Genomic DNA, 63,837 nt, shown 5'->3' on the forward strand with positions numbered 1-63,837 from the left:
TGTCAAAAGCTCTTCAAGCATGCGGGTTACCATTGTCCGGACACCTCAAACAATTCCGACCTCCACGAGTTTCATTTCTCAGGATAAGTTTCCTGCTTGCTCTAGCTTGATTAGCTCTAGTGTGTGCGTGGTTCCAAATAATGTGTCTCTGATTTTGGACACATCCAAAGTTTATCTCTCATATATTAGTTTGTCTACTATATTTTTGTTGCCTTTCTGAAACATGTCTCAAGTGGCGTGTCTGTTCTGTCCTCAAATATATACCGTTGCTCTATGTCTGTGCTTCCAGACCCATCGCCCTTCCAGCTTCAATGCCTATGCCCACAGCGAGCCGCACACAATGAACGCCCATGGGCAGTCTTTTGTCAAACTTTAATGCCCCACTCTGCGGGGTGGAACAGAGGTCCGGCCCACGTTTGGTCGTCAAGGACAAGTCCAACAGCAGCAAATTCTTGCATTGGCTTCCAGTATTTGAGGAATTTTTCCTTCATTGGCTCAACAGTTTTGTGACTTGGGTACTGCTGAACTTAGAGGCTTTGGAGAATTGCTTCTCAATTCTCTTCATTATACGGTAAGTGTGGCTGGTGGTTGGCTACTGAGTCCCACTGACTTCTAAATTTGCTGTCAATGAACCAAAAAAAACATAAAATTGAGTAAAAATGAATGTGGGTTGAAAGCTGAAAGGCTCCAAAAATTATTTCATCACAGCCAGCTTGTCCCAGTCAAGAGAAGAAGGGCACACAAACTTTTTGTTGTCCATGGAAAGCTGCTGATAAGCTAGTTTTAGAGGGGCCAATGACTCAATCATGAGAAAAGTCACATCCCAGCGGGTTGGCACATATTTGGCTGGATGCTTAACCTTTGGATTGTGATTACATGACACCATCATACACTCAAACGTTTCCATTCTAGCTGACAAACCATGTATAAAATTGACACTCTCTCAGAGTTGCTCAACCGGACCACTGGCTTTCTTCAGGCCTTCCTTTACAACAAGGTTGATCACATGGGCTAAGCATTGTTAATCAACAAACTAAAGTTTTATTTCCAATAAGCTCTTCTGAAGAAATACACGCGATAAAATAAAGAAAAGAAGAAAAGAAAATATACCTGAAGGCAAGAATAACAATGATGATAGGCACGCAAGAGAATAGAAGGCACAAGACACAGGACAACAAGCTAAAAAGAAATTAATTTTAATATTAATGACCACAAGGAGAATGTGAATGAGAGTGATCAGTCTGAACCTATGAGTCAAATGAGATAGATTGATGATTGAGGTCAAAGTCAGTGAGTAGTCAAAAGAAGGGATATGACACAACGGTCAGGTTAAAGTTGACGGATTGTTGGAGGAAGGGATAAGACACAACAAAGGCAAAGATAAACTAGGAGTGATCAGAATCAAGATAAGATGGGATCAACTAATGATGATGTTGAGGTGGAGGAACAATCTTTGAAGATAAGTAAAGCTAGATGGAAGATGATGAAAGCTGCAGGTTCCCCAAGGGAAGGAAGTGTAGTCGAAGAAGGAAGGAGTTTGTATATCTAAGGTAGGGAGGTCTGAGCGGACTTCTTTCAGGGAGACTTTTGAGAGGACCAAGAGCCAAATGACTTCAGTTGAGACCGGGCTGCTAGAAGATCTACACCATGGAGCGCACCCAACTGCGGCTCAACGTGGGTTCCAATGTGGAGGCAACCCCCGCAACCCCGCCCTAAACTTTGGGCGCGCCTCTGAGCAGGAGGTCATGGGACCCATGGTTGGCACAACCCCTCACGTGGGCCCCACATGCAGAGCCCGCGGTCGGAGAACTGCCCACGGTGGCTCGCCGTGGGGCGCCACGGTCGGGGTCTGGTGAGCGGTTCAGGAATGGCTCAAAAAAAAATATGACTTGCTACCGGGATGGAACCCGGATCACAACTGCACCTTGAGGAGGAAGGCACTATCAGCCTTGCCAGCTTGGAAACCAGACATTTCTATGGTGGTCCCACAGATTATTGTGTCATAAAGACCGTTTTTCTAAGTTTTGTCAGACAAAGTCTGCAGATTTGGACAAGACTCATCCTTTTTTTTTTTGTAATTTCTCACTTATGTAGCCTTTTTCCAAACACGGAAAGAGGCTCAGAAAATATCTTTTTTTTTAAAAAAAAGAAGAACATTTTTGGGTTGGCCTAATGCGGGCTCAACCAGAGTGCAACATTGGTGTGCTACTCAGCGCCAGCCATTATTGGCTTGGCCCACCTGCTGAGTGAAGCTTTTTGGGCTCTTGTCATGCCCAACCAGCTTCCCCCGTGGGCACGCTGATCAGAGCCGGGATCGAACTTAACACAAGTCCCCTGCTGCGGGGTGCGCCAGCCATTTGGCTGGCTGGTTGGTTCGCGAAGCGAACCCCCCCCCCCCCCCCCCCCCCCGCAGGGGGGACTTGCGCCTTAGGTCGGCGAACCCGCGTGATGAGTTTCCCACCTTTTGGTGGGAGAAAACTTCAGCCTTGAATTACACAATGTCCTCAAAACTTTGAGAATGTCTGAGCAGGGTTTATGGAAGAGCTGCATCTTCCTGTCATCCAACCCAAACTCAGAAAAACTGCATAACCTTGTGATTTTATAATGATTTTTATAAAATCACACTTTGAACTTTTTTTTGCTTGAACGAGCAGTTTGAGCACCCCGCGCACACCAAAACAAGTCCTCAGGAGCTGAAAACAGACTGTTTTCAAAAATCATTATAAAATCAGTGAGGACCAGTACAACATGATACATAACACCAAAAGAAAGAAAAGAAGGAGGCCTTCATTTTCTGCCAAGGAAATTAGGTGGATAGGATCAAGGAAGCGGGTACAGGAGGAGGAAGTCAAAAAAGAGGGTTTTCCCGCGAAATCAAAAAACTCATCATGCGGGAATCCTGACTTACGGTATAGGCCTCCACTGGCGTGGACAGCTCCGCTGCTCGCTCCCGCTCCCGCCCAAAGGCCTAGTTAAGCTTGAGCCGGGATGGGTTGGCTGGGTTAGCCACGGCCGATCCATCCGACCCAGTGGTGGCTGAGTTGCCTTGCCCGCAGTGCTGGATGGGTTGAGTCAAGGGGGGCCCAACCAATCTTTGACACAATCCGATCCCGCGGTCAAAGTCTGGGTGGGCAGGTTGGCGCCCACCCGGGCCAACCTTTTGCCAACCGCGCTGTTGGGCCCACGTCAACCCAATCTCAAATTCAAGCGGTGGTGTAGAGGGATGTCACATGAATATCAACAAGCATTGGATATGGGAGTAGCTGGAGGTTGCAAGGCGATCTGGCACTCAAAATCAATCAGAAATGAATTGCTCGAGTCAAGAGATTGCCGCATCATTGTTTAAGGCTGTGACTCGAGCTGGCGCCCCGGGGTCTAACCCCGTGGTCTGACCCCGGGGCACCGGGTTCAGGACGACCCTCTGGAAAACCCCAAAGCCCCGGGGCATGGAAGGACTTCGGAGAGGGGGAAAGGGGACGGTGTCAGAGTCTTATTTTTGAGTTTTGTTTTGCATTCTATTGCCCATTTAACTATGTACAAGGTCCCGAGTTGTAATGAATCAGTAGAAAAAAGAATATTAAGAAACCTAGAATTGTCCTCCAAACATTTTGTACCACCCCTTGAGGCACAAAAGTTGTTCAATACTGCTAGCGCTGAGGGAAGATTGCTGCCAGGATACAACTTGTCGGCCTCCCAAAAAAACCCGTTCGGAAGTGGCACTTGTTGCTGGAATCAAAAGGTACTTGCGAGCCATCTGAGAGAGGACAGGATAGGTGCTTTGACAATTAGTATGCTAGGGGTTTGATTCCTTCTGCTTTGGTTTCCTCCTTCAAGTATTGCGTGATTTCAGCTTTGACACCCTTGACAGGCACGCTTGGTTGATACAACACCGCAGAAAAAAAACTTGTTTTGGGCTTCTTGGAGGAACTAGGGGGCTGGCTCTTCTTGTTTGCATCCTTTGCGCAAGATTTCAGATTTTCCTCAAACGCTTCGGCAACCGTGTGGAACGTTCTGAGGATGTCATCAACAGACAACTGGTAATGTTTGTATATGAAGCAAGAATGAGATTTCCAGAAGGTTGTCTTAAATTTTGGGTCTAGTATCATTGAAAATATATACAAGGGTTTGATGAGTGCATCGGTCAGATAATCGTTGATCTTTGCAATCATCTGCGCCGCTGGGTTGATGAGCTGTGCTTGATTGTAGAGGCCTCGCCTATTCAGATGGAGGTGTTCCATCAAGGATATGTAGACAGGGAGTGTTGCATTCAAGGTTAGGTAGTTCAATGCGCACAACATATCAGTTGCCTCGCTAAGAGGTTCAAGAAGTGTCATGATGTTTTTTGCTTGATTCCATTCTTCTGCGGTCAACCTAAAGGTGCGAGTCTCTGGTTGAGTTTGGCAGAAGTGATCACAAGATTCTTTGAGTAAGATAGCACAATGGAAAATTGCAAATGTTGAGTTCCATTGTGTTGACACATCAATATCAAGACACCGGATATGTTTTTTGTAGAGGTCCGGCTGAATCAAGCTGACAACCTTTTCAAAGCATTCATGGCACTGAGGCAAGAAACGAACCCAAGTACATAAGCTATGTATTCTCTTGAGAATTGTTTTCGCATTAATAGTCACACCATCCGGCTTGCTTGTCACATAACCAATACCCATCCGATTGGGAGTGGCTTGAGCTTGACCTTCTTGATTGTCTGGAGAGTCCGAGTCCATTTGGTCAGCCGTCAGCTCTTTGCCAACGTTGTTTTCATCTAAGGTTCCAAGGGCCAATATTCCTGCTTTGGCAGCAAGGTTGAGGACATGAGCAATGCAGCCAAGAAGATTGGTTGAGACGTTGAAATCCAGGATTTGAAGAGATAGCTCTTGTGCCATCCAATTGTTGGTCAAAGCATTATCAGCGGTGATTGTGTTGATTTTTTCCACACAATTGTACTTTTGAAGCACATCGTAGAATAATTCAGCAAACATTTTGCCTGTATGTTGGCCTGAGTGAAATTTCTTGGTCAGTTATTCAAGCTTTCTTCAAGAGATTTGAAGATTCCAAAGCTAAAAACTTACCCTCAATATGTGGCACTGCAAGTGTTAAATCTTTCATCTCATACTTCTTGTCAACGTAATGAGCCGTTACCGCCATGAAAGCGGTGACATTGGGAGCTGTCCATGCATCAGTTGTAAAGGAGATCCAGTCTTGCTTTGCGAGAAAATTTAACTTGAGTGTCTCTTGTGATTGAAGATAAACTTGCATAAGGTGGTTGGAGATCCCAGATCGGCTGACATTGGTCATCAGAGGCATGGCCCCTTGATTGAGCAGGGCAACTAGTTCATGGAACAACTTTTGTTCAACCACAGCAAAAGGTAGATCACTGTCAGCTATAAAATATGCGAGTGCATTCCTGAGCGAGTCATTGTCAAGCTCAACCTGAAAAGAAAACTCAGTGTGTGTCAGTCAAATTTAGAAAGGGATGAAAAATTCCCCCAAATCTAACTCACTTGGGGTTTCAAATTACCCGACTTTGACCACTTCTCAATATCCATGTGCAATGACTTCTTTGTCTTCTTCAGAAGTTTTGGATCCGCAAGTTGGTGCATGGTCATAAGATGGCCATGGAAGCTTTTTGTACTTCCACTTTTATCTTTCTTGATCCTCGTCGCACAAATCTTTCCAGTCTTTCAAACAACTTGACATATAGCCTTGGTTCCGTCCTCCGTTGGCTTGAAATAGTTCCAAACCCAACTACGTTTGATACATTGGGATGGAGTAGTTTCTTCATCACTGTCGTCTAGTTTGATGAAATTGGTGGCTGACAATGCAGAGGATTCTGGCTGAGACAAGAGTAGATTGGAGGGCTTTCTACTCATCTTCTTTAGTTTAATTGAGAATAAGGTCAAAAATGCTTATCTATAATCTCTCTGTTATCTGTTAGACACCTCTGAAACCCAAAGTTACGCTCACATTAGCCCTAACTAGGGCAAAATCCAGCTACCAGACCATTGCCCACTGCGGTGATAATAATTGAAAAAAAAGGTAAACCCCGGGGCTTTGGGGTTTGGGATGACCCTCAGACCCCGTCCCGAACCCTGGGTAACAGCCTTATCATTTTTGCTGGCATTATCAGAGCATCTCCACCCGGGGAGGTAAACCGGGTTGCTATCCCGCGTTTACCAACCCGAACCCAAAAAACACCACCCACCCGGGGTGGCAAATGAGTTTCTATTTTGCCTCTGGAGGTAAAAATTGGCATTGGGTTGCTACATATGGCAACCCAATAGCAACTCAATAGCAACTCCTCCTGGCTCATCCCCCCTCAACACTCATCAACTCAAGTGCATAGACATGTCATACAACAACCCATAAGGTAAGTTTTACATCAAAAAGTAATATAAAAAACAAAAATCAACCTATGAGAGCTGTCAACAACTGTATTCCAGTCATTGAGAGCATGAATATTGACAACTGGCTTTACAGGTCATCAAAAGCTTTGCCAGCTATACACTCACTAAGAGCTTTGTAAAGCTCTTGATGACCGGTATAACCGGTTGTCCATAGCTTTGCAAGCTAGCAATGACCGGTTCAAGAGCTTGCAAAGCTATGGACGACCAGTTATACCAGTCATCGAGAGCTTGCAAAGCTATGGACAACCAGTTATACCGGTCATCAAGAGCTTGCAAAGCTATGGACAACCAGCTATACCGGTCATTGAGAGCTTGCAAAGCTATGGACAACCAGTTATACTGGTTCCATAGCTTTGCAAGCTATTGACGGCTGGATATAACGGTCATCAATAGGTTTGCAAGCCATTGACGACTGGTTTTAACGGTAATCAATAGTTTTGCAAGCTATTGAGGACCAATTATAATGGTTGTCAACAGTTTTCACTCAACAATTGGTCATATCATCAATAGCTTTGCAAGCTATCAACAACCGGTTACAATGGTCATGGACGGCTTTGCAAGCTATCAATGACCATCTACATATATAGGGCTTTTAATGGGTCATGAAGGAGTGTGTTGGGGTGCTTCCTTATGTAAATATTATAGCAACCACGGGTGCGTGCCAGAGCCGTGCGGGTTGCTATATGCAAAACATGAGTTGCCATTGCGGTGTTTTAGCAACCCGAGTTTACCTCCCCGGGTGGAGATGCTCTCAAGAGTTACAAAAGCAACCTTACTGAGTGCTTTCCATTCAACTAAGGTTTGCGCTATACAAAAGTCTCTCCTTCGGAGATTCGCCTTGCAACAGCGCTTGCGCGCCTCTGATTGAGGGACTTAGCTAAATTTGGTCTTATGCAAGCTATACAAGGGTTCCAAAATCAAAAAGAACGGCTGGCTAATAGGGGGGTTCACAATAGGATAAAAATAAAACTTTAGAGCTAATTTTAAGGCCTTTATGAACAATTTTTTAAAAAATGAAGAACTTGCTCTGTTTCTCAGGGGACACCCAGTCCTGTACATCTTGCCAGATTTTTAACAATTGGTTGATAAAGGGCTTAAAATTGACTCTGAAGTTTTATTTTTATCCTATTGTGAACCCCCCTAATACATCGAGCAGAAAAATGAAAGGGTGATCAAACCAAAGGAGGCACAGTTTACTTCCTTGACTGACACTTTGTGCCATTGCCTTGAGAAATTAGCAGTGTGAATGGAGCAATATTGCTGTCATGAGAATCTTCTTCAGAGTACGCCGCCTGTTGGTAGGAGACATCATTCCATGAAGAAAAGAAAATACATATTTCTTGAGCTCGAGAATCGCGTCGGGTCACAGATTGGGAGATAAATCAAAGATGATAATATTTTAGACTGGACTGACATTACTGGACTTGTTCAATGCACAAGCTTTCAAAATTGCGACAGTCATCTGGCGAAGTCGATCCGCGGGTCTAAATTAAGATAAGAAATAGCAGCTCTTAGCAGCTTTGCCCAACTACCACATGTATGGATTCCGGAGATCAAATTCCAAGGAAATTTTGGCGCCCAAGCAGGCTAACTTACGCAGTGGACAAGAGTAAATCCCCGTTATTTCTTACAAGAGACATCTGCAAATGTTTTCAGGTTTAAGCAGAAGTTTATAAATAATAATAAAAAAAGTCGCGATATGGCTTGTTTTTCTGACTCACTTTGCAGGTACTGCACGTCACTTCACGTATATGGTAGCTTGAAATTTGCTTTGCCGCTCTGGATATTGAGGCAAGTCGGTCAGTTGAATTCACTCCACAAACGTAATGATTGTCGCAGCGACTCACGATAGACAATCTTTGCTCTTGTAAGTCTCTTGCTGGCCCTCTGCATTCGTGCAAGTGACCTGACGTGGGTAGGGATAGTGTCCAGCCAGTGCGACTCCTCGGCGCGATATATGAGTTCCTTGCTGAACAATGCTCATGATGGAAGTTGCTGGTGTCATATCTGGAGACAAACGCTTGTAAGCAACACGTGATCCGGAGTCGTTCGGCCCCGTTAGTTCCCAAGCTCGATGGAAGTTCAAACTCGCCTAGACTCTGAACCTCTGTCGAGAGCCGCTGGAGAGATTCGGCATCCTCTGCAGTAAGCCGCAGTGCCAAGCTGCTCACGAGTATGGCGTTGATCAAGGCTTGCAAGTACTTCATCCTAGTCGGGAGCTACCTCGTCCAGCGAAGTTCACCGGCAAGAAAAGGAAAATGACAGGATACAATTAACTTGATCCTGGTACAGCCATGTGAGGGAATTCACATCGAAATGGAACGGCACAGGCTCAGAACAATGGATCTGCTTGCTCGTCATGTTCACTGTCGATCAATCAAAAAAACGTATCCGTGGATCCGTTGATCAATTTGGAGCTCTGTTTGTGCCCTCGGGGAGCCTCGGGGATTGCGATCTTGTGGCGCGCGGAAGACGGGGGGACGCTGCGGCGGGCGCCGGGTTCAGCGGAGGGCTTAGGTTAACCTATTCGACTCGCTTAGGTTTCCCGACTCTCACCACGCCCCGCTCAGCTCATCCTGGCTAAACACACCCTGCCCAGCCCAGCCTCGAGCCCGAGCACGATCCGACCCCGACCAGGTGAGTGAACCGGTCTCCGCGTCAGCCAAACTGCAACTATCTCCCCTTCTCACAACATGTCTTCGCTAACATCCCCTCTCTCGGCTCTATCCAACACCCAGCACCGAAGCACTCTCCTTCAAGATGGGCCGAAGACCAGCGAAGTGCTACCGATACTGCAAGAACAAACCCTACCCTAAATCTCGATATGTCCGTAGTTGCCCGGACTCGAAGATCCGAATCTTCGATCTAGGACGCAAGAAGGCCAACGTTGATGACGTGAGTGAATTGAGCAGGATCTTCGTGTGCTGAACATTCCCCAATCTGACCACTTCCACCACAGTTCCCGTTCTGCGCGCACTTGGTCTCCAACGAGAAGGAGCAATTGTCATCGGAAGCCTTGGAAGCCGCCCGTATTACCTGCAACAAATACGTCACCAAGACCTCTGGAAAGGATTCTTTCCATCTCCGTGTCCGAGCTCATCCTTTCCATGTCGTACGTATCAACAAGATGTTATCGTGCGCTGGAGCCGATCGACTCCAAACTGGTATGCGTGGTGCTTGGGGAAAACCTTACGGTACCGTCGCCCGAGTCAACATCGGCCAAATCTTGCTCAGTATTCGGTGCAAGGACTCCAACAAGGCCGTCGTTATGGAGGCTTTGCGACGTGCGCAGTACAAGTTCCCCGGTCAACAAAAGATCATTGTCTCTAAGAAGGTCGGTTCTTTATCCTATTCTCCTTCGCCCTACCAAGCCATTACTGACCACGGACCTTGATCTTTAGTGGGGTTTCACCGATCTTTCGCGTGCCGACTACCAAAAACTTCGGGGTGAAGGACGCATCAGGCTGGACGGTGCCTATGTCCAAGTCAGTAGCTTTTTGTCGTATCAAGATCAGCAGCAAAAACTTACCTCTGTCCCTTCATGTGCGCTCCCAGTTTCACAAGGCTGCTGGACCGGTTCTCACCAACTTGTCTCGAGGTGCACCCTCTCTTGTTGAGGCCTAGTTTTAGTCTTCGTCACTACCCAATGTAATCTCGATTGACCTTTGACTGCAAGCTTCAATGAACACTTGCATCATCTCTAGGGTTGAGAATGGACCGGTTTTGGGCAGGCTGACTCAAATTCTTTGGCCCGACCAATGTCCGAACACATGCATGGGTAGGCGTCCGTGAGATTCTTGGAATGAGTTTTAACCCCGTGTCCAAGTCCCTCCTGGAGGCAAAGGCCCGCCTCCGAAAGAGCGAGTGGAAGCATGTCAATGGACCCGTTGTTGCCCAACCTGAGTCTAACTTAGCCGGAGCTGCTGACTCCTGAGAGAGCTGCCAAAATTAATGGGAGCTGATCAACCTTTCTTGGCAGCTTGGCCCGGGCGGAATATGGTTTCAAAGTCAAAGCATCCCATTGCCTCTGTGTACCCAGCTAAAGCTGTAACCCTGGGTTCCGGACGGCTCATCTTGACGCCTGTATCTGAGTGAGCTTAACAAAGCCTCACTGTGAGAGCCCCGAAGGGGCAGCCCCGCAGGGTCTCTGTCTCACAGAGAGGCTTACCTGGAAAAACCTGTACCTGGCCTGAGAGCCCCAGGAATATCCGCCTGTATTAGGCTTTTTTTCACATTTTCCTTTTTTAAAGATCAACCGTTCATCTGTTGAAGTCGCCCCTCGGGACTTAAGGAGTGCTCGGCATTGCGCTTCTTTTGATGCAATTTGAGCCTTGTAGCTCCCAATATAAGGCCTGATCCTCCCGGTTGAAATTTCCAATCATGGAGGAAAAGTGGCCGTGTAGGGAGTGAGATTTACTGTACAGAACTGTACAACTCTATTAGTCATCTCAAAGGATTCTCGGAAAGTGAGCTCCTTTGAGCCAATCTCCAGCTCATGGGAGGAGGGCAATGGTGGCAGGCCTACCACCAATTTGAAGAGGAGATGCAGGTCTTTCACCGGTTCAAGAGGCGGGCAACATGCCCTCTGGGAAGTGGGGGATTTGGGGGCACGAAGTTGGCCACCTGCAAAAAACACCAACTGCACGCAGGGCTCTCACGCCAGGAATCGTGGATTGCACGCAAGTCCCTCCCTGACGGGAGGTCGCACTTTGTGCAAGGTGCTTCGCGCCCCTGCCCCCCGGCAGGCAAGGGACTTGTGCTAAGTTTGGTATCTGAGTTGACCCGGGTAGACACCAAAGCACCTGGGTGTTCATCTTTTTTTTGGGTCACCAGCACTGCAGACTGCTCCTCAAACCCTCAGAACATCTCCCTGCAGCTGCACCGCGCCATGAAGAGGCCAGGAAGCAAAACTCGGCTCAACCTACCCCCAAGCCAGCAACACTCACCCCGCGCAAATAGGTGTCATGAACTTCCAACATGCTACCTTGTCATGCATCATTACAGGTTGCACCTCAGCGTACCGTAACACACACAAATTACATGACATGGATTCATGTACAGCACATGCAATCATCATGTCAATTGTCCACAAGACTATAACCACCCTCTATGGGATTGCACATCTCAAACCCATACTCCATACATCACTGCCAGCCATTTCAGGCACAGCATCATACTATCCACATCACATTCCCAACACAACAATCATGTGGACAAAAACAGTCTGGCTATATTCCTAGTCAGTCCCAGTCCAGGATCCCTGTTGTATACATTTCTAAGCTGCCCATCATGTATTTCCATTCATAAACTGCCCATAACTTCCCATAATGCTACATCTACACTCACATAATGCAGATGTAGATAAAAAAAATCACATAATACATAACAATAAGTACTGTATGTAAATCACAGCTTGTTGTAATCCTCACTGAACCTGGTCAACTCCGAAATACCCACCTTCTTGCTGCAGCCCACCTCAACCACTTCAACATGTCTTGTCCCTGCCCATGTACCTTGTGCACCGTCAAGTTTAAAGGTAACGGCCCAGTTGTCCCACAGCGCACCATTACAAACCATCTGAAGAAGGAAAAACAACCATGCCAAACTGCTTTGTCCTCACAAGAAATCAGAATCTATCAGCAAGAAATTGATGATGCTAAAGTCAAGGCTGCTTCAACTACCGGCGAGTCCATCTCTCTTTATTTTATTTTTCAGGGACCATAACTAACTGCTGTTTGCTGAACTCTTAGACATCAAACCACCTGCTTGCTCAGACAACAATTGGATTTTCCTAGCGCTTGTACTGATTGTTTACCTACATGTCATATGTGGATTATCCATGAAAGAAGCAAACACAATGTTGGTAGCCATGAAGACCGTCTTTGAAAGTTTTGACATCAACAAAAGCAACGCTAACCAACTCAAAAAGATTGGCAAGTTCCCTATAGACGTTCGTACTGCTTTATCCCTTCTTGATATTACCCCACCAATCCAGCGCACTCTTTGCTGCCCTCAATGCTTCAAAATCTACGACTTAACAAACAAAGAAGTACAGTGTAGTTTCAAACACACTTCAAGAAGCCGCATCTGCGGTGCTCCATTATTCTCCAGCAACAACCTTCCTTGCTGGCAAGACTCAACCCAAAATTTTGGTATTTGGATTGAGAAGTTTCTTAAGCGTGAGGGGATTGAAAAATTGCTTTCTCAATCACTTGATCCTTTGCACTTGTCACAGGAGCCTGGTGTTATGGGCTGCCTTTGGGATGGATTGATATGGAACTTGTTCCTGGACTTGAAGGGAGAAAAATTTCATTGCCGAGTCGGCAACATTTTGTTTGGGATTTATGTGGATTGGTTCAACCCCGGTGGAAACAAGATATCCGGCAAGCATAGGAGCGTTGGTGTCATCCTTTTATTCTGCTTATCTCTACCAGCAAGTCACCGCTATCAACTTCAAAATATCTTTTTCGTGGGAATAACTCCGGGGCCGTCGGAGCCATCAGTCTTGCAGATGAACAATGTCCTTGGATTCTTGGTTGAGGAACTGAAAGAGTTCTGCGATCCCGGTTGCTTAGTCTCTTCTCACAAACACCCGGAGGGTCTACACGTCCAAGTCGCACTTATTGCTGCAGTTTGCAACTTACCAGCTATCCAAAAAGTCATCGGCTATGCATCACACTTGGCCACTCCGTTTTGTTCTTTCTTTTACCTTACTTGGGAAGAAAGGGGGTCTCTAAACCATGGTTTGTGGAAAGTTTGGACGTTTGAAGGACACAAAGAGGAATCTGAAGCGTGGAAAGCTGCAACCACCCATGCCATACAAGAATAGTTGGTCAAGAAGAATGGTGTTTGTTGGTCAATTCTAAATGAGCTTGAGTACTGGAATCTAACCAATTTTGTTGTTGTCAATCCAATGCACTTATTATCTGGAATGCTTGAATGGCATGCATGCTGAGTTTGGTGCCTTGACAACCACAATTAAAAACAAAAAAAAAGAACAAATCAGCAATGTAGCCGTGCTACAATTTGTCACGCAACAGGCGCCCATACTATGGGCGCACTGTATGCGCTAGAGGTTCCTGGCTCTGGCTCCAGCCCCATTACAGGCCAGGAGTTACGGATGCCGAAGGCCTTGCATGTAGCATGCAAGGGGTAGTTTCTTTTGCCTTGTTTCCTTTTCTGTTTCTATACCAGACACGACATCATGTACGCATCTGTATCCCTGTACCATTGAATTCTCACTCAACGGCTCTTTCTGCTTGTGTCATGTTTTCTTCCTGTCATTGGCTCTTATATCAGAGCCGCTCTTGTGTCTGTTTTTCCCTCTCTCATCCATCTGCATCAAGTGGAAATCCAGACTGCTCTTCCTTTTTGTTCTGTTAGAGCCGCGTGTAGCCTTTGCTCCGCCGCAGACCCACTTCATCCTTTCCTGTAGCGCGCCCCGCTGTGGTATGCTTTATGGTTACCCATCTATCCCATTTCAAAATTTCCTTTTTTCTCTCATATGTACACTCTCAAATCAACCAATACGGCAACACCACTGGATTCTACGGCCAAAAACTACACAGGACACCATGGACAACACACCTTACACCCCTCTGGATCAGAAGATACAACCCCTTCAAGACACCATCATTCAGTTACATACACACAAAAAAACCATGCTCAGGTCATGTAATCCGTTACATGAACCACACTTACCCAGGACATGTAATCTTTTACATGGACCACCCTGACAGCTTGTCTAAACCTTTACATATACTTTACCTCATCAGCTGCACTCATTTCATTGTGCAATGCACATGTCATGCAGAGTCATGCAGTGTTATGCACACTTGATGGAGGCTTATGCAGTCTTATGCAGGTGCATGCAGACTAGTGGGATAGGGGCTGCAGTCTGACAGTTGACAGATGACATCATGCAGGTGTCAAGATAGCAAAAACCCCTCATGCAGCTTGCAGATGACATCATTTGACAAGCCAGGCCAGCTAAAACACCTCACCTCCTGTCTCTCACTAGCTAAATTCCCTCATATGACATCATGACCTCATGTGATCTGTCAACCACCAGCCAAAATACCTCATTGTAGCTTTCAAGTCAGCTAAAACCCCTCATTCTCTTGTTCCCCTGGAGCTAAAATCCCTCACTCTTTTCTATTTGAGGAGGCTCTCCTCCCCCAAGTTGTAATTTCTCTCAGCAAACTACTTGCACTCAGCTTACCCCATAACAGTACAATACTTGCTCACTCTACAATATTAGCCCCACTCTATATTGTGGTTTTACACCCTTACATACAAATTAAATCCTCATTACAACACTTACACATCAGCTACATCACCATAACCCTTAAGCCACCTGCTCAAAGTAGGCTATCTTTTGATACACCTCCACTATCACTACATAAACCTTCCAATCATAGGTTGGGGGGCTTGTTTTAGTGTCTAGTGAGCCAGGAAAGGCAGAGGTAACCTCATTCATCCCTTTCCGCACTCAGCAAAAGGTTCTCAGGAACACTTTTGAGCTTTACACCGCTACAGCAAGCCGGTTGCCCAGGACTACTTTGACAAGAATGAATACCAAGAACTCCGACACACCGAACGTCACGGGAACGATACATTGATCAACTTACAGTCGTTGCAAGAAGCTCTGATGGACATTGACGAGGAGATGGAAATGAATGATAACACAATCAATTCATTTGAGTTTGATTCAAACAACCTGAAGAAAATCCGCCAAGTGATAGCTCTGACAAAGATCCCTTCATGGCTGAACCGACCATCCCCAGTCTTTGGAGATGCTTCAGCAGGAAAAGTACGTTCAGCCAATTGGATCACTCTTTTCACCATCTTCTTGCCATTTGCCATGGTGGAAATTTACAAGTCCACTTCCAGTGAATTCAAGGAATCCTGATATCATCTTTCTATGATGACCAAGCTTGCAATGGAGTACAGAATTGATGAATCCAAAATCCAACGGTATCTTTTCCACCTCACCTTGTATTGATCCAATATTCAAGAAACGTACCCTGATCTCAAACCAACACCAAATCAGCACATGGCCTTTCATGTGCCAAAGCAACACCGCTCATTTTGTCCAGCCAACTCTCTCGCATCATGGCATTTTGAACAGATAAATGGTATCCTCCAGCAAGCATCTACTAACAACAAAATAAGTAAGTTCTTTTCTTTTTGTCTTAGTCCAATATAATATCCTGAAAGATTAAATCTCATTTTATTCTAGATGAAATGGACTTTACATTTTTGAGGCATGCGGCAAGAGCGTCCTCTCTGGCGCAATGATGGAATTGTCTCACTTACCTTCCGTGGTGACTAAAATGGCTCCCTTCTTTAGTCAGCAGAAGAAGTTGCGCTCACTCCTTGGAGATATGAACAAATTTGAATCAAAGGACAAAATTGTTGAAGAGAAGGATCTAGCTAAATTCAAAACAAACTTCAAAGTCCCAGCCCATCTTTATCCAAGGATGATTGATTGTCTGAATTCAACTTACAGAAATTCAAACAGAGGCTCTTTTGTTGATGAGAGGAAAGGCAAAATCACTCAATCGGATACTGTAGTCCCATCTCTTGCAAAATCAATCCACAGCGTAAAACACCATGGACTGACTTACACCGATTGGCTTGACAAGGGTAGTAGTATAATTAAGTACAACTCAAGAATTCAACCCAATTGCTTTGGAAAAATTGTCCGTTGTAAGACTCAAAAGTGGTTGTGAAACCCTTTTGCTGAATGGAGAAGGGGATGAAGGAGTTGCAAGCTCTGCCCTTCTATACTACCAGCTACAAGACCCACCAAGCTCCACTTGGCAAGTTTTAATAAGGTGATAGGAGTGGATGCTCAAGATGAGTTTGTTCGATACACCGTATAAAGAGTTGTTATTGATATATGAGGGTTGTTATGAGTAAAGTTGTAAGTTGTAAGTGTCAAGAGTACAAGGTGGTGAGTGAAGCACTGATGAGTAATAAACTGAGGAACAAAATTGGAGGGGGGAGAGAGCTCCTTATATAGAAAAATGTGAGGGATTTTAGCTCCAGGGCATCTCCAGTGAGGGATTTTTGCTGGCTTGGTCTGTGTACAATTTATGCAAGGAGTGCATGCATGATGCAGGGAACAATGGCATGTGATGCAATAAAACCAAACAAAAGTCACTGCAAGAAAAACTCTAGAAACTGCTTGCAGTTGAGATGCAGCAAGCTTCAATCAAGGCTCAGCTCAAGCTGGAGTCAAGCACTCAAATTCCATGCTGGTGCACCTTGAGTGTGTACCTTGTTCAGCATTTCAATGTTGAACATGCTGTAGTGCTCATGCAGTAGGCTGAGGCAAATGAGCATCCCCCTGAGCACCCTTTTGTTTTATTTTATTAAAAACTCCATGCGCCATTGAATCCAGCCAGAATAACATAAAAAGGGTATGTCAGTTGAGATGCAGCAAGCTTCAATCAAGGCTCAGCTCAAGCTGGAGTCAAGCACTCAAATTCCATGCTGGTGCACCTTGAGTGTGTACCTTGTTCAGCATTTCAATGTTGAACATGCTGTAGTGCTCATGCAGTAGGCTGAGGCAAATGAGCATCCCCCTGAGCACCCTTTTGTTTTATTTTATTAAAAACTCCATGCGCCATTGAATCCAGCCAGAATAACATAAAAAGGGTATGTACACATGAAAGGGATATGTACAGATGAAAGAAATATGTACACATGAAAGGGGAATGTGATGAGGTGTATTAACATATAAAAGGGATATGTACACAAGATGAAAGGGGTATGTATGCATGAAAGGGGTATTCATGCATGAAAGGGGTATGTGCAGTAAGGGGTATTTGCACATGAAAGGGATATGTAAACATCAAAGGGGTATGTAAACCTGAATGATGAAAGGGGTATTGGAAGGGATATACACACATGGAAGGGGTATGTGCACATAAAGGGCTATGTACACATTATGAAAGGGGTGAATGCATACAAAAGGGATATGTGCACATGAAAGGGGTATGTGCACATGAAAGGGGAATTTTCACATGAAAGGGGAATTTGCACAGGTATCAACTCCTGTACTCAGTTTTTTGTACCTAGACTCACTCTTGCATAAATGAGGCAATGTGCATGGAATCAACCAGTGCTTGATTCATGCATGAGGTACAGCTTGCCTTGAGCTCTTGCATCTCAACTGCAAGCAGTTTCTAGAGTTTTTCTTGCAGTGAGTGGAGGTGAAAGTTCTAGACTGCGGAGAACAATGCGATGATATCGCTTGTGGAGTTCGCTCGATTGCAGAGCTGATGCGGTGTCCATGTTCAACGCTGAGTTCAATTTGAGTGGTTGTATCAATGACGCAAGATTTCTCGTTTGGTTCGGAACAAACAAAGTGTCTCGTAGTGTGATTACTTGTCTCGTTTCAAGATGTGGATGAGCAGTTCCTCGAGCTACAGCCAGTTTTACCGAGCGGCTTCCCGTGATGGTGCTTATATGGGCTGAGGTTGTGCCTCCCTACACTGCAGATGATAGGCGGACCGGTCGGCTTGCGTGGATTCCGATCAGCTAGAGAAGACTGTTGAGGTGGAAAAGCAAGTGAGGATATCCAGGCGTTTGATTTTGTCTTCCTTATCCTGCTGTTGATAAATCAGGCTTGTATTCCAGATTGTGTTCAAACACAAAAGGGTCTTGGATAAATGTGAGGGACCATTGAAAAGAGTGGGCAAAGATTGTGTTTGTCAGAGAAGAGGGCCTAGTTCATGGTGGTCAATGGTTGAGCTCTTGTGGCATCTGAGACATGACACAAATGAGCTGAACTGGGTCTCTAGTGCATCAGTACGGCTATTGAGACCCAATTCAGCTGACAAAGACTGGGTGGTAGCCGGGAGCGCCAAGCGCTAGGTAAGGTGTGCAATATTGTGTTGTTCTCTCTCTTCGTCGATGAATCGATCAACCAGTGGTTTGACTTGCTCCGCTGCTCTCAACCAAGGGGGTAAGTAATTTTTGGTTCAAAACAAGATCATCCCCCGAGTTATTGGAAAACCCATTGGAGTAATCGTCCTTAGAATTGCAGCAAGTCATCAAGAATTGTGGAGTGAAACTTAGTTCATAGGCAGGAGAATAAGAACTATTGTTGTTATCTTTAAAGGGCTCGGTGGTTTCTTGGTTGTTCCATGATGAAATATTCAAGTCTGATGGGCAATGGCATTCCCTGATAGTCACAATGATACCAGGACAAATTGACAATGGCAACTGTCTATGGGCTGCAATGACTGGCGATGAGCTGGGTTCTGATTCATTCATCACCTTCCAATTGATTGCAGATTCATGTTGACCGATGTTCCTGAGCTTCACAGTAATTTCTTTGGGTTACGCGAGAGCATTGCAGATGAGTTCGTCCGGTAATTGGAGACTGATCTAGATGAATTCAACCAGGCTTTCTTCTAGTTGCATGCGCTTCATATCTTTGTTAAAGTGTTCCGGCATAGGCGCTTTGAGATAAGAGTCGTCGAGGATGGAGATGCATCTATTGTTTCCCTTTGCCACCATTCGCGCTCTGATTTTGAGTGCCCAGCATGGTGTCCTGCTTTCAGTTATTGATTGAGGAAATTTTTCCAAGCAATCTGAGAATGTAAATCTAAAAGAATTGGAATAACTGAAATTTATTGCTTGTTAGAGTTATAACTACAAGTGTCTAAGTGATAGACAGTAATAGAGCGTAGCTAGATGTACCTGAAAGCAGAACAAAAACTGCCTGGGCTACTGGGGTGGTTGGGGTTGTTTTGGCTTTAGACAAAGAAGGAAAAGTTGTGAAGGTGGGATGTACGGCGATCCAAGCGCAAGGGACGATCCTGTGTAGCCAGCATCGGTCCTCACACATTCAGCTTTCCTTTCCTTTCTTGGTTGTCTGTTCTGCTTCTTAACTCACGGGTGTGAGCCGGCTATCTGAGTAGCTTGGTTTTGTTCTGGCAGAATGGGTCCGCTGAGTCTTGGGCTGCTTAACAAACAAGGTTCGTCTGGTTTAGCTTGGAGCTTCTTTCTGTGTTTTGATGGAAGAATCCACTGGGCTTACGGGTTGCTGACGCTTCCGTGATCCTTTCAAGCAGGTCTGAGTTGGTCTGGGGTCCAAGACGTTCTGCGAGAAGGTTTTGAAGCTTGTTTGCTCTTTTTGCTGGGCTTTGACCTTGAAGATTCTTGCTGGTTCTGCTTGCGTAATCAACGGAGCAATATGCTTTAGCTGACTGTGCCTGGGTTAGGTCTTTGTCTGGGCAAGTGCGGAAGGGCTTACCTGTCCGCGCTGCTGGGTCTGGGCTTAACCGTGCATGCTTCCTTTTTGGTTGCAGCGGGTCTGGGTTCTGGGGACCGCCGAAGGTCTTGCCTTTCAACGCAGCTGAGTTTAACCAAGCAGTTTTCCATAAGGGTTCCTGCTGGTCTCATTAGTCTGTATTCCTACAGCTCTGACCCAATTGTGGCAAGACGAGCTCTTAGAGACAATCCACAGCATCAAAATGAGACGCAACAAGGACTTCATAAGCTATTGCAATGAAACTAGCTCAACGGACGAGGATGGTGAGTACGTGCGTGGAAGGATAAGTTTCATTGCAATGACAAGAGAAAAGAAAAAGAAAAAGAAAAAGGAAAAGACTCACCTAGCTCAACGGACGAGGATGGTGAGTACGTGCGTGGAAGGATGAGGAAAGGGAACTTCCACGCACGCCCGTTGAGCTAGATGCCTACATACAACATGTCACAGAAATGAAGAAAGACAAGTGAAAGGTTGAAAGCACACAGGACAAAGAAAAACAGGAAAGAAAAGAAAACAGAACCGCAACATAAGCTTCAGCACAAGAGCACGGGCACTCCAGCGCCTCTACAACTTTGAATCAAAATCCTTGTCCAATCGAGATTTAGCATGTTACCTTGTCTTTGGCATGCCACTTGACTTCACGAATATGGTCAGGAACTTTCAACTTATGGAAGCCATGGAGTTCAAGTACTCCAAATTCAAGGGCCGGACCTCCACCTTTTATTGGAGCCTCCGCCCAAACTTCACTCATCAACACGGTTCTGCTTCATCCCCTTCCCGCTCTTCTGACGTTGACTACAAGGGCGACTGACTTTGGAGACTAAAAGCATACTTGGACTTGGTTGGGCTTTGTCACTTTTGCAACCTTCACTGCGGCAGCGACAACGGCGCCTGCCAAGGCCGACGGAACCCATTGCAAATCAAAATCCCGCCTTCCTTTACCCCACCATCAAACCCGCCAAATTACTCTCTGCCAAGGGTGTGGAATTCCCCTTCCAGCAGAAATACCACCCCTCAAGCCGGCCGCCCTATTTCACGCCCTGCGGGGGTTGCCTCTGCCGAGGAGGGCAACCAGTTCCCCAACCTTCAAGCTTCATCCATCGAGATGTACCAAGAGATAGATGAGCACGTAGCCGCGCACGGCTATACCACAACCAACTCAGTGGCCGCAGGGGCGGCTGCTCTTGCCATTGCAAACAAAGCAGTTGGGGAGGACGAGTACGACTTCTTGGCCGCTATAACCAACCCCTTAGGCGAAGCCATGGTCGCCACCATTGAACCCACTTTCAACTCCTCCACAGTGTTAACACAAGGATTATTAGGAGTGTTGAAGATACCAAGAGGTATGTTGTTTACGCCCCTCCCCCCAACCGTAAACTCCACCAATTTCATAGAGGTAGACGCTTACGCGGTGGCCTCCCCGTGGCCTTCAAATCTAATTGATCACCCAGCCGGTACATTAACTGATTGATACAACTTCCCTTGCCCTTGCCCCCTTCTCTTCCCCGCTACAAGGTGCTAATAGCGCCAAAAAGCACTGATTTTGCCGCTACGCTCAACTTTAGCAAAAGCAGAAAAAAATTTGCTGTGCTACGCGCTAATCATATTTAAAGTAGTGGTACTGGCGCTTCGCTACCGCTTTAAGTAGCGGCCTTCCGCTTGCGCTATTGCTAATTGTCATTTGAAAAAGCGGTACCCCCGCTTCGCTACACAAAAGCACCGCTTTTTGTAGCAAAGCGTAGCTCTTGCGGTGTTGATCTTGGTAGTGTGAGGGGAAGAAATCCAGCAAATCCAAATTTGACTTCAATGAAGACCTCATGTTAATGTGAATTATACAAATTTTGGTTTGTGTCAACTTGCCATGCATCATGTCAATTAAGTCCTTTGTTAACTTCAAGTTTTTCAATATAGCATCAACTGCCACTGGCCGGCACATCACCAAAAGTAGAAGTAATGGAGTGTTATTGTAACATTGCAAATGTACCGCAATTTTACCGTAACAGGGCCAAAAGATCCTGATGTCTTCTAGTCGGACAAATATAACCAAAGCCCTTCTTCCATTGCTTTCAACTATTCCCCAGAGGTATATCATATGTGCTTTGTTGATGACAACCAAGGCTAGACGCTGTTGAAATTCCGTACTGAAGTAAACTGAGTCCCAAAGCTTGCTGTTCAAGAAAATTTCCGGGCTGAGGTAGACAAAATTATGAATCCCATTTCGGATATCCTCTGCCACTTGCTTGTTGAAGCTGAGCTTAGTTAGATTGATGGCAGTAAATTTTCCTTTCTTTTCCTCAACTTGATTCTCACCCAGAGCATCCAATGGGTTCAACACCAAAATGACCGGCTTGATGTTTTGAGGTAGTAGTCTGAAATAAATCTTGGGTATTCTTGACTTGCCAAAACCAGTTCCAGCCATAATAAATGTATTGTGTCCTTTCGCGAGATTTGCTACAGTGTCAATCTGAAGCGGCTTGGCAGGTTGGCCTCCATAATGTTTTTCCGCAAGACTAGCTATTTCCTTCTTCAACACATTGTTGTTCTTCTGAAGCATTTTCTTGACTATAGTCACACCGGTACTGCCACTGGCCGTTCTTTGGGGTGACCTTTTCACACCATTGGCACCCGTTTTCCGAGATCCTTTGGAAGCTAGTTTTGATTTTTGTTTCTTTGTAGCCAACATCAGTTCTGGAGTGGAGCTAAAGGAATCCAAGCAAACAGTATGTATTCCCATTTTTTTCTGCCGCAAGCAATCTACAGTGGTAATTCTGTATTGACAAGAGACCTGTTACTTGTAAATCAATACTGAAAAAACCCGTGGGAGTGTGTCCAAGCTTGACCTTTGGATGATCCAATGGCTTCATCGCATTGCTCAAGACAACCCCTCACAGGAATGGCCGCTGAGAGGCCAGTTTGTGACAAATTTAATTGAAAAAATATGTAGAAGAAAGCTGAGAATCAGGGCTACAGCATGGTATAGGTGTCTTTGGATTTTATGCTGAGAGAAATGAGTAAAAGAGATGTAAACACAAAATCCAGATTTTCTGTGTAAATGTTTCTCAGCCTCAGGCCAGGTATGGGACATTAGTCCTAAGCCTCTCCTTTGGAGACACTTTGGGCCTCCTTGGAGAGGCTTAGAGCATCTCCACCGTGCGGAACTATTGGAGGGACTAAATCCCAACCCCGCGCGACTGCACCGCACTTTTAGCTCCCCACCCAGAGACCTTTTCACACCAGAAGGTCTCAATTTTATCACATCAAGGGTGTGAAAGGGCATGCCCCCTGATTCCCCTGCCCCATCAAGTCAAAGAGGCGGACACCCCTCGATCTCAATGACCAATGCTGAACCAATACATATTGGTATGCACTCCTCTCAATGGCCGGTACCGTCTGGCCATCAATATGTGCTCCTCTCAACGGCCGGTACCAACCAACCATTGATTTGCAGTTCTCTTGGTGTGTGGTACTGTCTGGCCATTGATTCAATGTATTGTACTTTTGATGGCCGGTATGACTGGCCATCAATGTGTAGTCCTCTCCATGTGGTTATTGAGGGGAGGACATGCACCCCACACCAGGAAAAAACAATGATCACTTGTCTGCAAGTGACATAAAAAAGTACAAAGGGGCCTTTGTACTTTGCTATGTCACTTGTTGACAAGTGATAATTCTTTTTTCCTGGTGCCAGACATTCATACACACTCCTCTCAATGGCCGTTACTGATTGGTCATTGGGATGTGTTGATACATAGTCTTCTTGATGGCCAACACTGATTGGCCATCAATATGGTGTTGTCTGGATGGCCAAAATTGACCGGCCATTGAAATGTTCTCCTCTTGATGGCGGGCACTGACCGGCCATCAATATGTTGTCCTCTTGATGGCAGACTCTGACTGGCCATCAACATATATCCATTTTGATGGCTGGTATGTATGAGCTAGGGATGTAAACGGGTTGGGTTTGGGTTGGAAAATGGTGCCCAAACCCAACCCGACGTGAGCACCGGGTTGGGTCGGGTCGGGACAAAACTGCAAATGTACTGCCCGAACCCAAACCCATTAATCATGAGGAGTTGGGTCCGGGTTGGGTCCGGGTTGGGTCTTGGGCCGACCCGACCTTTTTAGCTGAACCAATCTCAGAAATGAGACTTAGGGTATAAATTTTCATAGTGATAGAAAAACAATAAAATAATTTTTGTGTATAGTAGCTGGGATTCATTCTGTAGGATTTAAAGAGATGAAATCAATGAAATATTAAGTTATTAATCAATTTCCTCCGCCTCAGTCTCAGGTTCAGGGTATATACCCTCGTTGCAGCGGATCCAATCTTGCCCACAAATAAGGGCCTCGAGAGTTTCTGGCTTCAACCTGGTTCAATAGTCACATAGTACTCTCCCACCCGTTGAGAATGCAGACTTGGAAGCAATTGATGTCATCGGAACCATTAATAATGATCTAGCTAGCTTGGAGAGATTTGGAAATCTTCCACAGTGGGTTCTCCACCACGCGAGAATTGAGAAGCTTGATGAATCATTCACGACTGGGGGTTCTTGAAGGTATAGGTCAAGCTCGGCAGTTGTTGATACCACTTGGGTGGAGTGGATTGCGGAGACATATTTTTTGAATTGCAAGTCCACATCGTCCTCATCTTGAGTCGAAGTTGGTTTATCAACTTGAGATTGATTTGTATTTGCTGATTCTCCGTCCCCATCTGGCTTTGCCTTCTTGGATAAAATTTTGCTAAACCAGGTTGAGAGGGTCTTTTTTATAGACTCAATAGTACTTTCTGCTTCATCGGTACCGAGCTTGTCAGCGAGGAGGAATTCTATCATAGCCAGTTTACAGCGAGGATCAAAAACAAGGTTGATGGCGGCAAAATCCTTCATTTTGTTCCAGTACTTGTCAAATTTCTCTCTCATTGGATTGATTAAGTCGTTGAGGTCTGCTTGGCCGTTGTGTGAACTTGTGTTGAGCTGCGCATTGATCTTTTTCATGTATTTATAAATACCAGGAGCCGTTGGATATTTGGTCATAGCGAGTTTATTTGTTGCTACATAGTGGGTAGGAAAACAGAACGACCTTTTAGAGTATTATTCAGACAGTTTAAAATAAATTCTAACTGGAGAATAATCCTCACCAGAATTGAATATCGCCAAAAATTCCTTCATAGTCGATATTTCCTGCCACTCGGTGGGAGTTGGGAAGTCAGTGAAGTTAGCATCTTGCAAGGCCAAGGTATTTAAAGCATCCTTGTAAGGAATAGCTGATTTCAACATCAGATAAGTCGAGTTCCAGCGGGTCGGAACATCAAGGGAGGGGAGGGCTTGCAATCCTTCAAGGCTAGCTAGCTCGATTGCCTCCTTGAAGAGCTGCTTGCGAGAAGGAGTACTTCTAGCATATCAAACAGCATCCTGAATCTTGTTGATCAACCCCGAGACGTGCTTGAGGCCATCCTTCACAATCAGATTGATAACATGAGCAGCACAACAAACATGGAAAAATTGTCCATTCATCTCGGGTGGAGCACTGCTTCAATCTTTCAGAACGGAGCAGACTCAAGCTAGGCCGACATTGTTTGCAAGTGCGTTGTCCACGGTTATAAAGCCAACCTTATTGTATATCTTCCATTCGGCGATAGTGGTAAGCAACTGCTCTGCAATGGCTAGACCGGTATGAGGAGTCGGAAAATGCTTACAAGACAGTATTCTTTTCTTGAGGTTCCAGTTGGAGTCGATGAAATGAGAAGTGATTACCATGAAAAGTGTCTGGTTTGAGGAGGTCCAGACATCAGTTGTCAAGGCGATACAATCAATGTCTTGAATCTCAATCATAATTTGGGCTTTCATCGAATTATACAGATTGATGATCTTGGTTTTGGCAGTGCCACGGCTAAGGAGTTTGAATCTGGGTTGCAACGAGTTCACAAATGCTCAGAAGAGGGGCTGCTTGACTAGAGTGATCGGATTTTCATGTGCAATAATCATTTGCATCAATAGATCTCAAGATTTTTCGGGAGAAAACGTCCAAGTTGTTGACGACAACGACCCGTCCGCAAGTTTCAGCAAAGATTGCTTGCTCGATGTCGCATAGGAGCTACATCGTTCTAGGTGGCGCCAGAGGTGTTTGGTTCCGTTTGAGCTCTTCCCATCCAACTTAGCTTTACAATAAACACAGGTTGCCTTCACGTCATTGGCTGGGGCACATAAAAATTTAATGATATTAGTAATATGTTTCACTTTCTAGGCAAAAAAAAAACAGAGAAAAATTCAACAAACCCTGCCCCTTCTTCTTGAAATGTGCCCAGATATTGCTGGTGGCCTTGCACTTCTTCTTGGCTTGATTGGAATCGGTAGTGAGATCAAGAACTTGATTTTCCATTGGGGTTTTCTGGGGTGCTGATGGAGTAGCTACTTCTTTCTGACTGTTGGGGGCAGATTCAGCCACTTCGATATTGGCCACTTTGATATCCGCAGCTTCGGAGGATGCCGATGATTGAACGATTCTGTTTCTTTTCAAGCGCGCCATCGGTGGTGGAGAAGGTACTTGGTGGTGGGACTGATCTTTAGTCCCACGGTCCACCCAAAGCGTGGTTAGTTGGGTTGCAATTGGGTTCATGGGCCAACCCGAATGGGCAAACCCTGCCCGAACCCAACCCAACAATCTAATTGGGTCTCAATGGGTCGGGTCGGATTTTCTAACAGAGGCCTGAAGGCTGCCCAAACCCAACCCAAAACCCATTGGGTCTTAGGTCTTAGCGGGTTGACCCAACCCATTTACATCCCTAGTATGAGCCATCAAGGTAGCAAGGTGTATTGATTGTCATAGATATGTAGTGCTCCCAATGGCCGGGACTACTAGCAATTGGGATTATGTAGGGTTGTATCAGATGAGTTCGCCAATTCATGGAGGTGGGTTCGGGGGTTGTGTGTGTTAAGGAGAGGAGTATCACAGGCCTCTGCCCGTGTGATATGTGAGCCAGAGGGACTATGCAGGGAGCTATACAGTCCTGGATTTGGGACTGGCATAGGGCCCGGAAGGGTTTTTCCAAGTTTAGGACCCCTTTTACTCCCTCCAGTGGAGGGAGTAAACAGGGCCCAGGTGACTAAATTTGGTATAGTCCCCCAATATAGGGCCCGCGGTGGAGATGCTCTTAGTTCAGCTTGTATGGGATGTAGATTGGCTATCAAAACTGTTCACAAATGATGGTGAATTGTGTGAAGAAGCTTCAGATTTGTCGTGGCTTCCTGTGCCTTTTAGGTATTTAGAACACCAGGAGAAGGTTAGGGTGCCGCTGGTCCACCTTTGGCACTTTGCACAGGTGGGCATGATTGATGCTGGGGAGGAGAGAATGTCCTCTGCCCAACGGATGTCTGGCATTTATAACAGCAAGAAATTGTTATAAATCACACCTGAAACACACTGCTTGCTACAGGTTTCATTAGTATACCAGCCAACTGCAAATGTTTTGCTTCAAGTTGCTATGTGTAACGTGCTACAGAGTACAATATAGGGGAAATGCAAGGATTGCACACAAAGTAGATTGGTCCAAGGACCAAAAGTGGCTCTTGGATTGGTCCAAGAGTCTAAGCGACCCAATTGAGGATGTATTTAATTACTCCTGGCTTTGAGAGCATCCGTTCGGAGCAATCTTTGAGATTGTAAGCGTTAAGAGTTATCAGGAATCCCCTGCCAGGATCCCTCTTCAATATTCATCCTGGCCCAATCCCAAAGATGATGTATGTACATCTGTGGAGTTGCATGTCCAAACCTGTTGCAACTAGGTTATGACATGTAAGAGCTATGTACATGTACTGTTTGTAGTATGTGTGTATAATGTTTTTTTGGAAGTGTGTCAGGGGTTGGTGCGATTGGCGCAAAATATGACCCCTGTGGGCTTCTGTAGGGGTCTGAGGGTCTGGGTAGCCTGACACAATCCCCTTGTTTCAGGAGCTGGGGTCACCTTGTCAAGCAAGCCTTTGAAAGAGGCACTTAGCCATGTTCTGCCTGCCTCACTTGGGAACAAGGGGCTAGTGTCAAGATAGGGGTTCTGGATCCACTATGGTAGATTTCAGGATGAGGAAAGAGCTTGGAGCTCTAGCCTCTTGAACCACAAGTGTGTGTTCCATGACATGTAAGCAATAGCTATGTACATGAGAGTCTGCGCTATTATGGTGTTTAAAATTGCATAAGTTTTTTTACATAAAATCATAAACTGCAATTTTGGCTGGGAGATGTCACTTTAAGTTTTATGCACGCTGACATCTCCCAGCCAAAATTGGCTTCATGATTTTATGTAAACATTGACATATGCAATTTTGAACACTATATATGGAGCCCACTCTATGGCTCATAACACTTGATTTGACTAATTTCTCCTTGGTGAAATCTAAAATTGTTCATTTTTCATGAGGGGTGTGACATGGTTAAACTACTCCATTCATTTGACCTTTTGGTCAAGCCAATTTTGCAACCTTTTGAGTAAAATTGGGGAGTCCTTATATAAGCATGACAGAATTTATACCTCTCTGACCCCCTCAACAATTGTAAACTCTTCCTCAAGAACAATTGATTGGACACCAAATGTTCACAAGAAGTTTAAGTTGCTGAGGGAAGATAGGTATAGCAATTAATCTGAGCCCCAAGAAGAATTGATCAATTGAATGAAGCTTGCAGGATTATGTTGTCTGAAAAGAAATTGGATCAAGGCAGAAGCTGTACATCACAAAATGCAAAGCAAATTGTCTATGATCAAATAAATCATTTTCTATCAACCAGCAACATCAATTGACAACTGGCTTAGGAGGATGGTGATAGAAATATTGTTTTTTCTCTGCCTACTTCCAGAAAAGACATCCACAAAACACCATCTCTCACTTTCAACCTGCTGATGAAAAGTGTTTCAGCTTCTCATTCCCTGCAAAGACCAGATGCAGGAGAATCCTGGCCACACTAATATACAAGGGTCAGGATATTTGCAATGGATTGGTAACAGCTTGCCTCAGGAAGCACTACATACAAAAAAAGGCAGAGATGACCACTCCATATACTAAGACAAGGGTGAAAAATTTAACTGTCACAGCTCAAGTCTGGTCCACCTTGTTCAATTACACAAAACAAAAGAGGAGTGCATAGGCTGTTCATTCATGTTGCAGCTTGGCTCACAGTCTGGAGGGCCTGTACCCTACAACACACGGGTTTCTAGTGCTTGCAGTTTTCTTATAATTGTTTTCAAACCACTGATTTTTGAAAGAAACAGGTCTTGATTAATTGTGTGCCAAAAACAGGACCATGATGGCACCAACCTTGCCTTGACCTTGAGGACCGAACCCCGTACTTGCACTTTGTTGGTACAGATCTGAGAGGAAGGAGGAGGCTGGCAATCACACCTCCTGAGTCTGACCTCTCGAACCTGTAGATTGGTCCGGGGGTATTTCGCTCTCCTTGACCGATACTTGGTCTGAATGAGTGTCGTTCTCCTTCCTCTCAGACCGATACAACCACATCGGTCCGACAGGGAAGAGGATGGAATCACTCCGCCCATTCTCTTGGACAGAAACAAAACGCTCCATCAGAGGGGACGGGGGGAGCAAGACCCAATTACTTTCTCGATCCTCTCAAATCGCCAATCGACGTCAGTAGTTGGATTGATCGGAGAGGATGGAGAAACGAGACCCTATCTGAGAGGTCGAGACCGAAGAGAAACTTTCCTTGTTCCTCTCGGATACACACATCTGTAAAAAGGTTGCTGCTTCCCCCGTTTTTTTTTTCGCCGTTTTTGCCCTCCCCCTCCCCAAAAACCTTTTTCGCCCACCGAAGATCAGCGGGGATTGGTCATCTTTGGACAATGAGAGTATCGCTGCAAATTGTAATCTGCTTGTCCTGATTGAACACCAACAATTATGAGCTGAGGAGTCTCTCCAAAACATGAGACTTAATGAACTCAAAGAGTTGAATTTGTGATGATACAAAATCAATCAAAAAAAGAAAACAGATAACACCATTGAGAAAGATAACATACAACGCCATTGAGAAAGAAAACACACAGACAAGTTCAGTTGACAACGGCATAGCCAGATGCTCGGAAGAAATTCTGGGTCAGATCTGAAGTAAGAACTAGAGGATAACAAAATCTCCCTTTCCGCCTGTGAGTTATACGCATGTAGAAGTGAAATCACCAGCACTGCGTTTGCAAGAATAAAGAGGCAAAAGTACCCACAATAGCTTTGGCCCACATGGTCATTCAGTTCACATCGAGCATCACGTCTTTGGTTGCTTGGGATGGGCCGGAATTCCTTGGAAGACGTCGAGCGTTACGAGTGATCGAAAAGGGTTGACGTTGATGGGCCGATTGGATAGCAAGCGGGGGGACCGACCGATCCCCGCTGATCTTTGGTGGTGATAACGATTTTCGGGGAGGGGGGGACAAAAAAGATGACTGGCAAGACTCAAGAGAGAGCCAGGACCAAATGCTGCTGCCAAGAGCACTCGCCGTCCGCAAACCGAAAATAGATTCGTCTGCCGCCGATCACCCGTCTGCACAATCAGCCAGGCCAAATCAAGACATCTTTCCGGTCGACAGCAAGCCCCAGGAGCCTGAAACTAGTGCCAAACAGCGTATCACACCTCCAATCACCCAGCACGACACAGGCACGGTTACTAGATCCACTCTCACCCTTCCAACGCCCAATTATTACTCGTCGTCATCACGTTCCCTTTCTTCATTCAATGTCACCAAGTCCTATCCGCACCAAGCTTCTCAAGAAAAACTCATAAGGAAATCACCTCATACTGGTTGTATAGTCTGGCTCAATGGCCTTCCGATAATTCAAGAGATCACCAAGCCAGTCATTACAAAACTTGTTGAGGCTATACGAAACAAAAAATTGCACGACAAGCCTACAGATCACCTAGCCGAATCCTGCGTGGTGAAATATGTCGATTTTGCAAAAGGCTTACCAAACGTACAGCAGTAAAGCCATTTTATAAACTTTTCCTCTCATTGACAAGACACTATGGCTTTTTCACCTTGCTTTTCCTTCAAATTACTGATTTTTTACGTCCTGACTAGTGCCACATTCGATTTGCCTCAGCTTCATTGGCCAATCAATTTGTTCAATCGTTCAAGTCCTTCTCAGAATCGCAGAATCCGGTAGTTTTAGCCATCTCAGGGTTGGAGATCGACTGCTCAAGACTTGAAGCCCTGGTGATCAGTGGGCGACGAGAAGAGATCTACTTGGACAAAATCCCTGACTATCTTCACCGATCGACCAGTGAAACCTGATGCAAATGCTCTGAATCAGTTGTAGGAACGGTTTGTATGTATTGTGATATTAAGATTCAAAGCTGCCTCAAAGTTATCCCCATCCGCCGTGCTCGATCCCTCTCTATCCTTCCTTCTTACTGCACTACTTGGAACCCATCATCTGACATGGCTAGAATCAAGGCAATACTCAAGCCAGTATGTGTCTTGGCTAGGCAGTGTTTTTAGAGATAAAAAAATGACTACAGTCTGCAAGAGACAGCAAGGTTGCCTCTCCTTTGTCACCGAGTCTTCTTGCTAGTGCTAGGAGGTAGCCACGAAAGGTAGAAGCGCAAACTCCTCTTACAATAATATTTCATTTCATAATCATGGTCGCATATGACGGGAACAAGAGCTGTTTGCTTCCATCATGAAGCTCCACGGAGTCACAAAAAAATGCGAATAAAGGGACTCCAGTAAGGATAAAGATGAGTCTGTACCACCACAAGGTTTCCCAAGGATTGAAACCAGCTCTGAAAAACTGACGCTCGGCTACCCCTCCCCCATCCCTCACAAAATTAACATGTTGAAACTCGCTCGTTAATCGGGTCGGTGCTTGTCATCCTGATCTATTGTGATCCACAGCCAGTGTCCTAATTGAAGCGTGCTCACAAGATGCTGTTGCGCAAGTTGGAAGCTGATGTGTGGTTCCCTTGTCGTAATCCGCTGGGAAATAGCAACGCTGATGAGCTATAAACGTCGAGGAGTCGATCAAGCTTCTCTTGGATCTAATATCTTGGATCTAATGTCGAAAAGCGTATGTACTAGTAGCTCTTCTATGAGACTAGAGACAAGGGCTGCCCAACTTTTCTTCGGTATCTCGTTACCGGAGGTCGGGTTTTTCATTTGATAACTCACTGCATGTGGTCACGGCACATCGCTCGGGAGTCAGACAACGGCACTTAGCTCTAGGCGATGGAAGCTAGGCGGCAGCCCAGTTGTTTATTCCAGCGCCACGGGTTGCGAGTGCTTCGCTTCCCCGTCCCAAATTTTTCGTCGTTATCAATTCATTTGTTTTCATACTCTATTTCTTCCTCGAGATGGCTCTGCCGCCAGTCTAATAGTCCGTTCTAAAGGTGATATATGTAGCATGTTTCCATTCAATAAGACACAATCAACCTCAGCTGCTTGCCACTCCAAGACTTTGTACAATTTCCCGCATTCTGGTATTTTCAGTGTGAAGGCTCCCAGTATCATTACATATTCTTTCCTCGATTTGATACTTTCTCCAAGGTGGAAATGTGGCGTAAACGACTTTTCTTCTCTGTCTCTTGGAACTTGTTGTTGTCAAGCGTTTGTCTAATCGATGGCCACGAGGCTCCGTCAGCGTTCGGCTTTGAAGGAGAGCAATTTCTACTACCTGAAAACCACCTACTTCCATCGGCGTTCTCGAGGCCGATGCTTGGGAGGCGACAAATTATGGGCGCGCAGCGACTTAGCACTACTGAAGGACTACTGAAAAATTTACAAGTCACACAGGTATGTCTTGTTCCGTATGCTTCTGAACATCTTGCTTTCCTCATTGCTCGCGGCTATTTACTGTACCGGATTCATGCTACCCTCGCCTTGATTTATCGGATTGACTCGCTCTTAGCCTCCGGTAGTCCCTCAACAGGGCAAATCTTGTACTCGAAGCCTACTTCAGACCGTAAGTGCAGCATCCCATTCATAACACACACTTTTTTCTAGTTCCATATCGTGGACTCAGGGTTTGTTTTTCGTTGAATCCCCTCGGTAAAAATCCAGACATTCGGAAACAGTTTTGGCAAACCTGCAAGAGTTAGCTACTCTGCGCCCAAAGATTGCGGAGAATCAGGCAGCTGGGCGTCAGTGATACTAAGATTGACCTTCAGTAAGTACCTCAAGTCCCGTTATAGAGGGTCAGACCCAGAGTGACAGACCCACTAAACCATATCGAACATTTTCTTTGTTGGGATGTAGCATCACGGGGAACCCAGTTTGATCGTCTAAGTGTTAGTTGTCTCTCCCATTTTCCTGACTTTCATTCACTTGACAGCAGACATTCAAAAAAGGTCAAAAAAACTTAACCAGACCTCAATTGTACTTCTTAGTCTATATTCCTAAGCGGAGTTGAAAGTGAGTGATTCTCTGTTGTAATACCTATATCCTGATTTCAACAGTTTGCAACTTCGTCGGTGAGCTGTTTCAAAATGAGCTGAAGTGACCCCGGGAATTTCTTTCAGTTATGAGGACATCCACAGCAGAGCCTACGCCTGGAGGCATTACATGGACAATGTATTTTCCAACCTATTGATCTGTTGTTCCGCTCTCCAGTTGTTCTCTGACACGGATAAACTTTGATTGAATGTTGAGGACAGTGAAAAGGATGTAACCAAGTACATCCCATTATTTGCTTTACCGGAAACCAGTTTAATCATGAGGTTAGATAATATTATTGACAAATCAACAGGCATAGATGGAGTATTTTATGTCGAGCTATCTGCGACCTATTACATGGCAACTGCGGATTTCCCAGCCCCAAAATCCCCAGCTGTTATCATTCCACTCTCAGACAGCGATTCTACAACGTTTTCCGTTCCGAAGGCAGCAACAATCGCCGTCAGGATACCACCTGTAAAGCCCCTTCTTATCTTGTCGCGGATTCCCAGTTTGATTGAGTTGATTTTGATTCTCGGTGTGTTTTTCTTGAAGAATGCCGTATCTGCTGCTGTTGAAATCTATGCTAGTGGTTCGGATAAAGAAGAGGTAAGGACTTGACTTCTTCTTTTCGTTTTTCTTTTTGCTTACCAATTCCATCTTGCCCCGTTCCGGCTTCTAGTTTTGGGTCAGTACATGGCCCCAACTTTCACATTGATCTTTATGCCGTGAAAATGTCCATTATCAGTCTGACACAAAAAAATAGTACACCAATTCTTTGGACCAAGTGGTACCGGCACTGAACAAGACTTCGAATGATAATTACTCTGCTAAGGGATCATTCCGCGAAGTTCAACTATGGATGTGAGTTTTTTTTCCAGGAAATTTTAAATTTTTTTTTTGGGTTTTGTTGATTCGTCTACCCAAACACTACCCTTGGTTTGCTCCAGTGATAATCGTTTAGCTGGGGTTGCGTATCCATTTCCCGTAATATTCACTGGAGGGATGTTGTTGACTTGGTGGAGGTGAAGCGTTTTCCTATCATCATACAGAGTCTAATTCAACCTGTGTTCTCAACTTTGTTATTGTTAACTTGTCTCAATTGGAATGGGGATGGATTAGACCCATCGCTGCCTACGGAAGCTTGGACCAACCCACTTATCAAGTTGATATTACACCTTTTCTACCTCTTCTGACTGACTCGAAATCACACAACTTCACTCTGACTGTCGAAGGACAAGGCGAAAATCGTTCAATCAATTCCAAATGGTTTTTGAGTGGAAACATTGCGATGACGCTCGACGCTTCGGGAAAACGTACCACAGGAGAAATTGTTGGGTATCAAACTGAGCCTACCATCAATGTTGCTGGAGGAGTATGTGGTGACTCAGTTTGTACAACCACTGATGCTAGTAGAAAGTTGTCGATCGAAAGCTACTTGGTGACAGGCAGTAACCAAAGGAAAAAAGTATCTTTCAGGCAAGAGCTTTCTTATCAAAACAAGCAGATTCTTGCCGTAGATGGAAGTTCCCAGGTAAAATGCTCATTGTTCTAAAGCTACCTGACCAATCCATTGAATCTTGATCACATTCTTAATCACGAAAACCACAGGAGGTAGCACAGCTGTCAACAGGATCAAGTACCTCGGCAACAGATTCGGTTGTCACTTTTTCGGATGCTTTCAGTTTCCCTTTGAGGTTAACACTTCAGAATACCCCGACTGGTTTAAAGGGAGAAATCAACCTCACTTATAATCGTAAATTGAAGCCGGCTGTAAGCGGGCTGGCAACAAGTATTCAGACTACCCAAATCGCAGCCGGGACTCTGGAGCTGGCCGATCAGAGCAGAGCTTCGGGGGGCCTAGGTCAAACTGGTCAAGCATTTTTTTACACGGACGAACGAGGTTCAAGCTTTAGCCGCAATTTAATTATAAAAAATGTAACAGAAATTTTAAAAGATGTTCAGTCAGGATCACTTGCCACGCCTGGGCCTCAAAAGAGACGCTGAAATGTACTCGGATGGCTAACAAATTGGGGTCTTGGACTTCACATTTTTTATTGGTTCAAAATACGGTCTAGCGCTACTGAGTTTAGCCAACGCTTTATATAGATTATTGGTAGTCGAGGTGTATTATAAAATATTCATAAGCAAAAGGAGTATGTAAATATAGTAACATTGCAGTGAAGGGTTATTATAAAATAGTTTACACTTTCAAGTCAAGGCCACAAGTCTTTATTGTCTGACATGAACTCTGCATGAAAAGCTGTCCATTTACACATAGGTTTAAAATCGGGTGCGTGAGTTTTACAAGACATATTTTACAAGGCATAACCTTTGTAAAAGCGGTACCTTGTGAATTTATTACATGTACGGGGCAATATATAATTTTCCATGGGTTTCTGACTTTTCTCAGCCCATGTAAATAAATCACCGTAAAACATGCACCAGAAATATACTGTGTACAGGGCCTTTATGTAATATTACATTGAATGATTTGCAAACCTTGTAACACCACCTATGTAATTTCAATATTTGAACAGCAAACAGTATTTTTCCGGGTTACAGAATACAATGCTTGTTTAAAAAGCTGTATTCCACCGGAAAAACCTCCTACCGCACGATGATACTTGAATTTTACACTCCTCAAAGCCTTGATCACGATGGATGTCCAGCACTCGATGGTATGTCCTTCCTCCTTCCTTCTTCTCCCCATCCCCCCATTGGCAGATTATTCCTTCAGACTGAAGCAATACCAGCAGTCCCCTCCCCGCACTCCCCTTACTGGTCCGCAATTCTGCTCAATATGTTGGACGAAAGCAGTAACAACAATGATTCACCCCAGCCCCCCTCTCCCAAGCATCCCGACGACGAGCCAATCAATGGCAAAAAGATCTTCTTTGCTGCTACCGGAAATGAACAGACCTTCATTGATCACAACTGTACTCTCGATGACAAAGGATATCCGCTATATCCTAATCGGTGGACTGTCTTTGTCAAAACCCCTGACATGATTGTCCACAACTTTGGTTATGTAGGTTTTCCAAAGACAAACAGTACTGAATGGAACACCAATCGATCATGGAAAACAGTGCGCATGTACTGCCTTGGGGCCTTGATTTGTAATCAGCCCAGATGCCAGTGGGTTGGGCCTCCGCCAACCGGCAAGAATGCAATTTCTGAATATTTGGAAACGTGAGTCATCTCAATTATTTGCTTGCTTCCAGATAATTTATATTCAGTGCTGAAGAGAATGTGTCCATCAGCAACCCGAAATGCCCAGGCTCAGCAGGGGAATGTCCCGGGAAAATTGGTCACCAATCCTGCAAAAATACGATCACCCGCTTCGACGAAAATAAGATAACTGGTTGGGCCATCCTCCGTCATCACGGCACCCACAGACATCCATGGCCAGCTCCAAAGAAGCCCAACCCGCTTTCAAAACTCAAGCTTAAGAATGAGATAATGAAAAATCCCAGTGCCGGTGCTTTCAAACTCAAAGTAAGTACATCATTCCTTGCCTTTGGCAGATATCCATTAAAGCTGATTGATGTGGATGAACAAATCAGCTGGGCAAGCCAACCGCTCCGTTGAACCCCTTCGAAAGCGTCACCAAGATCCACGAATTGTTTGTGAATAGCGATAGACTGCGTTACCACCGGCGGCGTATCCTTATTGAGCTTGGAATCAACCCGGACAAATGTGGTGATGGGGTTGGCGATAAGTTCCTGCACGACATGTTTCAATGGAACCAGTAAGTCTGGTTTAAAACATTCTGTACAATGGTTTGAGGGCTGATCCCTGGGTTCTAGTGTGGGCCTCCTTATCATCTCGGTATCATTCACGCCAGGCATCGAACATTTCACATTTCAAACGAAATGGATGGCTGAACGTTTGGTCACCCGCGATCAGAACAATGAGGTATACAGCGGGGGGCTGCTTTCGGATGTTACTTACAGGCTATTTCAGACTGGTTATCTTCTATCTACCTCAATGTTCTGCGAGGAGACAGCTCGGTGGATTCCTGTCCAACTATCCTGGATCCGCGGGCTCAGCGCGGAATACTACCAGGCTCACTTTACTACTCTCTTCAAGCAATTTATTCGGCCTTCATTCACGGCTTCCGATTGCGAGACCCTTGTCCGGCAGGTTGTTGACTTCTCCCTGGCTCAGCAGGAGGGATTCATTGCGGCTTACATGAAGGTATTTGGCGTCACTGACCGCCAACAGGCCCTCTCCAAGTTGAAGGGATGCCATGAGCATTTTCGAGCTCAAGTCACCCGCATCAAACGCAATTGGGCAGTAGTCCCACCTGAACGAGAGGTATGATTGTCTTGTTTTTTTAGCTTAATGTTTCGCTGGTGGTCTGACTACTTATTTTTTTTCAGGCACAATTTCAGAAACTATGCCTGGATCTATTAGTATTACCCAAGGCAGGGAAGCCAAGTCATGAGCAGAAGATCGATGAGCTCCGTTGGCTGTTCCCAAAGACCAAACGATGGCTAGATTGGTGGACTATGGTGGACGTTGAGGCCATGCTCTTTCCATCTAAACAGGCCATGATCACCAATTCAGCAAACAGTCAAGACGGCCTCCCTGATACTACTAACACACAGGAGAGTATGCATCGGCTGTATTACATGATCAGGTATGTATTATGTTGCTTTGTTGATTTTGGCTTTGGCCATCTACTGATTATTTGCATTTGTTTGAGTCTAAAGTGAAGGTAAGAAGTGCCTGATAATCGGCATGGCCCAGCTCTACGCCTTTGTTAAGACCCTTGAAGACGACTGGCACGCTGTCATGAGGGGAGTTTCTATCGAATACGGTGCAAAAAATAAAACTCAGCAAGACCTAGCCTTATCGATTGGTTGGCAAAAACCACCAAAACGCAATCCAGCTAACCGCAAGAAACCCGATATTAACGATGGTCGAGCTCCCGACACCACCGCCACCTTGCTCCCAAAGAATTCTGGAGGCCGGCCACCGGGATCCCGCAACTTGATCAAGGACTCAATGACAACTTATATTTCTTACTCGGCATCAGATCAATGGTGAAACCGCTGCGCTGCGCTGACATCAGCGGCACTTTCAGCGCAGCGCAGCGGTCTAGCGCTGATCCTCCAGCCCAATCAGCGTTAGCGCAGCGGTTAGAGCGCTGCGCTAACGCTGAATTCAGCGGTTTGCCGCGGATGCCTGCTGGTGATCAGCGTTAGCGCAGCGCCGCTGAAAAGCGCTAACGCTGAAAATCAGCGCAGCGCAGCGGAATGACCGCTGAATGACCGCTGACCGCTTTTTCAGCGGCAGCGCGCTGATTTAGCTGCGCCCCGCTGGCACCGCTGACTACCGCCGCAGCGGCAGCGGCGGAGCCAGCAAAGCTTTCCCATCGGAGGATATATACAACATAGATATATACCCAGCTTGGCTTCCAACTGATCAACCTCGCCTTACACCCCCACGTTTGACCTCACCGGAAGTTGATTGCCATGGCTGACAAGAGTGAAGGAAGAGAAATATCTGACAAGTACGATGCCCCCTGCACCCCTCCCAACACAACCTGTGATTCAACCAACGTTCCCCAATCCACCGGCCGCGAATCCAGCCGCATTCGCACCCCTAGCACTCGACCTGGATTCGTACCAACTCTAACCAAACCTCGTCGGGCTGCTGTTCCAAACTCTGATGCATCGGGAACGCCCAGGGCCAAATCAAAGCCCAAACAGGTTTCAGAATCAGTTGACATTGATGGACCAACAAACCCAAGCAATGAACGTGGACGAGTGAAGCAAACCTCCCGTCGCACTGGCCAGGTGATTGACGTTGACACAATCCAAGATTCAGATGAGGAAAACCGCCGTGCTCCCGCCTTTCCTTTTTGTGTTCCTGTTTTTTTCATTGGTTTTTTTCTCCTCTTGTACCTAGATTAGCGGCTCATAACCGCTGATATTAGTGGTTCATAACCGCTGACATCAGCGGTTGTTGGATCTTGTTGCACACCAATCAGCAGTTTTAAACTGCTGCGCTGCCGCTGTTTTCAGCGGTTTTGCCGCTGAAATCAGCGTCAGCGCAGCGGTCAGGCGCTGATTGGCCGCTCCACTCCCCGGCTGGGTGTTCGCTGGTGTGACAGGTGTTGTCGCCGCCGGACCCCTTTTGGGGTGGCGTTCTCCCTCTGTGGGGCTTCCAGACTGCTTCCTGTCTGGGTGGGTAGTCCCGGGAGCTACTCCTGTAGGTCCCCAAGGCTACCCCGTACGGGCTGAGGGTGAGGGAGGTCTTCCTTCTCTTCCTTCACTCAGTACTCCTGAGCGATGGGAGAAGCTGTTTGGGGGAAGTGGTGCTTCCCTCTTCAGTTAGACCTGCCTCCTTAGGCGGTAGATCTCACACGTCAGTGTGGAACACTCTTGAGAAAAGGCCGGAGCCCACACCCATAACTCAGGGGGGGGGGGGAAATCCTGAGCCTGGCTCCGCGCCTATGCCTATCTCTCAGCGGTTGAACCCGCCTGTCTGCTGGTTTACGTCAGTTAAGCCTATGGCTCTCCTAAGTTTCCGTGGTTGGTATATCATTGCACAACTTGAGAAATTAGCTCCTCTAGATCACGTGGTACCGCTATGATGAGTTGATCTTGTGCCCTGTGGCCGTCGCGTCGTCCTCGCGAGAGCGCGTCTGCGCGGTTTTCTGCGGATATCACCCGTTTGGCCACTAGATTAATCTGGTGTCTGATGAGTATTTTTTGAATTATTTTCCACTCCGAATTTACGAAGCGATCCCCGGATTTCCTCCGGAGGATGACTGATTCTGTGGTCGAGTTGTCGGTCCACACGATAAATGTTTTGCTACTTTGCGCTCCTAGCTTGATGAGCATCAGCAGACCCAGCCGCACGGCGATGGTCTCTAGTCGTGCAATGCGTTCCTTTTCTGAGTTTGAAGGCAAGCCTTTCGCCAATAGCTCAGCTTCACCCCCAGCTGGTCGGCACGCCTCACAACATCGGTCATCTCTAGGTCTGAGTGTGCGCTCTTGACGAATAGGTTGTCGTCTACCCATCGAAAAATGGTGAGGACATCGAATTCCTTCATCATGAGTGTCTTCCACGCATCTGCCGGTCTACCAAACGATCCGCATCCCGCGACGCCGCCAAAGCTTATCCTTGTGTCCAGCAGGAATTCATCATCGAAAGTCCTTACCATTAGGTAGGGCCATTGGTTTGGTGCCGTAGGGATTTGGCGGTAAGCCTTCTCCCAATCAAATATGGCGAGAAGGACCGGCTCTTCCAGCTCGCGGATGAACTTAGCCACTGTGTTGAAGTCGTCCCACGTGGTCGGAAATTCAGCGGAGTTCACAAATGAGTTGACGGAAGGTATGCCTTGCCTTCCATGCGGGAAGGAGAGGTCGTTTATGGGGCGTAGTGAGCCATCCCCGTTTATCACGGCGCCGAGTGGGCTAGTTCGAAAGAACTCAAAGTGCCGAAGAACCTCTTCCTTCTTGAAGGGTCCAAACATCCTCCCGGCTGCTAGTTCTTTCTGGAAAGAGTCCTCAATTTTTGCCCTGGCTTCCCACGCCGAGTCGTGGTTTGGTGGTGAGTAGAAACGTTCTGCTGTATCTACGAAATGTCGAGGAATCCCCTGGGTGAAACCCTTCCTGAAACCTTCTAGCACGTCTTCGTATTCGGGCAGCAGATCCCACTTCATGAGTGCTGTTGTCCATTCTTGGATGTTCATCTCGCAGGACACCGAGGTTGGCCATGATTTGCTATCACTTCTTCCGCCTCTCTGGTACCCGGTGTCCTTGCTCATCCTTGGACCTCGCTCGGATCTCACAATCTCACAGGGGTAGGTGCCTGGATTCATGGCCTCATGACCTATCAGCCTAGGGTTGCGCAAAAATAAAATTGTTGATTGTATGCATCAGCCCATTGCAAACATACATGGGTCAGGCGAGACAGGATGGTGGCCAATATGTACAAGGCAAGCGTGGGGGGGGGGGGGGGGGGGGGGGAAGGGTGTGAACACATGTTGTCGAGTGGATGGGGGATATCCATGCCGTTAACCATGGTTAATGGAGCAACTATTGCTTCGTCTCCCGACCATGCGCAACAGTCGATGATGGTATCAACGAACTGGGCCTTACTGGTTTTGTCGGCCTCTGCCTTTCCCATTCCCGCGCCAATCTCCTCTGGCCTCTCCTCGCTCGTTCCCTCGCTCCTCGCGATCTCTGCTGCGGTCGCGATTCCTCTCGTTGTAGCCGCCATCCCACCGGTTACCTTTGTACCCTTGAGTTCGCCCCTGCCTGCCTCCGCTCGGTCCGCGGTCGCCTGGTGATTGAGCTCTGCTTGACGATGCCTGGTGTCGAGCCTGGTTGTTGTTGTTGTGCTTCTGACTCGGTCCGGGGTTCGCTTGGTTGGCGGCCTTCGCTGGATCCTGGCCGGTTACCGGGTCCCACGTCTTCCTTTCGCCTCCTTTCGCATAGGGGTTCTCGGTGAAGTCCAGTTCATCGAACTTCCTCGTTCGGGCGATGATCTTTTGTGCAATCTCCTCGTTCTTGATGGAGATGTTGCTGATGGAAATCTTCCCGTCTGGCATGACGACCCGGTGGGCGAATGCGTTCATCCGAACGTTGATATCATAACGGAGCCCGGTCATGAACCCATACTGGGTGACGAGCTGGTCGCAAATCTTCTTGTGGGCTTGGACCCACCCTGTGAACTTGACGTAATTACACACTTTGATTAAAGCTGCCAGGAATCCCTGGTGGTTGATGGACCATTCAGCGTATGTCTGGGTATACTCGCACGGGTACGGGTATCCGGTATATCTGTATTTATTGGTGTTGTTTTCATCCGCTTTCGAGCGTTTCTCTGCGTAGTGGATTATGGCTTTGTCTTGCCAAACCTCATTAAAGATCGTCAAAGGCAGGGGGCTCCTCAATTCCCGGAGGTTGCGTTCGAAAAACGGTGTAAAGCCGACGTCACCGCTAGTCGGTCTTGCTGCGTCGTCAAAGACTACACCAGAAGGCATGGTGTCTACCGGGCCTATGGTCGGGATTGTGTCCGCGGTTTGGGTATCCGTGGGGTTTGGCGTGGGAATCAGAGCGAGCAGTTTGTTGCTGCTGGAAAGTGCGCCGACTTTTTCTGGCAAGCGCTTGACGGTGTCGATCAGAGGCGCTTGTTTAGAGATTGGTTTGGGATCGGCTTTCCCCAGATTCTTGCTGATCTTGAAGAACATCAGTGCCAAGTCGGCATTCCCTGCTGCCTCTGCCGCTAGCGCCCGATCGACCATAAGGGACACCTTCGATTGGACCTCGGCTCCTTGGGTCAGGGGTTGCCGTGGGTTCAACAATTCGATCTCGTCGTGGTCGACGAGATTGGCAGCTAAGTTGTGGTAGCAACGTGCGCTCAGTTATTCATCTGGGTCGATCCGCGCCATTTGGCTATCACATTCGAATGCTTACCTTTTGCGCTTCCTTTCGCCTGGGATTTCTGCGACTTATCCCCCAGCAGGTCTCGGTAGAGTGCTGCTGCCGAGGGAGCGCCGTCGGTCAACGGACCTTCCTCCTGGATGGTTTGGTCGTCCCGGGGTGTGTTCGATCCGGTTGGTGTCTTAGAGGATGACCTCGTCGCGCGGTCCGTCGGAGGAATGACCTTCTTCGAGGGCTTGGCCTTCCCTTTCTCTAGCTGTCCCGCCTCTTCGCCTCCTTGAAGGTTAGGTGGTTGCTCTGCTTCTTGGTCTTCGTCTTGCGTTTGGGTCGGTCCCCCTTCTGGTTCCGGTGGTTGTCGGTTTCCAGTCATCGAGGATCTGGCAAGGTTTGCGAGGTTGGATAGTCTGTTGGCCATTGGGCAAATTTTTCTCTCGGCGGTACGGCGACGGCGAAAAGGTTGCTGATCCTGCGATGAGTTCTTGGTGCTGGGTCCTAGATCTTCTAGGTTCAGCTGCCGGGACCTTGGCGCTAATGTCTGCGTCGTGGTTCCTCTCCCGCAGCCGCAACTCTTCTCTCTTGGGCCGGGCTGCGCCGCGTCGCCGGCCCGCGCGTATTTGGGGCTCACTGGTCGCCGCTCCATGGACCGGCCCACATCCGCTATGCTCCTGTAAACTACCATGATTTAGCGGCGCTGAAATCAATGTTTTTTTCCGGTGAGAATAATCAGCGGTTAGCGCAGCGCTTTCCCCGCTGATTTTCAGCGCAGCGCAGCGCACCCAAAAACCGCTGCGCTGACCGCTTCGCTGCGCTGTTCGCAGCGCAGTGGTTTCACCGTTGATCAGATGCTCCGGCAAGGAAGTTTTGATGCTGGTTGGCAGCCGCACTCGAGAGCCTATATGCTCTGTTCAACCCGCTCTGGCTTCGTGGAACTAATGGACTCAAGAATGACATATTCACCACCCTCCTCAAGCATTTCAACGCGAGGAGCACCTGGGAACTGACTCTAACCGGTCAAATCCGGTCCACACTCACCAACGGTCAAAACTCGCTGCATGCAGCTGCCAATAAGTTATCACCGGGTAGTTTCGAGGCCGGTGTATTCTGCTCAACAGATCTTTTCATCGATCTGCTCATTGACCCATCCTTCAGGAAGAATTCGACAAAGCCGTACCCTCCTCGAGAACTGTTTACACTTACCGAAGTCCGTATGGCTTTGTGTGAAGGTCGAATGCAAGTACAACAGCCCCATCCCCGTGGAAACCGAGACATAACTGTCATCCGAATCCAACGGGATACATTCGAAACTGCCGCTTTGGATCCCTCTTCGGTCCAAACACTGTTGACGACGTGGTCAACACACGGAATCGCCTCGATCTCAGGCCTTGTCTGCAAGGTTTGCCCTAAGAAGAAGAACCAAGCACCCCACCACCTCATTGAAAAATCGGTCTTGTCTGTTGAGGGCGGGGGGGTACCCCAACACTTGTACATGTTGGTCCAAGTGTCTACGATCTTCGAGGAAGCCGAACAGCTAGAATTCATGGGGGGCCTCGATTTCCCGGCCAAGTTGGATTTCAACGGTGTCACATACACTCTGTTTGTTCGCGGCTTCTGGAACGGGACGCATTATTGGTGCAAGATGCTCAAGAACATCGGTGGCATTGCGGGTATATGGATGCATGACGACAGGGAGAACGGTGGGATTGCTCGTCTGATCAGTCCAGATCACGACTCGATTGGTGGACGCGCACCCCACACGAGCTGGGTGTTCTACTCACGACCGTGGGACTCGAGCGAGGAGAATTTTGTCTCGGATAGCATCGGAAAGATCACGTGTGACCACGAAGGGGCGCCTGGAGTGATGCATTTTGCCCATCTGGGCATGCTCCTCAACACTTCGCCTAATCAACCCGTTCCAGCGATTAATGAAGACCGTTCACCGATTGAAGATCAAGAAATCACGGCGGTCTCAGATAAGCAAGTACCCAAGGTAACACTGTCTGATGCAAAGGAGGACGCCACCGCTCCAACAAAGCCAACAAAGAAATGGTGTCCTAAAAAGGTCACACAAATTCAAGATGCCGTCACCTCTACATCTATCGCGGCCCAAACGAGCATTAGGGCTCCCCCTGGAGAGGAAAAACCAAGTGATTTTAAACGAAAAGCGTCCGGCGAGTTCAAGATACGATTGAAAATCTTTAAGCCTGGCAATCCGCAACTAATCAAAGATCAAAAGACCTCAGGCAAAGTCAAGGAGACTAGCCACCAACAACAGAAGACGATCAAGCCCAAGCGCTTGGGCACTCGATCAAGCACCCGCAAGGTTTCCCAATGTTGAGAGGGTCAAGTCTCCCTTTTTTAGATATTGTGCTCTCCGAAAATTTTGTGTTACTTTCTTTTTTGTGTGTTTTTTTTTGGTCGGCAATTATTCCTTGTAATTAGTCAGTCAATTGCCTCGTAAAATTCTCATCTTTGTCCCTCTGGGCAGAAATTTACAAGCCTTTTCAACGCAAAAAATGATCCCTTGTAAGTAAATCCTTGGAAATTTGAATTTATTGGGCTGCACATTATTTTTTGCGCGGATTTTCCTTTGCAAAGGAAATCCTTGCGACAAAAACACTTTTAAAATTCTATTTTGGTCCACCGCGTGGAAAATTGACAAGGTATGTTTTACAATGTTTGTTTTACAAAGTTGGAAAAAATGGAACAATCTCCGTAAAATTACAATTCACTCGCAGCTTAACGTAATTTTACATGGCTTCAATCTTGCAAAGCATAAGCCTTGTAAAAGAAGCATTGTAAAATTCGACCCCCCCCCCGTTTAAAATCAAGCATTCTCAAGAATAATTATGGTGTTCAAAATTGCACATGTCACTGTTTACATAAACTTGTAGAGCCAATTTTGGCTGGGAGATGTCAGCGTGCACCCAGCCAAAATTGCAGTTTATGATTGATGTACATAAAAAAATTCCAATTTTGAACACTATCAAACCCAGGAAAGCTGCCAGCCTTCAGGCGACGGCCCTCGCAGGAAGGCAAACTGATTTGTTTGAGTTGAAAATCAAAATTGCCCCCAAACTTCACGCATCCCTCGCTTCCCATGGCCTTACATCCAGCCTGGCGCCCTTCGAGGCTGCTCGCGAGGTGCCTTCGGCGCACCGGGATTGTGTAAGCGCTAGGGGGCCGCCAAGAGGCTTGCTTGTGTCTCGCCATGACGTAAGCGGGCCTGATGCGTGTGCGTCAGCTTCGAGCGCAGCAGGTTCCAGCTGCCGTTGACCGTCAAGACAACAACCAATCCACAACTCGAATACACCCCTTCAATCAACCCAACATGTCTGCCGATCAAGCGCAACTGCGGACACAAGCTTTGGAAGCTTATCGAAAGGTTGTTTTCTTTTATCTTCTATTTCTTTGGTGTTCATACTATTATTGATCGGTCTGTGAAACTAATCTGATAATACAATTACATCGTGGCTTTTCCAGAAACTAAAAGATCATGAAAGGTGCGCCGAAAGTCTGAAACGCTTACGCTTCTCGCTGAGGTCGTTGGAACAAGACTACGATAAGTCGGAGGAAGATATTAAGGCACTTCAATCGGTTGGACAAATCATCGGAGAAGTGCTGAAAGCTTTGGATGATGAACGCTGTGAGAGACAATCCCCTTGCTTTTCTAACTGTGTCTGAGGATTTCTGATAAGGGTGTGCCAAATCGAATCGAATATTTCATATGTTTCTATCATAGTTATCGTCAAAGCATCCAGTGGGCCGCGTTACGTAGTGGGTTGTCGAGCTGCAGTTCCGAAAGACAAGTTGAAGAATGGTGTTCGAGTTTCATTGGACATGACTACATTGACGATCATGAGGATCCTGCCCAGAGAAGTCGACCCTATGGTTTATAACATGTCGACCGAAGACCCCGGATCGGCCTCGTTTGCCGGGATTGGCGGTCTGTCAGACCAGATTCGGGAGCTACGAGAGGTCATCGAGCTGCCGTTGTTGAACCCGGAACTCTTCCTTCGAGTTGGTATCAAACCTCCGAAAGGTGTCCTCCTCTACGGCCCCCCTGGGACCGGAAAAACATTACTGGCAAAAGCCGTCGCCAATACGCTGTCCACAAATTTCCTGAAAGTTGTCAGTTCAGCTATAGTTGATAAGTATATTGGTGAATCAGCACGTTTGATCCGTGAGGTGAGTACAACTTTCAAGCCTTGAAGGCGGTGACTTGTTCAACTGACGCGTCGCCCACTCAGATGTTTGCATATGCCAAAGAGCATGAGCCATGTATCATCTTTATGGACGAGATTGATGCTATTGGAGGTCGAAGGTTTAGCGAAGGAACAAGTGCTGATCGCGAAATTCAGCGGACATTGATGGAGGTAAATATGTACCCAATTCCCGATTCTACGCCAGAACTAAACCGGTCTGCTTCTTGGATGTTTCAGCTTCTGAACCAAATGGATGGTTTTGATTATCTCGGACAAACAAAAATTATCATGTAAGTTTCACGACTACACGCCCACAATGCTCCACCATAAAATATATATGACTGATCGTCGGCGATTAATTTGCATTACCATCAGGGCTACCAACCGACCGGACACACTGGTTTGTCTTCGGTTCAGATGTTCACATCGGTCCATAGATCCATGATTTCCCACGCTGAATAAATGGGACGATCTGTTTATTACGCAGGATCCCGCCCTGATGAGGCCTGGAAGGTTGGACCGAAAGATTGAGATTCCTCTGCCGAACGAAGTGGCTCGAATGGAGATCCTCAAGATCCATGCCACCCCGATTCAAAAACAAGGGGAAATCGGTACATATACATCCAAAACTCCCTCCTTTCGCCCGGAGAGCTACTGACTTTCGTTCTTATATCATCTTTATTGTTTTCGGGACGGCGATATAAAGATTACGAGTCGATCGTTAAGCTGGCTGAGGGTTTCAATGGAGCTGATTTGAGGAACGTCTGCACTGAAGCTGGAATGTTCGCAATCAGAGATGACAGAGATTATATAGTCCAGGATGACCTGAACAAAGCTGTCCGAAAGATCCAAGAGTCGAAGAAGCACGAGACAAGTACGTCCAATTCTCTTACAAACAATCTGTCTCAATAATCTATTGAACTGATCCTCTGTTCCTTGATTGAAATTCCATTTCCTAGAGATGGAATATGGAGATGTGTAATTGTTGTTTCCACCTTGTTTTAGTAGCACCCGTTATTTGTTTTTATGGAAAAACATAAACATTTTTTTGTTCTTTTTGAGCCCGAGTTGAAATTCAGTTGCAACAATGTCGTCATTAATTCATGCAACATGGGCCGACCTCTTGTGGCATCTGCACCTCCTGCAAATGTTGAGTTAGGGCCAAAAAATGTGCATTTCGGTGTTAGTCCCAGAGGCTCCAGCTCTGCTTGTGCAGGGTGGGAAGAGCTCAATTCTCAACAGGAGGGCCTCCATTGGTTATCCCTGTAAAACATATTCAGACAACAACATTTATGCAATCTGGACATTCTGAAAGCCTTATTAAATCATTTTAGTTGATAAATTAAGCCGCGATCATCAATGTCACCTGTCTCTCTGGCCCTTATCTATCTATCCGCACTTGTAACTCAAGAAAACAAGGAAGCATTTGAGCCCCAAAGAAGCCCACCTGACGCCTTTCCTTTGTCTCTCAGATAAAGTAGTCCGACTCTCGATCCATATAAAGATTTATGTATATTTATCCAACCAAAGAAAAAAGATAAGGGAAAGAGAACACTGGGGCCGCATTGAACAATAAGTCGTATATATCGAGAGAAAGATAAAGAGAGAGAGAGGAAACAATGAACACACATGACAAACACATAAAAAAAGGACGACGTTTATGTGAAAAAGAGAGCTGAGAGACTATAAGTTTTCGTTCTCATGAATAAGCAACGATTTTCATTGGAATTGAGGGCAAACCAGTGCAGAACGTTTACGGTTAAAGAGATGGATGGGTCTTTAAAAGCCCATCATCCCGGGCATGCCGGTGAATTGCTGGCCCATCATGCCGGTAGGCTGGGCCTGCATCCCGCGCATCATCCCGCCGGCGCTGGGGGGTCCGCCGCCGTAAGCGCCGGTGGGCTGGCCGACCATCATCCCGTTGGACGGGCCTTGGGTGAGCATCAATCTGCCTCCAAAGCCGGGGCCAATGATCGGCTGCGATTCTGTATACACATTTCATAAACCAGCCGCCATCACATCGTCAGGGCCAGCCACAAATAATCGACGCAAGATAAGGGTGGATGAGGGTCTTACCTGTCTCTTCTACCGCCTTAGCTGATCGAAGACTCAGCTCTTTTAACTGGCGCTCGATCTGCTCAAGTCGACTGGTCTGTTCCCTCATCTGTTGCAATCGATAAGGCATCGTGTAATCGTTAAGCGCACTAGAAAATGCGAGAATGTTAAATCACAAAAAATAATCGGAAGATGCAGAGAAATATGATCCAGAGAAAAAATGGGATGAGCGTACTGTCTCCATTGTAGATCTTCAACAACGTCCGGGCGGATAAGGTCGTAACAGATGTAAAGACAAGCAGCAAAGCATTCTTTGTTGCCGATCTTGACGAAGTACTCGAGCAATTCCTCGACGATCTCGTTGGAGGCGGAGCTAGCGGCGGTGATCATAGCATCCTTGAAGAGTTTGTCGTCCTTACTCAAGCCGATCGACTCTTCGAACTTCCCGTTCTTGGCATAGAGTAATGCGGCCAAGCGTCTGAACTCGAGCAGCTCGTGGTTCTCGAGCCGCTTGGCCAGACTGACTTGGTCGAAGTTGTCGTGGTTCGATAGCGAGTCCCGGAGCGTCGCGTAATCTTCTTCTTCGATCAATAAGTCATGGTACGCTTCGTTGATCGCAGGTAGGTCCAGGTGCTGCACGGCAATCAGATACGGCTTGATCAACGGCAGGTTGTCCGTCTTTTGGAAGATCTTGACCACTCTAGTGTGGTCTATTCGCGGAACTAGAACCGTCAAGAGATCGGTCAAGAGGGTAGGCTGCTCTTGTAGATAGAACGAAAGCGCCTTGTAATATAGCTCAACATTGGCCACTGTAAAAAATAAACACCATTTTGGTCAGAAAGGATTCCAGAGTGTCTATTTTGTGTAAGAGGCTGCTGTACCTTTGACAACAATGTCTTTGAATTGGCCATGATCCCAAGCATCGGCAGAGCGCTCCATCATCGCCAAAACAGCGTTATCGAATTCATCATAATGGATGTACAAGAACACCAGTTCGGGCCAGAGATGGGCCTGCTCGGTGGCCCTGATCACTTTGGGGATGTTGATCCTCGACCAGAATAGTTTGAGATGTTCCATCAACTTAGCCGGCTTGTGTTTCGCATACAAGATCGAGAGTTCTGTGAACATGCCCATGTGAGCACGTTCGAGGCCCTAAAGTTGGAATTCAAGTTAGTTTAGGACACTCCACATCTACCAGATCAGAGCATGAGCTTGCGCACCAAACCGGCTTCAAGCAGCTGCATCAACTCCTCAAAATACCCTCTATTTTCGTAAAGTTTGACCAAGGATTGCAACTCTTCGGCGTGGACAACCAAGTTCAATCCACAGACCTGAGCCAGTCTGAATTCCTTCTTATCGATACAGGCCGAGTTGACCTGTTTCCAGACCTGAGTGTTCCCAGCCTTTCGGGCACAGTCCACAGCAGCTTGGTTGTCGCCAAGGTAAATCAACGTCGTCGCCAACCGGGCCCAGTTCGAGATCGCCGAGAAGAGTAGCCGGGCGGCCTCGTATAAGCCAGCCTCAAAGACTTGCTCTCCAGCACTCAGTTGATCGGCCACATTCGACATCGACAGGAACTCTTCCATGTCGTGCAGTCGGTCGGTCTTGGCATATGCCACGCAGAGCTCGGTATCGATCTTGGGCTCCCGGAGCGTCTTTCTAGCCATTTGCAAGTATCGGACCATGTCATCATGTTTACCTGCGCGGTCGGCGGTCTCAATAAGTTCCAAATAGTTGGTCGGATCGTCAGCCTTGATGTACGAGTCGATCGCATCTTTGATTCTCAATCCGTCTAGCTGCGCTTTACCCAACCGACTCCATACGGCTGGCTCGTTAACCTTCGTGGCATATTGGGCAGCTCGATCGATACTGACGACATGCTCGACCAACACATTCATCGCCTCCAGGTGCATTTTATGTTTTCGGAAGAGGGTAAAGGCTTCCTCAAACAAGCCATGCTCGATCGCAATCCCCGCAATCTCGCTGACATCAATATCTTCCAACTTGTCGATGTAGCCCATGACTTTACCCTTCTCAGATCGGATGGCGGTTAATAGTAGAAGCTTCTTCAAATTCGCATTGTCGCTGAATGGCGACGGCTCCAAGACAATCTTCTCCAACAGTTCGATCAATTCGATCGGTAGATCGGCGGCCAAGAAGGCCTTCACAGTAACCGAGACATCCTCCGGATTTTGGCTTTCGGGCACCGCAGTAGAGACGACTTGGTCGACCAATTGGCGGCGGTGCATGTTGTCGGGCTGTAACACTTGGGCCCATAACTCGAGCTGACGACGTTTGACAAGGTAACGGGCTTGTAGCTTGAACATCGAGTTTTCATTTGTGATCCGAATCAAATCTTCGTCGCAGAATCCTCGGGCATAGGCGATGTAAGCTAAAGTGGGGTCCCGTTTCTCGCAATATTTACCAATGGTCAGGGGGTCGTAGATTGTGTTTTCCTTCAAAAAGGCTTCGGGGTTTTGGTTGCTATCGATCAAGATCTTAGCCATGGCGTTGTATAGACCGACATCGGTTATACCCATTGCGATTCGCGCTTCGAGCCAGGGTAGGATCAATTTTAATCGGTTCCGCTTTTCGACTTCTTCGACCAGCTCGTCCACGGGAATCGGCCCAGTGACGGATGCCAGCAAGTTTTTTATCATCATTTCGTCCGCATCAACATCTAACAGCCCTCCAATCACCTGCGGCGCTCTTTGAGAGTTGACTTTCTGGACGTAAACCTCGATAAAGCTGGTTAAGCCATTTTGGTACAGGAAGAGAACTAGATCGTGGACAAAGTCGAACCGATCGCACACGATGATCAAAGGCAATTGATCGGACAACTTGGCTTCTTTCAAGAAGTTCTTGACTTTTTCCGGAGGGTAATAATTCGATTCTCGACAGATTCGTTCGACTTCTCTAATTTGACCAGTCCTGGTGGCTGCCTGAATATACTTGAAATGTACTTCGGGGTCTGTACTGAGGTTGACGATCGAGCCGAGGTAGTAGTAGAGTCCCTCGAACGTCTTGAAAGACTCAAACATTTCGATGAGCCTGACCGATCCTACAAGATCCGAGTATTTCGTGGCGGCTTGGACCACAATCTGTAGGTTCTGACGGATGTTGACCTTCAGCATTTCACAGAAACAGTCGACCGTTTGATCGACAGTCAATTTTCCAAAGTAATTGACGAGCCAGTCAGTGTTAAGAAGGTTTGTGTGAACCAGGACGCGCTTGATGTCGGAGATGTCTTCGTAATGCTCCAGTGCCTGAAATCCGAAGGGGTAGGATCAGATTACATTGATAAGTTTGCAAGCGCGATGATGATCGAACATAAAATCAAAGCTCACGCGCTGTAACAATCCGGCCTTCTCACAAAGATTGGCAACGCTTGGACGGTCGTAATGCGAAAACATCTCATTTCCCAGGATCGCATCAGCAACTTGAGGTGCATTGAGAAGGTTCATCTCCAGAAGTTTGGTTTGCAGATAGCCTTGCTCCGGTTTGTTTTCTTTCAAGGCATCCAAGAGGAAACTGGTGGCCTGCTGGATCATGTTCTGGGCCATGAAGATATCGATAACTCGTTCGACGTCCACCAAAGGACCAGACTCGTCGTTGATCAAGGAGCTTGCGAACTCCGCCCCACTGTCAGGGCTCAAGCGTGTGATATGTTGAAGCAGCGAGGCATAATCAGGAGTGAAGCCGACTCTTTTGGCGTAGACGACAATCTTACTAGATTGGCCTGTCTCCGCAAAACATGCGCAAACCTAGAGTGTCAATTTTTATGAAAGGCGTCAGACCCAGATGAGATGCGCTCCCATAGAAGGAGAGAAAAAAAGACACCGAACCTTATTGGGAATGTTGGCACGCAGATAGACACTCAGAGCTAGAGTCATATCGTGCGCTCGAACGATGTCGCCCAACTCCTCACTACAATCCAACTTGTCTTCCTTGAGCCATTTCTCCAAGAGTTGCTTGCGACCTTGAACGAGCACCGGGCGCGCAAGCTCCAAACTCTCGTGCTGGTTGAGTTTGCCCCTTTCCAGGAGGATCCCGAAGTATTGTAAGATCGGGCTGAGTTGACCGGGTTGCATGGGCACGGCCTTGAATTGCTCGATCGTTTGGGGCGTCCTAAGGATTCCGCGTGGGGAATTAGCGGCAACTTTGGCTGCCTCAGAAAACTGGCCAGACGAGAAGAGTTGTTGGAACTGTTGAACGTAGATGTCATCGGCTCCGGGCAGGTCGGCCCGAGAGGCCAGTTTGATGGCCAATTCGGGATTCTTGAGCGTGTTGAGAATGAAGGGGACGATCGTTTCTTCATCCACTGTCACCGAAAGCACTTGTCCCTTTCGATTGACTCCGATGATACCCGAACTGGTCTCGTGTTCAGCCGTCACAAAGATAGTCTCGCCCGATATTCGGTTCATATAGATACATGCGGCCGTTTCGACATCGTACAGATGGATAAAGCCGTACTTGGTGACCATGTAAATGATCTTGTGCTTTTTGGAGACCTGCATGGCCACTGGGAAGTCGTTAGTAGCCTCAGGCGGGAAGAAGACATCGACTGCCTTCTTGGCGAAGACCGGCTGGCCGGCTTGATGATCGATTTCTACAATGTGGAGCTAGGAAAGATTGTAACCGGTGAGCAAGGGAGATTCAAAGCGAGATAAGAGAAGGGAAATCTTACTTTGGCACCCGCTGCGGTTCGAACAGCAAAGGCGAAAAGTTTGCTGTCGGTGGTAGCGCCCTCCAAGCGATAGTCGGCAAAGCTAGCAGCATGGCCTTCGATCGATTGGCTGACGGCACGATCCTTGTTATAGAGCTGCATGCTACCTTTGACCTTGAACGCACTGGGGTTGCTGGGGTTGCCGGTAATCCCGACGAGGACCATCCATTTTTCGTCGGGGGAGGCGCGGTAGTTGATGATCTGGTGGCCAGCCAGATTCGCGTTTCGGTCGAAGACTTTGACGGGAGGACTTGTTGGGTCGAGGGCGGCCCAGTGGTAGACTGCGGTCTCGGTGACGATGCCCAGAGTGGAGTCATTGATCCACTTCCAAAACGAGACATCCTCATTCATCGCGTGTGACTTGACTTTCTGTTTGAGCTCGATGTTGAAGACTTGGAGTTGCCTCTGAGCTGTGATCGAAGAGGGGGTAGGGATGGAATAGATGCAAATCAGGATGAATGATCGATGGTTGCCTGCTGGCCATTCAGCCATGACTGACCTCGTAGGGCAATAACTTTTTGGACTGGATGCATGATTGCGCTTTCGGCGCTGATCGGTCTTCGCATGACATTGTTGGCATCGGCGAGATCGATGATGATCACTCTGGAGCAGAAGCCAAGGGAAGCGTCAGTTTGTAGGGCTCAGCGTGAAATATCTATGCCGAGTATAACTCACTGCTTCGCACTATTGACTTCCTCACGGACACACACGTATCGTTCTGATTCCATGGTGAGCGTGTTGAAGCCGATGGAGGCTGGAATTCACGGATGCAAGAGTTAGGTCAGCTGATCAAGCCAAGGACGGATACGAAAGATGAGTACTTACCTGGCTGGACGCCGAGGGCAGTGAGCTAATCAGAGGGGATCGATCGGATGATTAGCAGCCGGATCATCAACGGTTTGGGGGACAGTCAGCGGGTCTTACTTGGACATGTTCACAGAACGAGATCGGCCGCTGTTCGGCCATGGCGAGCTAGTTGAGGGGAAGGCGATGTGGAGGGGTGGATGTGAGAGGGTGTGGGTTATGAGGGTGGTGGTGCTGATGGTGTTCCCTGTGGTCTGTGCGATGTAGTAGCTGGTGGTAGTTGATGGGTGTTGGTCGTATCTTGGGTCATCAGCCTGCTAGATTATATTCGACAGAAACATCTGGCTATCAGTCTCCCCCAAGTATCTATTGATTCAGCATCAGCCATCAGTCATCATCCATCCATACCTTGCAGATTACGATGGCAGTGGTTCTTCCAGTCTGCAGTCTGCAGTCGGCAGTCTGCGTCTGCCGGGATGACCCTAAGCAGCCGATGACAGTCCCGCTGCCTCTGAGATGACGTACTCGACTGACACCGATCGACCTCAGCCGACGTTCGGCCGACGACCCAACCAGAGACAAAAGTAGCATATATCCAAGCTCATATTCAACACCTTTCAAAGTAGCTTAACGGAAGCCATCTGACTTAATACCAAGAGGCTTCAATCCAAACTCATTGGTGGTCATAAGCTCCTGCCCAAACTTCCTGCATTCAGTCCACTCGCTTCCCATTGAGATCTGAGGGCCTCCCAGAAGTGATCTGGAGCCCCAAAAGCTAGATTTCCCTGCAAAAATCCAGTCTTGTTGGCTCTATATCCACAACTGAAAGGGTCCCAGATGTGATGGGAAGTCATCCACTTAGGGGGGGGGGGGGGGGGTTCACAATTGAAATTTACAAACCTTGTTGATGGACAATGGGAACCAAAACAACAACTGAGGTCAAGACTCACAAATGGGGATTTACAATGAGAATAAAATATATCAAATCAGTGAGGAAAAGATCTAGAGTGAGGATACAGTATCAAAGTAGTAATGGGATGCTTGATAGAAGCATAACTGCTTACAAGCATGCAAGTACTACATATGGTGTGACTCAAAAGCAGTTGTGAAACCCTTTTGCTGAATGTAGAAGGGGGTGAAGGAGGTGTAAGCTCTGCCCTTCTATACTACCAGCTACAAGACTCACCAAGCTAGGCTTGGAAATTTTTAACAAGGTGATAGGAGTGGTATGCTCAGGATGAGTTTGTTCAAGACACAGTTTAAAAACTTGTTATTTCTATGCAAGGGTTGGTATGAGTATACTAGAGATGTCAGCAGGTACCACTGTGAAAAAACCTCAAGAAACTGCTGCCAGTTGACATGCAAGCACCTTTGTAATATTGCATGTCAACTAGCAACAGTTTCTTGAGTTTTTTTCACAGTGTACCCGTTTCTGGTAGGTGACCGGACCATCATAGGGGGGAGGTCACCAAGGTCCAAGCATGCAAACATGTGGAAATGGGCCAGACCAGGGGTCTCAGGAACAGGGCAAGTTGGGTGCAACATGTGACAAGGTGGATGCGCCAGAACCCCAAACAGGAGTAGTACTCAGCTCCCCAAAGAGACCTGAACCCACTTGTCTCTCATCACTCAACTCACAGGCACCCATTCTACTCCCTTTCCACCTGTCAACATTGATTTCTCCCCAGCATTTCTTTTTTCACCTCCCACCCACCCCATGGACGCAAAGAACAGTTTTTTTTTGGCCTGGAGACCAAGGTTTGTTCTCTGTTTTGCTTACCGTTCAGTCAAGGCGGGAAGCAAGGGGTAGCATGATGATGTAGCGCTATCCCCCTTCTCTCCACCCCATTTTTTCCTTTCTGCTCCAGGAGGAGTGGCCTCATTTGTCACCAGACCCCAACCTCTAGACAGACCTTGGTTGGGGACCTTTTCAGGGTGATCAAAACCCAGATGGTTTTGTTGAGGCTCTCCGCCAAGACCCAAACACCAACCCTAGTGAAAACCTGCAAAGGTAGGGACCACAAGGGTCTATGGTGAGATCTCTTGCCTGCTGCAGCAAAGATTGAGCCGGAAATGTGTGTAGAATAGAAAGAGTGGAGACGGCTTGGACAGGTACCCAGCACCCGTTTGGGGGTGTCCACTTTTGAGTAGAAAATTTATCAGGTACCTGGACCAAGTACATGCCAGCACCCGCCCACTTTAGCTGTTCCAGGGAGCAGATGTATACACTAGCCGTATTTATATATGGAAACAGATTTACTTTGTACACCAAGGGAAAATCGTTGCACACGGGAATTTCCATTGACTCAACATCACGTGACATCAGGCCCTCCTCTGTGTGCACCACCAGCTCCCCCCAAAAATCTATCCACACACGGGGGTGCTGTGCGGAGCGGCCATTCAGAGGAAACAATCCCCTTGATGACTGGCATAGACAGATCATTGAGAGGCTACATCCCTCTCAATGACCGGAGTAGACCAGTCATCAAGAGGATACATCTCTCTTGATGACCGGCATTACCGGCATAGACCGGTCATTGAGAGGCTACATCCCTCTCAATGACCAGAATAGACTGATCATAAAGAGGCCATACCCCTCTCAATGACCGGAATAGACCAGTCATCAAGAGAATACATCTCTCTTGATGACCGGCATTCTGGTCATCGAGAGGATACATCCCCCTTGATGACCAGTCTGTACCGGTCATCAGGGGGATGCATCCCTCTCAATTGTAGCCTCTCAATGACCGGTATACTCCGTTCATTGGGAGGGATGTAACCTCCCAATGACAGGTCTATGCCGGTCATCAAGAGGGATGTAACCTCTCAATGACTTGTCTGTACCATTAATTGAGAGGGATGTAGCCCCTTGATGACTGGTCTGTACCGGTCATCAAGAGGGATGTAGCCTCTCAATGACTGGTCTGTACCGGTCATCAAGAGGGATGTAGCCTCTTGATGACCGGTCTATACCGGTCATCAAGGGGTATGTGTCCTCTTGATGACTGGTCTGTACCGGCAACGGTGAAAGCATTACGCTCCATGTATCGCGTAACGGCTGTAACATTTTTTTTTATTGCCGTTACATTTTTATGTATTGGTGTGAAATGAAGTATGAAATGAATACTGCACAATGAGCTGATAAAAAACAAGAATACAAAAATACCATAGCGGAGCGCATCAATTTCTCAATGCGCTACAGTGATTGTATTTGCAACACCAATTTGTTTGCTGATAATCTGCCTTGGTACACCTTGGCCCATAAATGATGTATGCACATTTTGGCATTTTTTTTATTGGCGTGCAATTATGCTACAATGTAACGGTGTTACATTACATGTAGCGTAATAGTTTCAGCGTTGGTACCGGTCATTGAGGGGTATGTGTCCTCTTGATGACTGGAATGCCGGTCATCAAGAGAGATGTATCCTCTCAATGACCTGTCTATTCCGGTCATTGAGAGGGATGTAGCCTCTTGATGACCAGTCTGTGCCGGTCATCGAGGGGGTTGTTTCCTCTGGATGGCCAGCACCGCATGGCACCCCTGTGTGTGGATAGATTTTTGGGGGGAGCTGGTGGCGCGCACAAAGGGGGGCCCAACGTCATGTGACGTTGAGTCAACAGGAATTCCTGTGCGCAACAAGTTTCCCTCTGTGCGCAAAGTAAATCTGTAGATGAAAGCATTCACCAACACCTGTGTATGTTATACCGGCCCGCCAAGAGGCATCCCTCCCAACAAGCTGGTTTATGTAACCAGCCTGCCAAGAGGAATCTCTTGCAACAAGCTGGTGTATGTATACCAGCCCGCCAAGATGGATTCCTCTCTGCAGTTTGGTGTAGGAAAACAGCCTGCCAAGAGGAATCCCTCTTGTTGGGCGGGTACATGCACATATACCATCCCTCTTGGTGAGGTGGTATACATATACCAGCCTGACAAGGAGGATTTGGCTAGGTAGTATACATATAACAGCCTGCCAAGTACACCCTCTTGACAAGAGGGATTCCTCTTGGTGGGATGGTATCATCCACCTGCCCGCCAAGAGGAATTGGTTGGCTCTAACTTAACACAAGTCCTGCTAAGGAGAGCCCTCTGAAAGAAGACAAAAGACTAGGATTTTATTTCTTTTGTTAGAGACTAAGTTCAAATATACAAAAACAGAAAAAGTCTTGAATAGAAGTTATTTGTAACTATTTACTTAGGAGCAGGTGTTCAACCGCTCTCTACTAAAGATTAATGAAACAGAAATAAAAGTATCAATTCAGCGAAGCATTATACTTCACGCAACGGTGGGCCGCTACACTAAACTTCACTATTTTAGCCCTAATTTTCAGTGGCGCTAAAAGCACACCAATTTTTGTATAGCGTTAGCCCTCTGCTACAGCCGCTACGCTGCGCTACGTTGCGCTAAGGTGCGTTTGGCGTAAAAAACGCCTGTTTGCCGCAAAAAGTGCTGTAGAGCAGCGTAGCGCGCGCTATTTGGGGACCTGCATGCTTAGTGTTAGCGCAATTGTGCGCATCTACCCTAACGCTACGCTAAAAGGTAAAATAGCTTTGCACCCTGTGCGCGTAGCGTTAGTGCAGATGTACGCAATTGCGCTCACGCTAAGAGCATCTCCACCGCGGGGTGTAAATTGCGAGTGTAAACCATCCCTGTGTTTTAAAATTGTACCCCTCCCGGGGGGGTAGCTGGGGAGGTATCACTCCACCGAATGTAGAATTTGAGGTCAGGAGGGTACATCTACACTCCCACTACACCTCCGCTCTCCGCCAAAATCAGGCCGACTCCACCTCGATTTACACCTCGACATCCACCCTCCAAACCCCCGATCCCGCACCACACTACACGACTCATCAAAATCATCAACCGTCTGAATCCTAAAATGCCTTCCTCCACCCATCCCAATCCACTATCAACTCCGACTCAAACTCCTACTCCAAAGCAAAGTAAAAAAAGGAAAAACACAAGTATGTGCATGAAGTTGGTGTGATTCATTTTATGTTGAGCTGATTTGTTTTTACTTTTCTTTAGAAGCAGCAGCAGCTCCTGCCAAAGCAGAGATTGGCAATGATGAAGCTGCTACAAAAAGGAAAACCACAAGTATGTATACATGTAGTTGATGAATCATTTTTGATCAAACTGATTCATTTTTCATACGTTTTAGAGGCAGGAGCTGCTCTTCCTATTGAGGTCGATACCGATGATGCTGAACCTGCCCCTCGACCGTCAAAAAAGCCGCGAAAGCCCATCAAGAAGAAAGCTAAAGATCTGGTCCAGGAAGCTTCCGATGAAGATGAAAAGAAAGTGCGAGCTCCGAACTACAAAGAAGACGAGGACGTGCAGATTTGTCGCTCTTGGCTCGAAATAAGCAAAGATCCTCTCAATTCCACAAACCAGACGGCCAGATGTCACTGCGATCCCAACATCCGATGCCAGGGAACCTATTCGTCCGATTGGAAACAAGAAGGCTAAGGATGCTCGCGCCGAGGAGGTGAAGGACACCAAGTGGAAGCAAGACTTGGTGAAGGTACAGCGCGATCTGGCTAACCAGTCACAGGCCCAGATTGCCATCCTTGCCGAGCAGAAGGAGGCGGTAATCGCGATGGCGGACGAATCGGTTATGAAGGTTGATCCTGAGACTATTCCGGAGGGGCGGCGAGCTTTTTTTCGGTGGAAGCAGGATAAAATTATGGAGAAAATGCAAAAGGAACAACAGAAAAAAAAAAAGGAAGAAAAAAAGAGGAAGGAAGAGGAAGAAAAAAAGAAGAAGGAAGAAGAAGAGAAAAAGAAGAGGGACAAAGCTGAAAAAGAAGCAAAAACCAATAAACAAGTCAACCAGAAGCAAAAGCCAAAAAAAACAATTGCACAAAAGAAGATTGCTGCAGCAAAAACCCGCGCTGTTCAATCAAGATCAAAGCAACACAAGATTGAACTTCAGATCAATTCTTTGGATGAAAGCAATAAAGAAGATAGCGAGGGGGAGGGAGAAACTGAACCTGAAGAAGAAGACGGTGAAGGAGAAACGGAAGAAAGCAAAGATGAAGAAGATGAAGAATAAAAAAAATTAGTGTTGTAGTTATTCTGCTCGTTGTAGTTACTTGGCTCATTGTAGTTACTCTGTTTGTTGAACTTACTCAAATTCTCTTATTGTTTTGTTCATCATTCCCTTCCGCCTTTTTCTCTCAATCAATTGAATCCAATCCTTCCGCCTCTTTCTCTCAATCAATCAAATCCAATGAATCTGTTCTCTCTCAAAATGGGCTTGGCCTCAAGTTCAATAGAATCTTGTAATTTGATTATCTTCAAAGAGATTTGAATATGATTGAAATTACAAAGGACAGTCAGACAGTCATTTGAGTGAGATTTGGAAACATCAAGTGATAAAAAAATGATGAGAAAGTGATAAAAAAATATAAGAAAAGATTATAAGCTGTTCTGAGCGACCTTTGATTGCCCAAAGGTGCTTGATGAGGTTGTTCTTCAGCTTGTGATGAGCTGTACTGTCACGGAGGGCAATGCAGTTGTTGATGAACTGGGAGAACTCGACTGAATCTGTTTGGGCGTGCTCTACTACCGTTTTTGAATCTTTGTACTCAAAATCTTCAGGCAATCCCCTCTCATCCTCCACAATCATGTTGTGGAGTATGATACAGGTCTTCATGATCCGGCGTAGTTTTTCCTTACTCCAACCTCTTGCCGGCTGCGCCACAATTGCAAAACGGGCCTGGAGGACGCCAAAAGCTTGTTTGACGTCCTTTTGCAATGCCTCCTGCATTTTTGCAAAGTGCTACATGCAAAACGAGGCATCAGAAGGTATTCTAACGTTTTGAAAAGTGCAGGCAATTGGATCTAACTGACCTTACGTTCCAGCCCTTGTGGCTGAGAAATAGTCTTTACAATTGTTGAGTAGTCTGGGTAGATCCCATCGGCCAAGAAGTACGTCTGATTGTATTCGTTGCCGTTGATTGTGAACAAACACTTTGGAGTAATACCATTGAGAAGATTGGTGAAGATTGGTGACATCTTGAGCACGTTGATATCATTGTGTGATCCAGGGAGCCCAAAAAAGGCGTGCCAGAACCACAAATCTTGTGACACAACACCCTCAAGGACAAGGGTGGCGACCTGAAGTTGATGAACAAAAAAATACAATCAAAACTAAAATTGCGAGTTGAGCTAAAAGCATAGAAGGACATACCTTTTCCTTGCCTTGGTGGGTGCCTTTCCATCCTGTTGGGCAGTTTTTCCATTCCCAGTGCATGCAATCGAGCGAACCAAGCATTCCTGGAAATCCACGCTTCTTGTTTATTTTCAAAATTCGTAAGACGTCTTCTTCAGTTGGGGATCAGAGGTATTCTTCAGAGTAGAGCTGAATTACCGCAGTGCAGAACTTGTCCAGGCTTTCAAGCGAAGTACTTTCAGAGATGCAAAGATACTTGTCATTGGCGTCAGCTGCTCCTCCATAGGCAAGCATGCGGAGCGAAGAAGTTATTTTTTGGATTGGCCTCAATCCAGGTTTGCCAAGTGCATTGTTCTTCTGCACAAAATACCAATTGTGTGACTCAACATTGTGTATGATTCTCAAGAACAGGGGCCGCTGCATTTGGAATCGTCGCCGAAAAATAACTGCTGGATACACAGGCAATTCATAGAAATAGTTGCGGTATAGCTGCCGATAACCAGATTCGAAGTCACGAGGTAAGTTGGCGGAGCGTCCCTTAATTGAGCCTCCATGCTTTGGAGCAGGTTTGGTATCCTTGCCCTCGGCGATTGAGACACTAGCTGTCTCGGCTACGGCCAGTTGGATTCTGCTGGTATTGGCGAGGATTTTGGCCTGTGAGCGGAGAATTTTTGCAAGTAACGATTGGTTGTCCATTACTTGAAAGGCGAAATGTTTTCTTGAAAAAATTGTGATCAAAATGGTACATGTGCGGTGTGCACCATGGCCAGGGACAAGTCAGGGGCCAGAGAATTTGAGTTTTAGGGGGATTTTAGGCTAATTTACATCCCCTGTGGTGGGTGCCGCGTGTGCTGGGAAGCTGTAAATCAGAAATTGCGAGTGTGCCCGCGGGGTTTACATCTGCAAATTTACACCCCGCGGTGGAGATGCTCTAAGCTAAAAAATAGCACATTTGCGCTGTGCTACGCCACACTGACAGCTATGGTTAGCGTAGCTGAAACACTATTGCAACACACATGCATAACAACATTATTGTGTTAGCTTTGACTTCTTGACTTAAGTCAGGATAACATGCGCTATCTTACACAGTGTTAGCCTTTGGCTTGCTACAGTCCTTCTGGATGAGCCTAAGTAGTCTAATGGAATCTTCCACGTCATCTGCAATAATCATGTGTTCTTCACATTAGTTATTGTTCCTTCTTCTAGGCTTAAGACCTTTTGAACTCACTGATTGACTTTCCTTCTCTTTGAGAGGAATTGGGGTCTTTGGTCCTTTTATTTTTGACTTTGTCTAAAAGAGGTTTGATGAAGGCTTTAGCACTTTATCTGCTCTAATAAGATTCAGATTCTCTGTTACTCACCTTTGATGACAACAGATATTCTGTCTCTTAACAACTTTGGACCAGGATTTACCGCTGATCTGAGCTTGTGGTTTGAGTCGTAAAATCCTGCATGCATCAATTCAATGTGTCAGTATTTCTTCCTCAACTCACAGCTTGGACTGCGGAACAGGTTCACTTTGCTTACCTGTTTCCGCTGTGGTGTGCTTTATGGTTACCCATCTAGCCCATTTCAAAATTTTCTTCTTTCTCATATGTACACTCACAAATCACCCAATACAACGGCACCACTGAATTCTACAGCCAAAACTACACAGGACACCATGGACAACACACCTTACACCTCTCTGGATCAGCAGTTACAACCCCCTTCAAGACATAATCAGTCAGTTGCATTCCAAGCCGTCTCCAATCGTCTATTGTCTGCACACGTTCCGGGGAGACCCTCGCTGCGGCCGCAGCTGCCAACAAGTCTCCCCGTAGGCTCCGGTGGTCCCTACCTGTCAGTAGGTTTTCACCGGTGCCAGTGTTTGGGTCTTGGTGAAGAGTGCCGAGCCTGCTGAGCTTCCTCATACCCGTGGAGTCTCTCCACCTGGAAGGTAGGAGCTCTTGGGTGAGAGCCAGTATGTCTCGACGGCTCTCCTCCTGAAGCAGAGAGAGAAGAGAGGGAGTGGCTGCCGTTGGCAGGTGTGGAAAAGGGGTTTGGGCTACACCCACCCTACACCTCCAATTAACACTCCATGATGTGTTCCACAGCGATTGGGTGGGCGGGAGGCTCGAAAAAAGATCTGTCGGCGATAGGCGTGGAGAACTGATGAAGGTGGTGCGAGATGAGTAGCGGTATGGGGCAAGGGGAGTCTGGTGCTGGGTTATGAGGGTTCTTGTGGTGGGCGCATGAGCCCAGTCTCAAACCTAATCTCTCATAATCAGACTCCTGATCTTTGGCCCAGTCTGGGCTTCCTCATTCGCGTGCTTGGACCTCGGCGACCTACCCCTGCGGGTCCGGTGACTG

The 63,837-nt window shown here is 46.8% G+C and overlaps 7 protein-coding genes across 7 annotated transcripts; 5 read left to right on the forward strand and 2 right to left on the reverse strand.

Moving 5' to 3' along the window:
• Positions 1-7,597: 7,597 nt before the first annotated feature.
• On the reverse strand, positions 7,598-8,611 carry PtA15_9A258 (uncharacterized protein; the record flags this gene model as incomplete). The annotated part of the gene is made up of 6 exons (XM_053172448.1): positions 7,598-7,696; positions 7,819-7,888; positions 8,001-8,044; positions 8,126-8,183; positions 8,252-8,411; positions 8,497-8,611. 6 exons carry the CDS (start codon positions 8,609-8,611, stop codon positions 7,598-7,600), a joined length of 546 nt encoding a protein of 181 aa, XP_053023688.1.
• A 553-nt stretch (positions 8,612-9,164) lies between these two features.
• Positions 9,165-10,028, forward strand: PtA15_9A259 (uncharacterized protein; the record flags this gene model as incomplete). The annotated part of the gene is made up of 4 exons (XM_053172449.1): positions 9,165-9,299; positions 9,364-9,738; positions 9,806-9,889; positions 9,960-10,028. The coding sequence occupies 4 exons, from the start codon at positions 9,165-9,167 to the stop codon at positions 10,026-10,028; spliced, it is 663 nt and encodes a 220-aa protein (XP_053023689.1).
• A 20,133-nt stretch (positions 10,029-30,161) lies between these two features.
• On the forward strand, positions 30,162-30,976 carry PtA15_9A260 (uncharacterized protein; the record flags this gene model as incomplete). Its single annotated transcript, XM_053172451.1, has 2 exons — positions 30,162-30,656; positions 30,764-30,976. The coding sequence occupies 2 exons, from the start codon at positions 30,162-30,164 to the stop codon at positions 30,974-30,976; spliced, it is 708 nt and encodes a 235-aa protein (XP_053023690.1).
• Positions 30,977-32,233: 1,257 nt separating this feature from the next.
• PtA15_9A261 (uncharacterized protein) lies at positions 32,234-35,119 on the forward strand (the record flags this gene model as incomplete). The annotated part of the gene is made up of 11 exons (XM_053172452.1): positions 32,234-32,473; positions 32,589-32,642; positions 32,741-32,846; positions 32,936-32,967; positions 33,067-33,091; positions 33,136-33,150; positions 33,426-33,721; positions 33,795-33,800; positions 33,879-33,976; positions 34,235-34,487; positions 34,724-35,119. The coding sequence occupies 11 exons, from the start codon at positions 32,234-32,236 to the stop codon at positions 35,117-35,119; spliced, it is 1,521 nt and encodes a 506-aa protein (XP_053023691.1).
• A 6,034-nt stretch (positions 35,120-41,153) lies between these two features.
• On the forward strand, positions 41,154-41,423 carry PtA15_9A262 (uncharacterized protein; the record flags this gene model as incomplete). The annotated part of the gene is made up of 1 exon (XM_053172453.1): positions 41,154-41,423. The coding sequence occupies one exon, from the start codon at positions 41,154-41,156 to the stop codon at positions 41,421-41,423; it is 270 nt and encodes an 89-aa protein (XP_053023692.1).
• A 4,424-nt stretch (positions 41,424-45,847) lies between these two features.
• On the forward strand, positions 45,848-47,703 carry PtA15_9A263 (uncharacterized protein; the record flags this gene model as incomplete). The annotated part of the gene is made up of 9 exons (XM_053172454.1): positions 45,848-45,901; positions 46,000-46,162; positions 46,259-46,704; positions 46,767-46,892; positions 46,959-47,011; positions 47,097-47,121; positions 47,209-47,332; positions 47,428-47,595; positions 47,681-47,703. The coding sequence occupies 9 exons, from the start codon at positions 45,848-45,850 to the stop codon at positions 47,701-47,703; spliced, it is 1,182 nt and encodes a 393-aa protein (XP_053023693.1).
• Positions 47,704-48,500: 797 nt separating this feature from the next.
• PtA15_9A264 (uncharacterized protein) lies at positions 48,501-54,468 on the reverse strand (the record flags this gene model as incomplete). The annotated part of the gene is made up of 12 exons (XM_053172455.1): positions 48,501-48,706; positions 48,798-48,925; positions 49,012-49,585; positions 49,658-49,928; positions 49,997-52,042; positions 52,124-52,540; positions 52,622-53,347; positions 53,464-53,912; positions 54,002-54,105; positions 54,178-54,256; positions 54,328-54,352; positions 54,427-54,468. The coding sequence occupies 12 exons, from the start codon at positions 54,466-54,468 to the stop codon at positions 48,501-48,503; spliced, it is 5,067 nt and encodes a 1,688-aa protein (XP_053023694.1).
• Positions 54,469-63,837: the final 9,369 nt, after the last annotated feature.

The sequence above is a fragment of the Puccinia triticina genome, chromosome 9A, assembly GCF_026914185.1.
Source record: "Puccinia triticina chromosome 9A, complete sequence".
In the NCBI taxonomy this organism is placed as follows: domain Eukaryota; kingdom Fungi; phylum Basidiomycota; class Pucciniomycetes; order Pucciniales; family Pucciniaceae; genus Puccinia; species Puccinia triticina.